The sequence below is a fragment of the Phoenix dactylifera genome, chromosome 3, assembly GCF_051530095.1.
Source record: "Phoenix dactylifera cultivar Ajwa chromosome 3, Ajwa_hap1_PhDact_Kaust_v1.1, whole genome shotgun sequence".
NCBI classification, from domain to species: Eukaryota; Viridiplantae; Streptophyta; class Magnoliopsida; order Arecales; family Arecaceae; genus Phoenix; species Phoenix dactylifera.
Genome location: NC_143192.1, coordinates 28,421,043 through 28,493,131, shown reverse-complemented (window position 1 = coordinate 28,493,131; position 72,089 = coordinate 28,421,043). Strand labels below are relative to the sequence as shown.

Sequence of the window (72,089 nt, the reverse complement as noted above, 5' to 3'; positions counted from 1 at the left end):
ACGGTGAGGAACGGCGGGAAGAACCCTCCGCGCCGTCTCCTCCGGTTGCTCCGCCAACCATGACTATTTCCTGTGCAAATCGCACAGTCACGACCGGAAGGTACATAGATTTCTCATTTTTAAATCATGAGGGGTTCTCTATTGGAGAGAGACTCCGAGCCCAAGGGTGGGAGCACTTTTGTACCCTCAATACCTCGACCTACCCCGGCCTAGTTAGAGAACTTTTTAGCAATATGGCCTTAGGGGACATAGGGTACACTGCATATGTCCGAGGGACATTAGTAGAAGTCAATGAAGATGTCCTATCCACTGTCTTACAAATCCCTAAGGACGGTGAGGCTCCAACCTCACATCCCCAAAGGGAATCAGCCCTAAATCTACTTTTAGGAAGAGAGGACTGCGGCCCTCTTGATGTTGTCAATTCCCAGGACCTAAATGCAGAGATGAGACTTCTTTTAAGTATTGTCAACCGGGTCCTATTTCCCAAAACCGGTCGCTTCGATTTTGTTTCGGAGCGAGATTTAGTTATAATGCACCATATCCTACTAGGGATACCCCTAAACCTCCCTAGACTTATGCTAAACTACATTGCCCTATGTCATAGGTATTCTAGGTTTAGTTTACCCTACGGCATGATCTTTACCTTAATTTTCAAACACTTCAAAGTTCCCATTCCAACAAATGAACCTGCAAAGCCCTTGAGAAACACCGACTATTATAATGAGGGCACAATGAGAAGAATGGAATTTCATAAGATAGATGGGTCGTGGGTGAAGGTACCAAAGAGAAAAGCCCAAATCCTAGAGCCCGAGAACCCACATCATGAGTCTGACCATCACTCTCCTCCACCTAGCCACTTGGATATTCCTGATATACCCTCCAGCTCAGCTGGACCTTCCACATCCATGCCACCACCTCCTCCAGTTAGTGGGCCCTCCTTCCTGTCAGAGGATCAGATGCGCACCTTAGCATCTGCCATTTGCCAGCAGATGAGGGAGGAGATGAGATCCATGATCTCTACAGAGTTGGCCCCCATCAGAGCTTCACATGAAGGGCTTCTACAAGAGATGATGGATATTAGAAGTCAAATTGAAGCTACAACACAAGAAATAATGGGTGTGGGTGCCACCCAAACCATCAGATCAATAGAGCTCAAGGACAGCTTGAGGAGCATTTCCAAGAGTCTCAAAGAGCTGACAAAACCAGATGGCAACGTGGGCACCTTGGTTGCCCAACTCAGAGGAAGAATTGAAATGGCAACCATAGAGTTTGAAGCACTTGTGGCAGGTTTCCACAAGTCACAGGGAGATCAATTTAAGACCCTCATGGATTCCATCAATGCATCATAGATGCAGCTTGTAAGGTTTATGAACAAAATACAGCTGGTAGGGCCCATGAGCAACGTCGCCGATGAGGGACATTTTGCAGGCTCTTCTTTTTGTAAATCCTAGGCTGTTTTGAAACACTTTTTGTATTAGAAATCAATACTTGTAATGATTTCTTCTTTTAACTATGTACTGACTTCGAAGATTTACAATGACATATGAATGACATACAATTTCTTTTGCAACCCTGTGTACATTTCCAACTCTGTATATGTAAATATGAATGTGCCTCTTGATGTGTCATAAGAATCTCATAACATACATTATGTATTCAAATTTGGCACAACTTATCAAAGCATATGAAACAGGGGGAGCACAACCTGAATATCAAAGGGGGAGTAAAATGAATGCTGAACTCTTTAATAAAGATAACTTGAATATCCTTGAGTGGTTAATTATAATATACTATGAATTGAGTTTTAAGCACCTAATGATAATTTGTCCCCTTCATTGTTGATGACAAAAAGGGGGAGTAGATATTGAATATGGAGATATTGAAAGGGGGAGTAGATATAATTGAAAGGGGGAGTAGATATATAGAAAGAACCAATATGGATATTGAATATGGAATGCAAAATTTATAATCATACTCCAAAGTTGATTTAGAAAAGATAAAATTGAAGAATATTGACTTGATTCAAATTCAGCATCAATATTTCATTTTAACTTGATTCAAATTCAGTTGATATGCTAAAATTGCTTAAGAGCTATAAAGTTCAATCCCATGCAATTATGCACACTGTATCTAGCTCTAATCAAAACATTATACTTGTACATCTGATCAAATACTGTGTATATGTTTAAACTTCAAAAGTTTGCATATACTCAGTGTTTTGTCATCATCAAAAAGGGGGAGATTGTTGACCCCCTAATGGATTTTGATGAATACAAAACACTAGAGTATAATTCCATTTATCTTAACAATTTAATTGAGGAATTCATGTGATTAATTGAGAATATTGTTAAGAAATGTCTAGGCAAGTTCCCATAATTTTTATGAATTTATTGAAGAATATTTTGAGTTAAAGAAAACAGATCAGGGACAGCCGAGACATCTCCGGATAGTTTCAGAGACGTCTCTGGCACAAACAGGAAGAACTGGGACACTTGGAGACGTCCCCGGCACCTGCCGAGTCGTCCCCGCGCTAGCGGAGTCGACTCTCTCAGTAGCGGAGTCGACTCTCTCAGTGGCGGCAGAAAGGCAATTTTCAAGAGATATGCGCGAGACGTCCCCACTGTACGCAGAGTCGTCCCCGCAAGTAAAAAGGAGACTTCCCGAGTCGTCCCCAAGATAGCGGAGACGGCTCTCTCAGGGTTTTCCAGAGAATGGTTTTTTCGGTGATAAGGAAGCGGAGTCGACCCTGAGACAGCGGAGTCGTCCCCATGCATAAAGTGCAAACAAGCCGAGACGTCCCCCGAAGGAGCGGAGTCGACTCTCTCAGGGAATTCCAGAGGACATGTTTTTCAGAGATAAAGAAGCGGAGTCGTCCCCAAAGCAGCGGAGTCGTCCCCATTCAAAAAGTACAAACAAGCCGAGACGTCCCCTTAAAGTGCCGAGTCGACCCCAGACAACGTAAAAAGTAAAATCTTGTAGCCGAGACGTCTCTCGTTGAAGCGGAGACGTCCCCGGAGCACCTGGGACGCGACTGACAGCTTTTCAGGTTTGGTTTGAATTTCAAATCCTTTTTACTTTGTCTCTAACGGCTATATTTGCTTTTTTGGGCTATAAAAGGGACCTCTTAAGTGCTTCTCAACAACTCTTCACCAACCCAAAGCTAGATCATTCAAGAGAAAAGTAAGAAAGAAAAGTTCAAGGGAGTGAGTGCATTCAAGTGAAGAAATCAAGTGTTTTCAAGCTTCCCAAGTGATTTCAAGCTCAACCTCTCTCGTACGCTCAGGATTCAAAGCTCACACTCAACCCTACGCGGTCCACATCGGAAGAATCAACATTTCTCACGCTTCCAACGGCAAAAGGATTCTTCCGGGTTCTATTGTTCATAATTGTCATATTTGCTTTTTAGAGCTTTACTTTTCCTTTGTAAACTCTTTCATTGTGGTGCTTGTTCCAGTCAAGGGACTTGGAACAAGGGAAAGGCGTCCCAAGCCTAAGTGAAATTGGGGGTTTTAGGGTTTGTTGTGAGCCCGGTGTAAAACAACGAGTTGGGTAGTGAACTCGCAAAACTACCGTACTGTAATCTTGGATTATAGTGGAAATTCCCAAAGGTGATTTGGGGAGTGGATGTAGGAGCAGTGGAAGCTCCGAACCACTATAAAACCTTGTGTTTGCGATTGACCTTTCTTATTCCTCCTTCTTTACTTTAGTGCATATATTCGTGTGTTTTATTTTTAATTAGTCAAAAGCTTTTAAAACACCCAATTCACCGCCCTCTTGGGTGACCATCTCTGGGCAACAATTTTAATGCATGACTTAACACATAATATATTTTGCATGTGGCATGATGTCTTGAATTATGAGTTCTCAATATTTTGTAATGCTCCATGCTTGGACAATTTGATTGAATGTTTGGAATACTACATAAAATTTTTGTTTGGTAATATTGAAAAGAAATTCCAGATTTGTCATACACAATCATCGTCAAAATCTGAAAGTTGAATAAATTTGTAAAAAGGAGAAGAGAAGTATATCTCTAATTAGGCAAAATGAATTGATTTTGTTTTATCTTTCAACTTGCCTAACCTTGGTATATAATGTTCTAATTCATACCAAAACTCAACATAAATACAAATATTCTGAATATGCTCTTATATGTTTGAAATATGTGTTTTCAATAGTAATGATTTAAGATGAGCTACAATGTGGAAGATACATATCTCAAATTATGATTTTGAAAGCCTCTATTGAAAATCTTTATGAAATTCAGAATCTGATTTTGTATAAAAGCTTAAACTCAATATGATTTCTAGATAAAAACTACAGTTTAAGAAAAATAGAGAAATTCTGATGCCTTGATTGTTTGCCCCGATACGCATCTGAAACATATCATTTCTTATCTTTAAAGTGTACTAATATTGGTTCAAATGATGTGTCTTTCGATGATCTTAATTGCAAACAAAAAAAATTTCTAAATATATGATTTTATTTTGATATTAAAAGATTTATTGTGCTTCATGTATACATTGCTGAAAAACTATGATTAAGAATTTGAGTTCTATGAATATATATACCTCAATGATTATCTATATGTTTTTCTCTCCTACACTCTTAAAGACTTCCATCAGAATATATATAGAGTGAATGATCTTAAAGCTAGAAATATTTCAGCTCACTCAAATGATTCTAAAAGAAAGAAAATGTAAATGCTTTTGAAAGAAACTGAGCTTCAAATGAATCATTTTCTGATTAATAATTCTATACATTTTTTCTAAGATTAAGAAAAAGCATAACTTGTTCTTGAAGGATTAGAAAGAGTAATTGCTACAAAATTTTGAATAACACTAGATTACTCTACATTCTCGATATCATAGAATTTCAGTTTTATTCACGTTTATCACTAAAATCTGAAATTCAACAATAAAAAAAGAATGATTAAAGAAGAATGCATCTTTTGAGGGAGAGCTTTAGATATTCAGTATCTCATACCTTAATTTTTATGGATTGATTTTGATGAACCTCCTTATATTGCAAGACTTGCTTTAATTATATAATAAGTTTATACCTTGAGATGAGTTCTATAAAGATTGTCTTATCTCAAACATTGAGTCTTATGAAAATAAGCTGAAACTTATAGAAAATATATTTGTTTTGAGATTGACAATTTTATTGAACATTATCTTCAAATTCTAAACTCTTAAATGGAATGATCAATTGAGGGGGAGAAAGAAAATCTCAGAAGGAGAGATCTTATGGAACTTAATCGCATAAATCCATAACTAAAGGAGAGAGAAAGAATACTAAATAAAAAGTGATTCTAATACTCTCCAATATGTATCATCTGAAATTTAAATCTGAAAATCTTTATGATACACCTTGAGGCTTGTTAATTGGATAATATATCTTATGCATAAAAGAACTTTGAAGTCATTAAGAATTAATGATCCAACATGATGATATGTTTTTCAAGTATATAAGTTTTGATCTTATACTCTAAAAATTAATTAAATTGCTCTCATGTTGATAAAATACTTAATATATTGGGCAAAAGATCTTAAATGAACAAGCTTTCATACTTATTATTGAAGAGAGGTTAGATTTCCATTCGTGCTTTCCTTGAATATCATTTGTGGTACTTCTTGAATTAACTTAAGAAAGATTCCATCTACACTTGAGTTGAAAACTATCCTTGGAATCACATTAGATGTGCTCTCATCATAATTTGCTCTGAAATTATCCGAAATGGCTCTGATCTATGCTCATTTATCTTTTTCTAACATTATTGCCTTGAGCATTCTTATCTTTGTGCTTAATGTTTCACTATCTTTTTGATGTTGTCAAAAAGGGGGAGAAATATCTGAGTATATGCTCATAATGCTTTATGTGTTGCATTTACTCCAAGTTTTGTCAAAAAGGGGGAGTAGAACCAATATGGAATGCAAAATGCAAAATTTAAAATCATACTTGAAATTTTAATTAGAATCAACAAAATAAAAAGATAAAATTGAAGAATATTGGCTTTAAGACAATTGTCCTTCTGGAAAAGAAAGGGGAAGTCAAAAGTATTTGGTTTTTAATTGTTGTTAGCATCAATATTTCATTAATTTACATCTTAACTTGATTCAAATTCAGTTGATATGCTAAAATTGCTCAAGAGCTACTAAGATCAATACTTATGCATAAGGATAGAACTGAAAGTTGACTATTTTGAATTATGCACACTGTATCTAGCTCTAACCAAAACACAATACTTGTACATCTGATCAAATACTGTGTATATGTTTAAATTTCGAATTTTGCATATACTCAGTGTTTTGTCATCATCAAAAAGGGGGAGATTGTTGACCCCCTAATGGATTTTGATGAACACAAAACACTAGAGTATAATTCTCTTTATCTTAACAATTTATTTGAGGATTTCAGGTGTTTAATTAAGAATATTGTTAAGAAATGTCTAGGCAAGTTTCCATATTTTTCAAGGATTTATTGAAGAATTTTTGAGATGAAGAAAACAGATCAGGGACAGCCGAGACGTCTCTGGTTTGTCACAGAGACGTCTCTGGCACGAACAGGAAGAATTGGCACGTCTGGAGACGTCCCCGGCACCTGGCGAGGCGTCTCACAGGGTCGGAGTCGACTCCCGACTTTGCGGAGTCGACTCTCTCAGAGGTGGCAGAAAGACCAATTTCAAGGGATGCGCGCGAGTCGTCTCCGAAGGACGCGGAGTCGTCCCCACGCATAAAAAGCAAACTTCCCGAGACGTCCCCAGAAAGCGCGGAGTCGACTCTCTCAGAGGATTCCAGAGGACTTGTTTTTCGGTGATAAAACTGCGGAGTCGTCCCCGACGTCACGGAGTCGTCCCCATGCAAAAAGCGCAAACATCCCGAGACGTCCCCATAAAGTACCGAGTCGACTCCAAACAACGTCAAAAGAAATTTTATACAGCCGAGACGTCTCGCGTTGAAGCGGAGACGTCTCCGGAGTGCCTGGGACGCGACTGACACACTTTTGCAGGTTTGTTTGAATTTCAAACGGTCATATTTTTGTGTCTAACGGATCTATTGCTTTTTGGGCTATAAAAGGGAGCTTTTAAGTGCCTTCAAATAACTTCTCACCAACCAAACACAAGATCATTCAAGAGAGAAGAAAAAGAAAGAGGTTCAAGGGAGTTAGTGCTTTCAAGAGGAGAAATCAAGTGCATTCAAGCTTTTCCATCTGATTTCGTGCTCATCTACTCACTCCCACTTGGAAATCAAAGCTCGCATTCAAGCCAACGTGATCCACATCGGAAGAACCACCATCATCCACGCTTCCAACGGCAAAAAGGATTCTTCCGATTTTATTGTTTCTCATTGCTATATTTGCTTTCATAAGAGCTTTTAAATCTTTGTAAAACGTTTGAATATTGAGCTTGTTTCAGTCAAGGGACTTGGAACAAGGGATAGGCGTCCCAAGCCTAAGTTAAAATTGGGGGATTGTAGGGTTCGTTGTTAGCCCGGGGTAAAACAACGAGTTGGGTAGTTCACTCGAAAAACTACCGGATTGTAGGGTTTGTTGTTAGCCCGGGGTAAAACAACGAGTTGGGTAGTTCACTCGAAAAACTACCGGATTGTAGGGTTCGTTGTTAGCCCGGGGTAAAACAACGAGTTGGGTAGTGCACTCGCAAAACTACCGAACTGTAATCGCTGATTATAGTGGAAATTCCCAAAGGTGTTTGGGGAGTGGATGTAGGAGCAGTGGAAGCTCCGAACCACTATAAACTTTTGTGTTTGCGATTGACTGTGGTTACAACTTTAGTTTCACTTTTGCACATACACTTGTGTGTTTTCTTTTAATCAGACAAAAAGTTTTTAAAACACCCAATTCACCCCCCTCTTGGGTTGTATCTACTGGGCAACAAGTGGTATCAGAGCGGGTGCTCTTCTATTAATTATAGTCTTAACCGACTAGAGCTAAATATTATGACAACCCCACATAACATATTATTTGCCGAGGGACTTTCCATAAACAGACCTCCACTGTTTGATGGAACATATTATATTCAATGGAAAGCTAGAATGAAAATTTTTGTTCAATCACAAAACTATAGAATATGGAATATCATTGTAGATGGACCTCACACACTCTCTCAAAATGTCAATGAAAAGGAGTTAGCACAATTGAATGCTAACGCTATGAACTTTCTATATTGTGCTATCCATGAATCTATATTTCATAAGATTTCTGCATGCTTATCTGCTAAAGAAATCTGGGATACTTTAACAATTATTTATGATAAATCTCAGATTAGCTCACATGTGCTTCAATTGCGTACTAACAATGAGATTGCAGAATCTTCCACATTAGCCGAGTCGACTCCCAATTTGTACGAGTCGACTCCTAGAGAAGAACAGTCTGAAAGGCAGATCAGTTCAAAAAATAAAGAGTTCGGTAATGAAAACAAGGATCCATTCCCAAACACCGAAAGATTCAAAAGCTTCCTAAAGACAAAGAAGAAGAGGAAGCAAAAAGAAAGAAAGAAAGAGATAAAAAGGAAGAAAGTTTTGACCAAGGAAGAGTCAAGCAAGAAAATGAAAGCTAGGAGAACAACGATGATTTTAGCTCCAAAGAACTACAAGAGGTGACTAACTTTTGCTTTATGGCACAAGAAGATAAGGTAAAATCTGAATCTACTTTTACATCAAATGATTTTCAAGAAGAATTTTCTTATGATGAACTTTTAAATGCTTTTCATGATTTGTATGGTGAAGGTAAAGAATTAGCTATGAAAAATAAAAATCTTAAAAAGCTTAATTTGGAAATTTCAAAAGAAAGAAATTCTATTGCTGAAATACATGACAAACTAAATTCTGAATATAAAAGCTTAGGGTTAATTTTAGAAGAATTGATTCAGAAAAATCATAGCTTAATCAAAACAAATCAAAACTTAAGTAAAGAAATTAATCAATTAAAATCTTTTATTAACAAATTTACTGTAAGTTCAGAACGATTAAAAATGATGTTTGAAAGCCAATATGTTGCTTATGATAAACTAAAACTTGGCTTGACCCCTTTACTTAACAATAAATCTCTAGAGAAAAAGGTTATCAATGCATCAAGCAAACCATTAAATAAGATAACTTATTTCAAACATGAAAAGAATGAACATAACAACTTTACCTATCGTTCTAATATAATTAAATCAAATGGTAAAGTTATTACAATTAAACAAATTTGGGTTCCAAAAGGAACCATATGTCCTAACTCTCAAGGGCCCAAGCAAGCTTGGGTACCCAAAATGAAAATATGAGGATATAGATGTAGGTGTGCCAAGATACCCATGGAACAAATAGAACTCTCATACAAATGGGTGTTCTAGACACACGTCAAAAAAAAAATTGAAACTTAAAATATACTTATGAAAAGTGTTTAAAAATAATAATAATGAAATCAGTAACCCTTGCATCTCATCATTATTTTTGCTTTAGTATTTGATTAAAATATGAATTGCAAGTATTGATCAATTTTGTGATATGGAAAATACTTTTGGAAATATAATCAAATCACTTCATTTTATAGTATGATTTACTCACTATTGGATAAGTTGCTAAGAATAACTCTATGAATTCTCTATATGCTTGATTGAGAGTTTTTATCCATGGCATTATTGTTTATCGATCATAGATATGAAAATGTGCACTTGGTATGCCTTTGAATATATGCACTATGAATACCAAGATTAAAGAAACCATCCTTGGGATATAAAATCAACTCATGCTAGTATGTACTTAATCTCAAAAGATCTTGTCATTGGTTTACTTAGATTATCTTCTGCAAGGTCAAAGTTTGCTATGCACATTAACTAAGGAAACAAACAAAAACCAATCTCTAAATCTAAAGATGTTGTTTCCAACACTAAGTTTTTCAAAAGCTTACATTGGCTTTGTTCTTGGCACTCAAGTTGAAATATTTTCTACATTGGCACAAACTCACAAAAAGGGTTCAAATGAAAAAGGTTTGCAAACTATGAAAATAACGAAGTATCATGGCATAGTTTTGAGAACCAATTTTGTATTAAGTTGTGCATAGAAAATAATAGAATACAATTGTTTCTACACCAAGAACACCATAAGTAAAATAGGATTAATAGAATCCTTGAAGAAATGAAAAAGGCAATGTTGTATGATAGTCATCTTTTTTTTTTTGTTAAAAGCTATCATCATTGCTTGTCATATATATGGTTTTGTATTAGGTGTATTTTTGATGAAAACTCCATTTGATCTTCTGAAAAATAGAAAATGAACTATTGCATATCTTTCATATTTTTCAGTCGTACATGTTATGCTTGATATGTTCTTATGAAAATAATGCCAAATCTGATAAAGATACTTCTATCTTTGGGTATCATTCATCAAGCAATGCATATAGAATATTCAATGAAAAGATCCTAGTTGTAGAAATATCAATTCATTTTATGAGACTAATGATCTTTCATCAAGTCACTAAAATCAGATTATATATGTATATGTTAATCTTTTTTCTTACATATAACAATCTAAAACTAAAACACCTTAAGATGAATGAACAAGATTAGAATTGGTCAAGTTAAACTAAATCATTTTTAAAAGAAAGAGAATTTGAAATCTTGTCGATAAAATCTGAAAACTTGTTAATAATTAGAACCAAATTGAGTTTTCAGAAATGCACTTAATGAAGAAAAATTGATGACTACTAAAAGATTCAATCAAGAAAAGATGAATTAGATCTTGATGAAATTCTTGCATGATTAGAAGTAAAGATCACCATTATCATTTGCTTGCTTCATGAGCTTTATAGTCTGTCAAATGAATGTGTAGAAAACACTCATTACAAATATGATAAAGCAATATGTGATTTGGAACATGCACCAATATACATGACATAAAAGCTGAAAGAGTAGATGCCCTACAAGCCAATCGTAATATGTATTGCGAAGGGTTTTTCTTTTAATTTGTCCAAATCATGTACATGACATTTAAATATGAATAAAGGCGTTATGTTTTATCATATGCTGTTGATTATATTTATGATAAACTCCTTAGATTAGGGCAATGGTTTTAAGACTATGATGAGATCATACTAGTGAGACTTAAAATCCTAAAATCCTAATCTTAAATATTTCCAGTCATTGGTACATTGAGTCGGGGATCAATGATTACCGGAAAGACTGGCATGTCTTATGTATGCTCGATGCAGAGGATGATTGATCTCACAATCATTTGTGTGGAGACACTAATACAAAGATATGGGTGCTCATTAGAAGAATGAGTTCACTGAATTGACCTACAAAGAGAAATCTTATGAAGTCTTACTTACATGTCAAAAGATGATTCTCTTAGTGGGAGTTGTGCAACTGATCCTTTGACCTGAGATCACCATGGTATCTTGTGCACATGAACCTATGTTTTGGTTTACACTCATTCATGACAATAAGTTATGTACGAGGTCTTCTGGATATGGTGGATTGTGTACGAAGATTATGAGTAGGTCAACAAGGAATTAATCACTTCTAGTAAGAGAAGATAGCATCCTATTTATTCTAATCATATGATAATTCAGGAAGCCTTTGATCAAAGCAGAATGAAAATTAGAAAGAGTTTCTAATGTTTCATTATTTGAATTATCATTAAAAGATTGAGAAAAATATGAATATAAAATTGAGTTTGACATATATTCATACTCATATACATATTTGGGATGCAGTTTGATTAAAGGATTGAATTGCATGGTAACTTGCCACTGAAGGGTATTTTTGGTATTTCCACCAAATTTCATATTTTCCGGGTAGACATGACACGTTGCTAGACGTCAATCTTGTCTTATAGGTTTGATCGAATTAAAGAGTTTAATTCGATCACCAATTAGAAAGGATTCTAATTGTTAAGTTCGGGTTCGCGCAGTTTGGACTTAAATCGATTAGAAGAGTTCTAATCAAGTTGGGTCAACTCGCACTCACACCTATTGCTGGCTAAGTATGGAACCCAATGGGTCACACACAAGAAAACTTATCAAGGGTATAATTGGATTAGATCATGTTTGCAAGATAAACATCCTAGCAGGTGTTGCAAACCTTAGCTCCTGATTCGAACTGGATTCGAATCTAATTCGAATTTGATTCGAATCTGATTTTTAATTGATCTAATTTGATTAGATCATATTCTAATATGGGTTAGCCAAGAGTTGGCACCTAATTGGCTTGATTTGAGTCTAATTGGATTAGATTTGATAAAACATTTATTTTTGACCGTTAGATCTTCATCTACCGTTGGATGAAGACATAATGGTGAGTTGGTTTGAACCCAATTAGATTGGGTTAAGAAAGGCCTTTAATCATGACCATTTGATCTTCATCAGCCATTGGATGAAGACATAATATGATCATGATGAGGCATCTTGCATTGGGACCATTGGATCATCCTAGAACCGTTGGATGATGACATAACTCCCCTTACTCATGGCGCCTTGCATTCTAGCCATTGGATCTTCATCATGAGATGATGGATGATCAAGATTCATGGCGTGATGGATCAGCATTTCATGTTGACTTGGTCAACATCAGATGGCGTGAAGATGGACTTATGATGGCATGAAGAAAGAGAATGCCGCATGAGGTGTTTTGGATAAGGATGCCATAACCACCTCTTCACATGATACGCCTCCCTATTTTGTTGGCGCCTCATCCTAGAGATGGCTCTTCATTTGATCACGCCTCCATCCTCTTATCACGCCCCATCTGAAGGATGTGTGGATAGGATGCATCCTTTGGTGATGCATCCCCACGCCATCTATAAATAGGAATGCTCCCGGTGTTTTCTAATCATCGGAAATCAATCCAACTCTCTCTCTCTCATATCCCTTCTTTCTTACATTAGTTTCTTTCTTTCTAACATTGCTTCTAGTGTGTCCTAAGCCAAGACAAGGTGGTCTTCATTAGGACAAAAGGATTAGAAGTGATTTTAGAAGGCTAAAGAAAAATAGAAAGGAAGGAAAGCAAGCCGTTAGAGTTCTTTAGAAGAATTCTGCATTAAGGATCAAAAGTCTTTGGAGCTAAAGTCTTGATCAAGTTTTCGTGTGGATCACCATTGGAGGGCGGACACTTGGACGCCTCGTAGAGATTGTACACTTTGGATTAGCATTTGAGGTATTCTACTAATTCTGCATTTATTTTATATTATTTGATTGTAATCATTAAGGTGATCTAGGCTTAAAAGGGTTTCATGCATAGGGACTTTATTAAGAAAATTTTAAAATCCCTAGCTTCCGCTGCCCATTATGACATGCTAGAACCCTTCAGTGGTATCAGAGCCATCCTTAATTGGTTCAATCAAATAATAATGCATGATGTATGATTATTAATTTACTATGAGATAGTAATGTCATATGCTTAATGAAATGCTGAAATATATGATTCATATATGATATGATATGTAATAAAATGTCATGATATGATATTTTCCATATGAAAATATGTTGAAGCATGTTAATTAGTTGCTTATGATTTATACATGCTATGAGATAGCTATGATGCATGATAGCTTATTTTAGATATGTTAAATATATGTTACAATTAAAGAATGTGCTAGAGACTAGTAAGCCCTCAATAAAAATTATATTAAGTCATAGTGTTAAAAAATTTTGAGCTAACCCATTCTAGAACAATTAATCTAATTGGTGTCTAAGGAAAGCACTAAAGGTGGTTACTTAATTAGGACCTTACTCTTTGAGTAAGGGAAGCCTCCCACCTGCTTACCTGGCCAATTGTTTGATTGCCTATTATGGATAAGCTTAATATTGATATAACACTATTGATAGCCTTCCTTCATGCCTCGATATTATTATGTCAAGATCCATGCTAGTTTGTTGTGCTAACACAAAACTTGCAATGGGGACTAATGTTATACTGTCTTGGTGCATTAAGATGCTTATGGCATATTTTAATATATTGCCTTGTTGTGCAACCACAAGGGCAATATTATTCGAATATGACTATATGAAAATGAAGGGTTTGACTTAACTAAAATATTATTGTTTGTTGTGCTAACACAAGGCAATAAGTATTTTAAGAGGACAAAATAAAGTTGAGAATTGCATGAGATGCAATTGGAAAGAGTTTCCTACCTTTGAACTCATAAGAGTTTGTTGTGTAAACACAAGGCTTTTTATGATGAATTAGGATCTCAACCCTACTAAGAAAAATTATATTTTCACGTTTATCATAGGAGAGGGCTATGATATTCGATAAAAATAGTAGGAGACAAATTAGATTAAAGTCCTTATCTAGTTGCAAACATGTCATCATGATTGGTCTGCTTATATTAGTTATGTTCTTGCATATGTAGAATTATTAAATGGCTTCACTTTCACTAAGAGGCATCTTAGATGCCAACAAGTTGACCGGACCAAACTATGTGGACTGGTTGAGGAATTTAAAGATAGTACTCACTCAGGAGAAAATTTCCTATATACTTGAAACCCCTGATCTTGGAGATCTAGGGGATGATGCTACAGAAGAGGAGGTTGCCACACATAAGATGTGGAAAAATGACAGTTTGACTGTCAAATGTATCATACTTGCCTCTATGAGCAATGAATTACAGAGGCAACATGAAGGCATGGACACTCAATCCATACTTCTCAATTTAAAAGAGTTGTATGGAGAACAAAGCAGGACTGCTAGGTATGAGATATCTAAGCAGTTGTTCCGTGCTAGAATGAATGAAGGAACTCCAGTGCAAAACCATGTTCTTATGGTTATAGACTTAATCACTAGATTAAGTCAATTAGGTTTTGCTATGGATAGTGAGCTCAGTCAGGATTTGATCCTGCAATCACTGCCTGATTCATTCTCTCAGTTTGTTGTGAACTTTCACATGAACAAGCTGAACACCTCCCTGCCCGAGCTGTTAAATATGCTCAAAACAGCTGAAGGCCATATTAAGAAGGATAAAGGTCCACTCCTTCTTATAGATGGCACTTCTAAAAGAAAATCGGGAAATAAGGGTTCTAAGAAACGATTGAACCCCAAGAGTAGCATCAAAAAGAAAAAAGGAAAGAAAAACTCCGGATCAAGTACCTGTTTTCATTGCGGCAAAGCTGGCCACTGGAAAAGGAATTGCAAGAGTTTTCTTGCAAGTATGAAGACCGATGCAAGAGTTGCATCAAAAGGTATGTTTATGTTACATGCCAACTTGTCATTAAGTTCTTCAAATTCAAATTCATGGGTATTGGATACCGGCTGTGGTTTTCACATTTGCAAATCTTTGCATGGACTACAGAAAATTAAAATTTTGAAGAAAGGTGACTTCGAGCTGTATGGCGCTGGAGGAGAGTCCATCCAGGCTGAAGCTGTTGGAACCTACAACTTGGAGTTACCTTCGGGAGAGCTCCTACAATTAGAAGATTGTTATTATATGCCCAAAATTATTAGAAATGTAATTTCCATTCTTTTGTTGTTAAAGAAAGGATTTGAAATTAATGGAAAGGGCAATGGTTGCTCTATTTATTTTTCTAATAAGCATCTTTGCAATGGCATTATAGAAAATGGTCTTCTTGTTTTATTACTTAATGACAATGTCTTTCATATTAATAAAAGCAATAAAAGAAAGAGAGAGGAAGTAAATAACACCCTTCTTTGGCATTGCCGACTTGGTCACATAAGTGAATCAAGAATCAACAAGTTATACAAAGAAGAGTTCTTTGATCCTTATGATTATGAATCATTAGAAACTTGTGAATCTTGTCTTATGGGTAAAATGACTAAGTCTCCATTCACTGGACATGGAGAAAGGGCAAGTGAGTTATTAGGACTTATACACACAGATGTATGTGGTCCTATGACAACTCCAGCTAGAGGTGGATACTCTTACTTCATCACATTCACTGATGATTTATCAAGGTTCGGATATGTGTATCTTATGAAACATAAATCCGAAGCTTTTGATAAGTTTAAAGAGTATCAAAGTATGGTTGAAAAACAAACCGGAAAGTGTATTAAAATCCTTCGATCTGATCGAGGAGGTGAATACCTTTCTAGTGAGTTTTTAAATCATCTTAAAGAAAAGGGCATTCTCTCTGAATGGACACCTCCGTATATGCCACAATTAAATGGTGTAGCTGAACGGAGGAATCGTACTTTATTAGATATGGTACGGTCCATGATGTGCTTTACTGATCTTCCTATTTTCTTCTGGGGTTTTGCCCTAGAGACTGCTGCACTAATATTAAACAGGGTACCTTCTAAGTCTGTACCTAGCACTCCATATGAGATATGGAGAGGAAAGAAGCCTAATCTTAAGTATCTTAAGATATGGGGTTGTCAAGCTTATGTCAAAAGAAATTTTGGACACAAGCTAAGTGCTAGATCAGATAAATATATTTTTGTAGGTTATCCTAAAGATAGTATAGGATACATCTTCTATCATCCTACCGAACAAAAAGTTTTTGTAGGTAGGCATGCCATTTTCTTAGAAAAAGAGTTTATCTTAGAAAAGGGCAAGGATAGAAAAATAGAACTTGAAGAAGTTCAAGACCTACAAATAGAAACACAAAAAATTCTTCAACCAGATGTACCCATTGATGAGGTACAACCACAACACACATCTCCTCTCCGAAGGTCAGATAGAGTGCGAAGAGCACCTGAGAGATATGGGTTCATCATTGAAAATGATGAAGCCCACATTGTTCAGAATAATGATCCTCTGACCTATTCGGAAGCTGTCATGAGTAATGACTCTGACAAATGGCTAGAAGCCATGAAATCCGAAATAGATTCAATGTATACCAACCAAGTATGGACTTTGGTTGATGCACCAGAGGGTGTAAACCCTATAGGTTGCAAATGGGTCTATAAGAAAAAGATTGGAGCAGATGGCCAAGTAGAAACCTACAAGGCTAGATTGGTGGCAAAAGGTTTCAGGCAAAAGCAAGGAATTGACTATGATGAAACTTTTTCGCCAGTAGCTATGCTCAAATCTATTCGGATTTTGCTTGCAATAGCTGCATACTATGATTATGAAATCTGGCAGATGGATGTCAAAACCGCCTTCCTTAATGGTTATCTTGAGGAAGAAGTTTACATGACACAGCCAGAAGGATTTGTCTCAAGTAAGAGAGCAAATCAAGTATGCAAGCTTAAGAGATCCATTTATGGATTAAAGCAAGCATCGAGGAGTTGGAACATCCGTTTTGATACAACAGTCAAAGAGTTTGGTTTTATCAAAAATGTGGATGAACCATGTGTGTACAAGAAGACTAGTGGGAGTGCCATTGTCTTCTTAATATTGTATGTAGATGACATACTGATCATTGGAAATGATATTCCAATGTTACAATCGGTCAAGACTTGGCTGTCAAAAAGCTTTTCCATGAAAGACTTGGGAGAAGCATCCTATATACTTGGTATAAAGATCTATAGGGATAGATCTAAAAGGATGCTAGGCTTGTCCCAGTCTAGGTACATAGATAATGTGCTGAAAAGATTCAGCATGGAAGAAAGTAAAAGAGGTTATTTGCCTATGAGTCATGGCATACGTCTCTCTAAGAAGATGTCTCCTAAGACATCTGAAGAGAGGAATAGAATGAATTCTATTCCCTATGCTTCGGCAGTAGGATCGATTATGTATGCTATGCTATGTACTAGGCCTGATATTGCTTATGCCTTAGGCATAACAAGTAGATTCCAGGCTGATCCAGGAGAGGATCATTGGATAGCTGTGAAAAATATTCTTAAGTACTTGAGAAGGACTAAAGATATTTTTCTAGTTTATGGAGGATCTGAGTTGAAACTAGAAGGATTTTCTGATTCTAGTTTTCAATCAGACCTAGATGATAGCAAGTCCACTTCAGGGTATGTCTTTACCCTAAATGGTGGTGCAGTGAGCTGGAAGAGTTCCAAACAGCAAACTGTAGCTGACTCAACTACTGAGGCAGAATACATTGCTGTAAGTGAAGCCGCTAAGGAAGCTGTCTGGATGAAGAAGTTCATCTCTGAGTTAGGAGTAGTTCCCGAGATTGCTGGACCAGTCCCAGTTTATTGTGATAACACTGGAGCTGTTGCTCAAGCGAAGGAACCAAGGTCTCATCACAAATCCAAGCACATTCTAAGACGCTTCCATCTTGTTCGAGAGATTGTCGAGAGACAAGACATAGTCATTGAACGAGTAGACACCAAGAACAACCTAGCAGACCCGTTCACTAAAGCTCTACCACAACAGCAGTTCGATCGCCACCTCGATTGTATGGGGATAAAATATAAGAGCGATTGGCTTTAGTGCAAGTGGGAGATTGAAAGAGTAGATGCCCTACAAGCCAATCGTAATATGTATTGCGAAGGGTTTCTCTTTTAATTTGTCCAAATCATGTACATGACATTTAAATATGAATAAAGGCGTTATGTTTTATCATATGCTGTTGATTATATTTATGATAAACTCCTTAGATTAGGGCAATGGTTTTAAGACTATGATGAGATCATACTAGTGAGACTTAAAATCCTAAAATCCTAATCTTAAATATTCCCAGTCATTGGTACATTGAGTCGGGGATCAATGATTACCGGAAAGACTAGCATGTCTTATGTATGCTCGATGCAGAGGATGATTGATCTCACAATCATTTGTGTGGAGACACTAATACAAAGATATGGGTGCTCATTAGAAGAATGAGTTCACTGAATTGACCTACAAAGAGAAATCTTATGAAGTCTTACTTACATGTCAAAAGATGATTCTCTTAGTGGGAGTTGTGCAACTGATCCTTTGACCTGAGATCACCATGGTATCTTGTGCACATGAACCTATGTTTTGGTTTACACTCATTCATGACAATAAGTTATGTACGAGGTCTTCTGGATATGGTGGATTGTGTACGAAGATTATGAGTAGGTCAACAAGGAATTAATCACTTCTAGTAAGAGAAGATAGCATCCTATTTATTCTAATCATATGATAATTCAGGAAGCCTTTGATCAAAGCAGAATGAAAATTAGAAAGAGTTTCTAATGTTTCATTATTTGAATTATCATTAAAAGATTGAGAAAAATATGAATATAAAATTGAGTTTGACATATATTCATACTCATATACATATTTGGGATGCAGTTTGATTAAAGGATTGAATTGCATGGTAACTTGCCACTGAAGGGTATTTTTGGTATTTCCACCAAATTTCATATTTTTCGGGTAGACATGACACGTTGCTAGACGTCAATCTTGTCTTATAGGTTTGATCGAATTAAAGAGTTTAATTCGATCACCAATTAGAAAGGATTCTAATTGTTAAGTTCGGGTTCGCGCAGTTTGGACTTAAATCGATTAGAAGAGTTCTAATCAAGTTGGGTCAACTCGCACTCACACCTATTGCTGGCTAAGTATGGAACCCAATGGGTCACACACAAGAAAACTTATCAAGGGTATAATTGGATTAGATCATGTTTGCAAGATAAACATCCTAGCAGGTGTTGCAAACCTTAGCTCCTGATTCGAACTGGATTCGAATCTAATTCGAATTGGATTCGAATCTGATTTTTAATTGATCTAATTTGATTAGATCATATTCTAATTTGGGTTAGCCAAGAGTTGGCACCTAATTGGCTTGATTTGAGTCTAATTGGATTAGATTTGATAAAACATTTATTTTTGACCGTTAGATCTTCATCTACCGTTGGATGAAGACATAATGGTGAGTTGGTTTGAACCCAATTAGATTGGGTTAAGAAAGGCCTTTAATCATGACCATTTGATCTTCATCAGCCATTGGATGAAGACATAATATGATCATGATGAGGCATCTTGCATTGGGACCATTGGATCATCCTAGAACCGTTGGATGATGACATAACTCCCCTTACTCATGGCGCCTTGCATTCTAGCCATTGGATCTTCATCATGAGATGATGGATGATCAAGATTCATGGCGTGATGGATCAGCATTTGATGTTGACTTGGTCAACATCAGATGGCGTGAAGATGGACTTATGATGGCATGAAGAAAGAGAATGCCGCATGAGGTGTTTTGGATAAGGATGCCATAACCACCTCTTCACATGATACGCCTCCCTATTTTGTTGGCGCCTCATCCTAGAGATGGCTCTTCATTTGATCACGCCTCCATCCTCTTATCACGCCCCATCTGAAGGATGTGTGGATAGGATGCATCCTTTGGTGATGCATCCCCACGCCATCTATAAATAGGAATGCTCCCGGTGTTTTCTAATCATCGGAAATCAATCCAACTCTCTCTCTCTCATATCCCTTCTTTCTTACATTAGTTTCTTTCTTTCTAACATTGCTTCTAGTGTGTCCTAAGCCAAGACAAGGTGGTCTTCATTAGGACAAAAGGATTAGAAGTGATTTTAGAAGGCTAAAGAAAAATAGAAAGGAAGGAAAGCAAGCCGTTAGAGTTCTTTAGAAGAATTCTGCATTAAGGATCAAAAGTCTTTGGAGCTAAAGTCTTGATCAAGTTTTCGTGTGGATCACCATTGGAGGGCGGACACTTGGATGCCTCGTAGAGATTGTACACTTTGGATTAGCATTTGAGGTATTCTACTAATTCTGCATTTATTTTATATTATTTGATTGTAATCATTAAGGTGATCTAGGCTTAAAAGGGTTTCATGCATAGGGACTTTATTAAGAAAATTTTAAAATCCCTAGCTTCCGCTGCCCATTATGACATGCTAGAACCCTTCAAAAGCTTGAGTAACTTTTTGATAGAAAGTAATAGTGATAAATCTATGCATCAAAAAGAAGAATTTGTGATATCTTATTTGCTCAAAATATACATTGATGATATCACTTTTTGGCTCTACAAACGAGGATTTATATGAAGATTTTACTAAGCTCATGCAAGGTGAGTTTGAAAAATGTATGATGAATGAATTAACATCTTCTATCAAACTCCAAATTAAGAGAAACAAGAAAGAGGATCTTCATTGACCAAAGTCAGTCCACAAGAAAACTCTTATAGAAGATCGGCATGAAGAAGGTATTCTATGACCTCAACTTATAGAATTTGAAAAGAATGAGCAAGGTAGATCTATTATTTTTAAAGCTGTATTGAAGCATGATAGAATACTTATTTTATCATACAGCAAGTAGACCAGATTGTATGCTCATTATGTGCAAGATTTCAATCTAACTCTAATGAATCATAATTTATTGATAACAAATAAATCATAATCTGAATTTTGATAGAAACAACTATTAAGATAAGTTGATTAAAACTTAGCTAGTGTGTCTTATTGATAATTATCTTAAGCAAATAAAATCTAAACTAAATTGATTTTGAAAATAAGAAATTGATTTGACCTTGATAAATCTTCCTATTGCCTCACATGCTTGTCCTTGAACCATCTTGGTTAATGAAACTATCTCTTTAGTTCAAGTGATATGTGCTTGCTTATACTTAGGCAATCTCTTGAGTAAAGTGACTCAACATTCAACTAGTGTCATATCTTGTATTGAGTCATCTAGTTAAAAATATGGTAGATGAATGTTTTGTATCTTGAAGAAACTAATGACTTTCTTTCAAGAAAGAAAAGGAGTTTGCAGGATCCTTGAGCAAGAAAATGAGAGATTTCAACTTGAAGGACACCTCCATAAAAGGTACAATAAACATTCACATGCAAACAAGAAAGAGGACTTTCTTTAGCCAAAAGGTTACACATAAGAAATCTAGTAGGTATTTGACTTGAAGAATGCAGAATGATTCGGTAATTTTAGATACCTCTCTCATAAATTAGCTGAGCAAAGTCATTAACTTAAATCTTACTATGGCATGATTAAAGTCTTTAATTATTAATTTCTTGATATCATGTCTATATATGTATTGATTGACTTGTGCTTTTAGAAATTGTTTCATGGTTTGCCCAAACTAAAATATATCTTTACCTATGTCATAACCATGAACTACACAAGTTTATACTTAGAATTTTAATTTAAAATGACTTGTGAGAAGCTATGAATTCTTGAGCATAATGAAAATGTGTTTGCATGATATACCTCTATATGATACATTTGATTATTTCTTTATTCTGCTCTTTCAAGAAAATTACTTGAGAATAACAAAAAGAAAGAGAGATAAAGGAGAGATAATGGATATTATTCAAGAAAAGTAAAATCTAAGTAAAGGCAAATACTCCAATCTTAAGAAAAAGCAAAACAAGCGTAATATATTCACCACATTTGTAAGACTTATGTGAGCATTCTTTTGGAAGGATAAAATCCGTAATGAATTACACTTAAATAGAGGGAGAGTTTAAAGTAAATATTTTAACCTTTCTATATTGCTCATCATAGGGATGGTGCCAATGGGGAGGCTAGTGGTAGTACCCGGCACTATTTGACCAACTATTCGGTGTAGGGCATATTAGGGACGGCACAAGAGGGAGGCTAGTGGTAGTACCTCGTGCCCCTTCCAACTCCACCGGATAGGGAGCAAATAGAGTATAGAGCATAAGAAAGTAAAAATGAATGACAAAGTAAATGAAAGTATATAAGAAGAATCAAGTCAAGCTTTAATCACTTGAAAACACATTTCAAGGATGAAATCAGTGCAAAATTATATTTAAATAGGGAGAGTTTATTTGAAAAGAATTGATTTTGATCCTTGACATTCTTTTTCTTATTATTTTAATGCATGACTTAACACATAATATATTTTGCATGTGGCATGATGTCTTGAATTATGAGTTCTCAATATTTTGTAATGCTCCATGCTTGGACAATTTGATTGAATGTTTGGAATACTACATAAAATTTTTGTTTGGTAATATTGAAAAGAAATTCCAGATTTGTCATACACAATCATCGTCAAAATCTGAAAGTTGAATAAATTTGTAAAAAGGAGAAGAGAAGTATATCTCTAATTAGGCAAAATGAATTGATTTTGTTTTATCTTTCAACTTGCCTAACCTTGGTATATAATGTTCTAATTCATACCAAAACTCAACATAAATACAAATATTCTGAATATGCTCTTATATGTTTGAAATATATGTTTTCAATAGTAATGATTTAAGATGAGCTACAATGTGGAAGATACATATCTCAAATTATGATTTTGAAAGCCTCTATTGAAAATCTTTATGAAATTCAGAATCTGATTTTGTATAAAAGCTTAAACTCAATATGATTTCTAGATAAAAACTACAGTTTAAGAAAAATAGAGAAATTCTGATGCCTTGATTGTTTGCCCCGATACGCATCTGAAACATATCATTTCTTATCTTTAAAGTGTACTAATATTGGTCCAAATGATGTGTCTTTCGATGATCTTGATTGCAAACAAAAAAAATTTCTAAATATATGATTTTATTTTGATATTAAAAGATTTATTGTGCTTCATGTATACATTGCTGAAAAACTATGATTAAGAATTTGAGTTCTATGAATATATATACCTCAATGATTATCTATATGTTTTTCTCTCCTACACTCTTAAAGACTTCCATCAGAATATATATAGAGTGAATGATCTTAAAGCTAGAAATATTTCAGCTCACTCAAATGATTCTAAAAGAAAGAAAATGTAAATGCTTTTGAAAGAAACTGAGCTTCAAATGAATCATTTTCTGATTAATAATTCTATACATTTTTTCTAAGATTAAGAAAAAGCATAACTTGTTCTTGAAGGATTAGAAAGAGTAATTGCTACAAAATTTTGAATAACACTAGATTACTCTACATTCTCGATATCATAGAATTTCAGTTTTATTCACGTTTATCACTAAAATCTGAAATTCAACAATAAAAAAAGAATGATTAAAGAAGAATGCATCTTTTGAGGGAGAGCTTTAGATATTCAGTATCTCATACCTTAATTTTTATGGATTGATTTTGATGAACCTCCTTATATTGCAAGACTTGCTTTAATTATATAATAAGTTTATACCTTGAGATGAGTTCTATAAAGATTGTCTTATCTCAAACATTGAGTCTTATGAAAATAAGCTGAAACTTATAGAAAATATATTTGTTTTGAGATTGACAATTTTATTGAACATTATCTTCAAATTCTAAACTCTTAAATGGAATGATCAATTGAGGGGAAGAAAGAAAATCTCAGAAGGAGAGATCTTATGGAACTTAATCGCATAAATCCATAACTAAAGGAGAGAGAAAGAATACTAAATGAAAAGTGCTCTCCAATATGTATCATCTGAAATTTAAATCTGAAAATCTTTATGATACACCTTGAGGCTTGTTAATTGGATAATATATCTTATGCATAAAAGAACTTTGAAGTCATTAAGAATTAATGATCCAACATGATGATATATTTTTCAAGTATATAAGTTTTGATCTTATACTCTAAAAATTAATTAAATTGCTCTCATGTTGATAAAATACTTAATATATTGGGCAAAAGATCTTAAATGAACAAGCTTTCATACTTATTATTGAAGAGAGGTTAGATTTCCATTCGTGCTTTTCTTGAATATCATTTGTGGTACTTCTTGAATTAACTTAAGAAAGATTCCATCTACACTTGAGTTGAAAACTATCCTTGGAATCACATTAGATGTGCTCTCATCATAATTTGCTCTGAAATTATCCGAAATGGCTCTGATCTATGCTCATTTATCTTTTTCTAACATTATTGCCTTGAGCATTCTTATCTTTGTGCTTAATGTTTCACTATCTTTTTGATGTTGTCAAAAAGGGGGAGAAATATCTGAGTATATGCTCATAATGCTTTATGTGTTGCATTTACTCCAAGTTTTGTCAAAAAGGGGGAGTAGAACCAATATGGAATGCAAAATGCAAAATTTAAACTCATACTTGAAATTTTAATTAGAATCAACAAAATGAAAAGATAAAATTGAAGAATATTGGCTTTAAGACAATTGTCCTTCTGGAAAAGAAAGGGGGAGTCAAAAGTATTTGGTTTTTAATTGTTGTTAGCATCAATATTTCATTAATTTACATCTTAACTTGATTCAAATTCAGTTGATATGCTAAAATTGCTCAAGAGCTACTAAGATCAATAGTTATGCATAAGGATAGAACTGAAAGTTGACTATTTTGAATTATGCACACTGTATCTAGCTCTAACCAAAACACAATACTTGTACATCTGATCAAATACTGTGTATATGTTTAAATTTCGAATTTTGCATATACTCAGTGTTTTGTCATCATCAAAAAGGGGGAGATTGTTGACCCCCTAATGGATTTTGATGAACACAAAACACTAGAGTATAATTCCCTTTATCTTAACAATTTATTTGAGGATTTCAGGTGTTTAATTAAGAATATTGTTAAGAAATGTCTAGGCAAGTTTCCATATTTTTCAAGGATTTATTGAAGAATTTTTGAGATGAAGAAAACAGATCAGGGACAGCCGAGACGTCTCTGGTTTGTCACAGAGACGTCTCTGGCACGAACAGGAAGAATTGGCACGTCTGGAGACGTCCCCGGCACCTGGCGAGGCGTCTCGCAGGGTCGGAGTCGACTCCCGACTTTGCGGAGTCGACTCTCTCAGAGGCGGCAGAAAGACCAATTTCAAGGGATGCGCGCGAGTCGTCTCCGAAGGACACGAAGTCGTCCCCACGCATAAAAAGCAAACTTCCCGAGACGTCCCCAGAAAGCGCGGAGTCGACTCTCTCAGAGGATTCCAGAGGACTTGTTTTTCGGTGATAAAACTGCGGAGTCGTCCCCGACGTCGCGGAGTCGTCCCCATGCGAAAAGCGCAAACATCCCGAGACGTCCCCATAAAGTACCGAGTCGACTCCAAACAACGTCAAAAGAAATTTTATACAGCCGAGACGTCTCGCATTGAAGCGGAGACGTCTCCGGAGCACCTGGGACGCGACTGGCACACTTTTGCAGGTTTGTTTGAATTTCAAACGGTCATATTTTTGTGTCTAACGGATCTATTGCTTTTTGGGCTATAAAAGGAAGCTTTTAAGTGCCTTCAAATAACTTCTCACCAACCAAACACAAGATCATTCAAGAGAGAAGAAAGAGAAAGAGGTTCAAGGGAGTTAGTGCTTTCAAGAGGAGAAATCAAGTGCATTCAAGCTTTCCCATCTGCTTTCGTGCTCATCTACTCACTCCCACTTGGAAATCAAAGCTCGCATTCAAGCCAACGTGATCCACATCGGAAGAACCACCATCATCCACGCTTCCAACGGCAAAAAGGGTTCTTCCGATTTTATTGTTTCTCATTGCTATATTTGCTTTCATAAGAGCTTTTAAATCTTTGTAAAACGTTTGAATATTGAGCTTGTTTCAGTCAAGGGACTTGGAACAAGGGATAGGCGTCCCAAGCCTAAGTTAAAATTGGGGGATTGCAGGGTTCGTTGTTAGCCCGGGGTAAAACAACGAGTTGGATAGTTCGCTCGAAAAACTACCGGATTGTAGGGTTTGTTGTTAGCCCGGGGTAAAACAACGAGTTGGGTAGTTCACTCGAAAAACTACCGGATTGTAGGGTTCGTTGTTAGCCCGGGGTAAAACAACGAGTTGGGTAGTTCACTCGAAAAACTACTGGATTGTAGGGTTCGTTGTTAGCCCGGGTAAAACAACGAGTTGGGTAGTGCACTCGCAAAACTACCGGACTGTAATCGCTGATTATAGTGGAAATTCCCAAAGGTGTTTGGGGAGTGGATGTTGGAGCAGTGGAAGCTCCGAACCACTATAAACTTTTGTGTTTGCGATTGACTGTGGTTACAACTTTAGTTTCACTTTTGCACATACACTTGTGTGTTTTCTTTTAATCAGACAAAAAGTTTTTAAAACACCCAATTCACCCCCCTCTTGGGTTGTATCTACTGGGCAACAAGGAAGATCAGATCTTCACCTTGTGCGGGTAGATGATCACCGCAAACTGAAGTTCGTGGTTTAGGATGAAGGTTCGCTTGAAGCCGTTCAAGTGCCCGGCCTCTACGGGTATCCACACGAAGCAGAGGACCGACCCAATCGCTCTAATCTCCCCGGGGTGCTAGCTCCCTTGCAGAGATTGGTTTTGATGGCTGATCACCTCCCTTTCTTTCAACTCTTGAATGCTAGAGGGAGGAGGAAGAAGATAGAACAACCAAGGAAGAAGATCACCAAGCTTTGCAGCCTTTATCTTTTCCCTGCGTTGGAAGAAGGAAAGGTGGAGGAAGGGAGCCGCCAACACCACCTTTGTTCTTCTCCTTGCTTGCGGCTGAAACCAAGAGAGGGGAGAGGGTGGCCACGGCTGCAAGGAGGAGAGCATCACATCATTAGGGCGTCAGCCCCCTTTCACCTCCTTTTAAAGCATCTAGGGCTCCTACAAGTTAGGAGCCCTAGACTTTTTTCCAAGAGGGGCGCCGGCCCCTCTTGTGTTGCCGCACCAATGAAGCAAAGGAGGAGGGGCTTGAGCCCCTCCTTCTTGTGTTGCCCTAATCCTCATCTAATGAGGATTGGGAGCCCCTAATGTGGTTTAGCCCTAATCTAATTAGGATTTAACCAAATCATGAATTAATTGGGTTCAATCTATACTAGTCCTAATCCAATTAGAACTTGAGTGAACCATAACTCAATTGAACTCTTCAATCCTAACCCAATTAGGAGTCATGTTGATTCATTAGATTAATAATTAATTAGGACTTAAGAAACCCTAATCCAATTAAGACTTATTTAATTTTAGTCCTAATCCAATTAGGACTCTAATTTGAATCCGAAGTCCTAATCCGATTAGGAATCCAATTTTAATTCAAAATTCCTAATCTAATTAGGATTGTAGGAATCCTATTCCAAGTAGGAATCCCAGTCCTACTCCAACTAGGATTCCCAGTCCTAATCCAATTAGGACTCTAGGAATCCTACTCGAAGTAGGATTTGTGTTTAAGTCCAATTAATTAATTCCCTTTGTTTCTTCTTCAACTGAATATCAATCGAATTGATTACTTGTGATTCCTAATCACGATTCAACCATCAGATCGGTCAATACTTCTAGTGTGTGTGACCCCATAGGTTCTACTCTGACTGGTAGTGAGATATATTGTGATCTCTATCACAATATCATTGAAAACTCCTTTCAATGGATTGGAACGATTCCAACTCCACTCATTAGGGTTTATCGATCATCGAGATAATCCCTGTGAGTCCCACCATCCACCAGTGACACCTAGCAGCATGTAGTGGCTACCCAGTAGAATAGAATGATGAACCTCTAGGTGCAGTTATCGTGTGATACAGTCCTACTATCGTGGATCCCTACAGGACGGAGGTCATGGATAACTCGTCAAACCCCTTCGTCTGTCATATGTCAAGATTTATTCGACTCGAGTTCGTTAGTGGAAAACTCTTTCTGCACTTTATATTACTGCCCTGGCCAAGGTCTTAGAACTCAGTCTAACAAATCACATAGGATCACTCCTCTTCTATCAAGGTCGATAGATTCCATGTGAGTGCATATCCTACTCCTACAGTGAACTTACTGCAGCCAATCTACAGTACAAGGACCCATATGACTAGAGACCATGTATACGTGTAGTCAAACTACAATAACCTCACTGTGAGTAGCTGAAGCACTGCAGGTCAAAGGACCAGTCATACTACTGCAACATCAAGCAAGTCACTGACGAGTGGATAGACATCCAAGTGACTTCTTGTCTTGGTCACGCTCAGTACCCTTATTCTCTAACAAGCACCTGCACTATCACTTCAATGTCCCTACACTATGGACTCAAGTCTCGTCCATCCAGAAGAAAAGTGATCTGTGCACTGATCGAATCGATCACCGTCCTCATGATGATCCATTGATCAGGAGCATTTAGAAATTAATCACCAATGATACATGGTTCAAATTCTCAACTCTTGAGAATATGCATTATCATCTTATTAATTTCTTGGACGATTCATAGATACATAAATAATATGAATGAAAAGATGCCTTTTATTTATTCAATAATAAATAGTCAAGTACAAAATTATGTCCCTAGAATTAACAATGTGTCAGCCAGATTGGCTTCTAGGGCATACATCTAACAAATTCCTCCTCAGATTTTTCTCTAAAAGTTCTGATGGCATCCTTAATTTTTTCAGTTTTTACCATGGGATAGAACTTAGCCATGAACTTCCTAGATAGTTGTTCCCATGATGTGATGGAATTTGAAGCAAGGGAGTACAGCCATGCAGCAGCACGATCCTCTAAAGTCATGGGAAATAACCTTAATTTAATACCCTCTTCATCTAAGTTTTGATTTCTAAACGTTTGACAGATTGTCAAAAATTTGTTTAGATGAATGTAGAGTTGTTCACTCTCGAACCCATGAAACTTGGGTAACATGTTTATTGTTGCAGCCCGAATCTCGAATTGGGCTGCATTATTAATTGGTAATATTATGCAAGTAGGGGGACTAGCAGATGCGGGTGCGAATAATTCATTTAGGGTTCTGATATGATCACCCATTGTAGAAATTGGTGGTTGATCACTAATTCGTCGGATGTGACGATAATTTTTTCCAACCTCTGGGTTAAATGGTGTTAACTTACCCCTTAATGATCTTCTACTATGCATACATTATCCACAACTTAATTAGATTTGTTGGGAACCCGCCCATGCCGCTGAAATTTCAAAAAAATTTTCAGATGGCAGCGGAAGAGGCATGCACGGGTTCGACGTTCATCGCATGAACGTCGTTTCGAGACCTTTCGTAATTAGGTATGAATTAAAACTTTTAAACCTTTTAGGAAGATCAAATCTTCACCTTGCGCGGGTAGATGATCACCGCAAATCTGAATTCGTGGTTTTGGAAGAGGGTTCGCTTGAAGCCGTTCAAACGTCCGGCCTCTACGGGTATCCACACGAAGTAGAGGACCGATCAATGTTTCCTTGTCTCCCCGGGGTGCTAGCTCCCTTGCAGAGACTACCTTTGATGGCTGATCTCCTCTCTTTCTTTCAACTCTTGAAAGTGCTTGAGAGGAGGAAGAAGAAGGATGAAGAAGAGGAAGAAGATGAGCCCCTGCACAGCCTTCTTCTGTTGCTAGCGTTGGATGAAGAAAAGGAAGAGGAGGAGGCCGCCAACACTTGGAGGTTTCTTCCCTTGCTTGCGGCTGCAACTAAGAGGGAGGAAGAGGGTGGCCACAGCACAAGAGGAAGAGGACTCCAATGCCCTAGGGCGCCGGCCTCATGGTGTCTTTTATAGCCATCAAGGGCTCCTCCAAAGTAGGAGCCCTAGATGGTTTTCCAAAGAAAGAAGGGGGGCGCCGGCCCCTCTCTTCTTCAATCCGCACCATCCAAGATGAGAGGGGCTTATGCCCCTCTTACTTGGTTAACCTAATCCTCTTCCAAAGAGGATTAGGTGCCTCTCTCATGGTTTAATCCTAATCTAATTAGGATTGGCCAAATTGGGTTCAATCTATGCTAGTCCTAATCCAATTAGGACTTGAATGAACCATGACTCAATTGAACTCTTCAATCCTAATCCAATTAGGAGTCATGTTGATTCATTAGATTAATAATTAATTTAGACTTAAGGAATCCTAATCTAATTAGGATGTATTTAATTTTAGTCCTAATCCAATTAGGACTCTATTTGAATCCGAAGTCCTAATCTAATTAGGATTTCTAGGAATCCTACTCCAAGTAGGAATCCGATTTTGATTCAAAACTCCTAATCTCATTAGGATTGAGTAATCCTATTCCAAGTAGGAATCCCAGTCCTACTCCAACTAGGATTCTCAGTCCTAATCCAATTAGAACTCTAGGTATCCTACCCGAAGTAGGATTCTTGTTTCAAGTCCAATTAATTAATTCCCTTTCCTTCTTCAACTTCTTATCAATCAAATTGATTTCTTGTGATTCCTAATCACGATTTCAACCATCGAATCGGTCAATACTTCTAGTGTGTGTGACCCCATAGGTTCTATTCTGACTGGTAGTGAGATATATTGTGATCTCTATCACTATATCATTGAAAACTCCTTTCAATGGGTTGGAACGATTCCAACTCAACTCATTAGGTTTTATCGATCATCAAGATAATCCCTATGAGTCCCACCATCCACTAGTGACACCTAGCAGCATGTAGTGGCTACCCAGCAGAATGGAATGATGAACCTCTAGGTGCAGTTAACGTGTGATACAATCCTACTATCGTGGATCCCTACAGGACGGAGGTCATGGATAACTCGTCAAACCCCATCGTCTGTCATATGTCAAGATTTATTCGACTTGAGTTCGATAGTGGAAAACTCCTTTTCCACTTTATATTACTGCCCTGGCCAAGGTCTTAGAACTCAGTCTAACAAATCACATAGGATCACTCCTCTTCTATCAAGGTCGATAGATTCCTTATAGGTGCATACCCTACTCCTACAGTGAACCTACTGCAGCCAATCTACACTGCATGGACCCATATGGCTAGAGACCATGTATGTGTGCAGTCAAACTACAATAACCTCACTGTGAGTAGCCGAAGCACCGCAGGTCAAAGGACCAGTCACACTACTGCAACATCAAGCAAGTCACTGACGAGTGGATAGACATCTAAGTGACTTCTTGTCTTGGTCACGCTCAGTACCCTTGTTCTCTAACAAGCACCTGCACTATCACTTCAGTGTCCCTACACTGTGGACTCCAGCCTCGTCCATCCAGAAGGAAAGTGATCTGTGCACTGATCGGATCGATCACCGTCCTCGTGATGATCCATTGATGAGGAGCATTTAGAAATTAATCACCAATGATACATGGCTCAAATTATCAACTCTTGAGAATATGTATCATCATCTTATTAATTCCTTGGACGATTCATAGACACATAAACAATATGAATGAAAAGATGCCTTTTATTTATTCAATAATAAATAGTCAAGTACAAAATTATGTCCCTAGAATTAATAATGTGTCAGCCAGATTGGCTTCTAGGGCATACATCTAACAATCTCCCACTTGCACTAAAGCCAATCAATCATATATCTAAGCCCCATCTTCTCAAGGTGGGCTTCAGTCTTTTGCTGACTTAGCTGCTTAGTGAACGGGTCTGCCACGTTATCCGCGGAGTCTACTCTCTGCACCTCTATATATTTCTTCTCAACATAGTCGCGTATGAGATGGAAGCGCCGCTCTATATGCTTAGACTTCTGATGAGACCTTGGCTCCTTAGCAAGGGCTATGGCGCCATTATTATCGCAGTAGAGCGTTATGGCATCTGATGTCATCACGTCCAATTCTGCAATGAATTTCTTGAACCAGAAGCCTTCCTTAGCAGCTTCAGAGGCGGCGATGTATTCGGCTTCCATAGTAGAATCAGCAATGATCGGTTGTTTAGAACTCTTCCAATTTACTGCACCACCATTGCACAAGAACATATATCCAGATGTTGACTTCCTGTCATCGACATCAGTCATGAAGTCTGAATCTGTGTATCCTTCTACCTTTAACTCTGATGATCCTCCAAAAACCAAGAATAAATCTTTAGTTCTTCTCAAGTACTTAAGAATATTCTTCACAGCTGTCCAGTGTTCTTCACCTGGATTCGACTGATATCTGCTTGTGACACTCACAGCAAGAGCTATATCAGGTCGTGTACATAGCATGGCATACATGAGGCTTCCTATTGCCGATGCATAGGGAATCTTGCTCATGCGTTGAATATCTTCAGAAGTGTTGGGGCACATCTTTTTGGAGAGATGAATTCCATGCCTAAGGGGTAAGAGACCCCTCTTGGAGTTTTCCATGCTGAACCTCTTCAGCACCTCCTCTATGTACATTTTCTGTGACAGGCCAAGCATCCTTTTTAGATCTATCTCTATAGACCTTTATTCCCAAAATATAGGATGCTTCTCCAAGGTCTTTCATGGAGAATTCTTTTGACAACCAGACCTTGACCGAGGTTAGCATGGGAATATCATTCCCAATCAGGAGAATGTCATCTACGTACAGTACGAGAAAAACGACAGCACTCCCACTAACCTTTTTGTAAACACACGGTTCCTCTTCGTTTTTGATGAAATCAAACGTTTTGATTGCATCATCGAAACGAGTGTTCCAACTCCGAGATGCTTGCTTTAGTCCATAGATGGACCTTTGCAGCTTGCAGACCTTGTGATCTCTATCACTGGAAGTGAAACCCAAAGGCTGTTCTATATAGATATCTTCATTAAGATATCCATTCAGGAAAGCAGTTTTCACATCCATCTGCCAGATTTCATAATTATGAAATGCTGCAATGGCAAGCAATGTTCGGATGGATTTTAGCATGGCTACAGGTGAAAAGGTCTCCTGATAGTCAATGCCTTCGCGCTGACTATACCCTTTCGCCACAAGCCTTGCCTTGTAGGTCTCTACCTTTCCATCCGAACCTATCTTCCTTTTGTAGATCCATTTGCATCCAATAGGTACAATACCTTCTGGTGGGTCTACTAAGGTCCAGACTTGGTTGGAACGCATGGAGTCTAACTCTGACTTCATTGCTTCCAGCCATTTCTCGGAATCGATATCAGATATCGCCTCGTTGTAGGTTTTGGGATCCTGTATGTGATCCCTATCTCCCACTAGGAACATTTCCTCGGTATCCTCTTCTAGTATACCTAAGTATCTATCGGGAGGATGGGAGACCCTACTAGATCTACGAGGTGGTTGAGGGACATCGTGTACTGGCTCTTTATGAATGGGTTCTATAGGATCCATGACTCGTTGCTTTTCAGAGACTTTCTCTTCAAGCTCAATTTTCCTCCCACTGCCTCTTTCAAGGATAAACTGATTTTCCAAGAAGATGGCATGACGGCTCACAAACACATTGTGATCCTCTGGGACGTAAAAATTGTATCCTAATGACTCTTTAGGATATCCTATAAAACGAGCACTTATGGTCCTTGCCTCTAACTTGTCCGCCTGTAGTCTCTTGACGTGGGCCGGACATCCCCAAATCTTGAGATGACCCAGACTTGGTTTCTTACCATGCCATATCTCATACGGTGTGGTAGGAACGGATTTAGAGGGAACTCTATTCAATAAATAAATCGCTGTGAGTAAGGCATCTCCCCAAAGGAACATAGGTAAATCAGTGAAGCTCATCATGGACCTGACCATATCCAATAGGGTCCGATTCCTCCTTTCTGACACCCCGTTGAGCTGAGGTGTACCCGGAGGTGTCCATTGTGAGACTATGCCGTTTTCTTTGAGATAGTCCTGGAATTCCCCACTAAGGTATTCTCCTCCTCGATCTGATCGAAGAGGTTTTCCAGTTTGTTTTTCTACTTCATTCTTGAACTCTTTGAACTTTTCAAAAGATTCAGACTTGTGTCTCATAAGATACACATACCCATACCGTGAATAATCATCGGTAAAGGTAATGAAGTAAGAATAACGTCCCCTGGCTAGCACATCGAATGGGCCACATACATCTGTATGTACTAGGGTAAGTATTTCAGTGGTCCTCTCCCCATGTCCTACAAAGGGCAGTCTAGCCATTTTTCCTTGAAGACAGGACTCACAAACTGGATATGACTCGGAAGTCAATGAGCCGAGAAGCCCATCTTTATCCATTTTGTTCATCCTATCCTCTCCAATATGGCCAAGCCTGAGGTGCCACAAATATCTTTGGTTTATCTCATCTCTGGATCTTTTGGATCCTTTGGCACTCACTTCTTGCTCGGTAACATTCACAGATACATCCATATGTAAATGATAGAGACTGTCAATCATGAAACCACGTGCGACTATTTTATTTCTTAAATAAATAGAACAGCAGTCTTTGTCAAATGTAAAAACATGACCTTCCTGCGCTAGACATGAAACAGAAATCAAATTTCTGCTAGCAGCAGGTACATAATAACAGTCTTTAAGTACTAAACTAAATCCAGACGGTAGTCGCAGATGGTAGGTGCCCACAGCCACAGCAGCAACTTTTGCCCCGTTGCCAACCCGAAGGGTTACCGCACCTTCCGCCAGCCTTCTACTTTCCTTTAGACCCTGCATGGTAGTGCACAAATGAGCACTAGAACCAGAATCTATAACCCAACTAGAAGTAGAAGAAACCGTTAGATTAGTTTCAATTATGAGCAAGTCTATACCTTCTGAAGGTGTGTCACTTTTCTTGTTCTTCAGGCTCTCGAGGTATGAAGGACAGTTTCTCTTCCAGTGGCCTTCGACATTGCAGTGGAAACATTTTCCTTTGTCGTTAGCCTTTTTCTTTTGAACTCTCTTCTTTGGCTTCTTGTCTTTCTTCTGCTTCTTCGCAGGCTTCTTTTTCTTCCAAGTAGACTTTCTCTTGAAACCAGAAGTCAGCTCAGCAGCAAGGACATTGCCCCTTGAACCTTTCAAGGCTCCCTCAGCAGTTACCAACATGTTGATTAGTTCAGTTTTAGTGCATTCAATTTTATTCATGTGGTAGTTTACTATAAACTGACCAAATGAATCAGGAAGTGATTGTAGGATCAAATCCACTTGTAATTCCTTGTGCATGTCCATACCGAGCTTCTCAAGCTCCTCTAGGTCCTTGATCATGGTCAGACCGTGATCATGGACAGACTGCCCTTCGCGCATCTTCGCTTTGAAAAGCCTCTTGGACACTTCAAAACGAGCTGTGCGACTTTGCTCACCATACAACTCTTGCAGGTGTGCCAGTATTTCCCTAGCAGTCTTCATACTTTCATGCTGGCATTGGAGTTCATTAGACATGGATGCCATCATATAGCATTTTACTCTAATGTCATCGTCCAACCACTTTTTATGCATCTCACGCTGAACATCAGTGGGACGTGCTGGTAGTGTGGGGATATCTGAATCGAGTATGTAGCCTATCTTCTCACAGTCCAAAACTATTTTGAGATTTCTAAGCCAGTCTTTGTAATTGGTTCCGGTCAGTCGGTTGGTCTCAAGAATACGGGTCAGAGGGTTTGAAGCCGACATTGTATCTGCAGAGAGTAAAGATTCTAGTTAGACTTTTGTACTTGATCCTAATCTGTTCTAAGGTCTTTTAGAACAAATGTGACTCCCACTATTTTTTCGAATCCCTCACACTCCCCTGGTAGGGAAACGGAAATCCTACGCGACTAGGGTTTCTAGTGGGTGCTGCGGTCCCACCGATTTACATGCCACCTCACCTAACAGTTATTGGTGACACATAGATGGATGAGTGTACAACTCTTGTACAATGCTTCTCAAGCATGTTGCAGTGTAACTTGGTCTCTAAGCCATGAAAACCTCACCTAACAGTTATTGGTCCCATCGCTTAGTTAAGTCAGACCCACCGTATAACCGTAGGAATAAAGTCGTCATTGGGTCCTCACCTAACAGTTATTGGTGCCCAACCCCACCTTTACCCTACAACATCTCATGTCTATAGAGAGGTCCAGCCCCCCGATGCAACTTGACCACTGTGTCCAGCCGAGACAAATCAACATCAGAAAGGCCTTAGCAGCTCTACTACAGTGGAAGACCTATTGACTTAATATTGGTTAATCAGGTCTTAGTGTTTGCAACTTGAGCCCTTCATAAGAGGTAATCGAACAATTGGCCAGGTAAGCAGGTGGGAGGCTCCCCTTACTCAGAGAGTAAGGTCCTAATTAAGTAACCACCTTTCATGCTTTCCTAGACACCAATTAGATCAATTAATCTAATATGACTTGCTCATGTCGGTTCACTCTCGACTTGATTGAGGAGGTTTTGATTTAGGTCTCAATTGGGTTTGCTACATCACATGTAAACCTATCTACCCGACTCGCATTCACATCACATGCAAACGGCACATCACAGGCAGTTATAATCGCAGCATCAAATTAAAGCTAAACTTTAACTAGGTGATGATCATGGATTCTAATTAGGTCGTATTACAAGCACATGCACATCAATCGATCAAGTGGTCTTCAACTCTTGAATTGGTTCCAAGCCTCCTTGATTCGATCCTTGATCAACCCTTGATCCCATCGCCATCAACCGCTTGGATCACCTTTCATCTCATGCTTTTGCTTCAGCTTGATCGTTGATGTACATCACATCACAGAAATACAACCAGATGTAAAATAAAAATAAAAATAAATTACATCTCCTTTTAGGAGGCACGCAGGCCTCTCAAAACATCAAATAAGATGCATGCAAGCATCTGAAAAATTACATGACATCGCAGATCACATCGCAGGTCATTACATTTGATACCAAAAGGGGTTGAATCCTATGATCATCACCGTATGCAACAATTATAATTTTCAGATTTGAAAACTCACTGATTATATCATGACATAGGTCGCTGATCATGCCAATCATGATTCTAAACTTTGTAATCCCATTAACAATGTAATTAGAATCATCTTTTTATCACATAAAAATCAGCATGTAAAAAATCAGCACCCCTGAAAAATCTGCATGCAGAATTTTTCAGCATGCATGATCAATCAATTTTCAGATCTAATAAGCCTTTAGATATTTAATTCTTACCTTAATCTACGAAACCTAGGCTCTGATACCACTGTTGGGAACCCGCCCATGCCGCTGATATTTCAACAGATTTTTCAGATGGCAGCGGAAGAGGCATGCACGGGTTCGACGTTCATCGCATGAACGTCGTTTCGAGACCTTTCGTAATTAGGTATGAATTAAAACTTTTAAACCTTTTAGGAAGATCAAATCTTCACCTTGCGCGGGTAGATGATCACCGCAAATCTGAATTCGTGGTTTTGGAAGAGGGTTCGCTTGAAGCCGTTCAAACGTCCGGCCTCTACGGGTATCCACACGAAGTAGAGGACCGATCAATGTTTCCTTGTCTCCCCGGGGTGCTAGCTCCCTTGCAGAGACTACCTTTGATGGCTGATCTCCTCTCTTTCTTTCAACTCTTGAAAGTGCTTGAGAGGAGGAAGAAGAAGGATGAAGAAGAGGAAGAAGATGAGCCCCTGCACAGCCTTCTTCTGTTGCTAGCGTTGGATGAAGAAAAGGAAGAGGAGGAGGCCGCCAACACTTGGAGGTTTCTTCCCTTGCTTGCGGCTGCAACTAAGAGGGAGGAAGAGGGTGGCCACAGCACAAGAGGAAGAGGACTCCAATGCCCTAGGGCGCCGGCCTCATGGTGTCTTTTATAGCCATCAAGGGCTCCTCCAAAGTAGGAGCCCTAGATGGTTTTCCAAAGAAAGAAGGGGGGCGCCGGCCCCTCTCTTCTTCAATCCGCACCATCCAAGATGAGAGGGGCTTATGCCCCTCTTACTTGGTTAACCTAATCCTCTTCCAAAGAGGATTAGGTGCCTCTCTCATGGTTTAATCCTAATCTAATTAGGATTGGCCAAATTGGGTTCAATCTATGCTAGTCCTAATCCAATTAGGACTTGAATGAACCATGACTCAATTGAACTCTTCAATCCTAATCCAATTAGGAGTCATGTTGATTCATTAGATTAATAATTAATTTAGACTTAAGGAATCCTAATCTAATTAGGATGTATTTAATTTTAGTCCTAATCCAATTAGGACTCTATTTGAATCCGAAGTCCTAATCCAATTAGGATTTCTAGGAATCCTACTCCAAGTAGGAATCCGATTTTGATTCAAAACTCCTAATCTCATTAGGATTGAGTAATCCTATTCCAAGTAGGAATCCCAGTCCTACTCCAACTAGGATTCTCAGTCATAATCCAATTAGAACTCTAGGTATCCTACCCGAAGTAGGATTCTTGTTTCAAGTCCAATTAATTAATTCCCTTTCCTTCTTCAACTTCTTATCAATCAAATTGATTTCTTGTGATTCCTAATCACGATTTCAACCATCGAATCGGTCAATACTTCTAGTGTGTGTGACCCCATAGGTTCTATTCTGACTGGTAGTGAGATATATTGTGATCTCTATCACTATATCATTGAAAACTCCTTTCAATGGGTTGGAACGATTCCAACTCAACTCATTAGGTTTTATCGATCATCAAGATAATCCCTATGAGTCCCACCATCCACCAGTGACACCTAGCAGCATGTAGTGGCTATCCAGCAGAATGGAATGATGAACCTCTAGGTGTAGTTAACGTGTGATACAATCCTACTATCGTGGATCCCTACAGGACGGAGGTCATGGATAACTCGTCAAACCCCATCGTCTGTCATATGTCAAGATTTATTCGACTTGAGTTCGATAGTGGAAAACTCCTTTTCCACTTTATATTACTGCCCTGGCCAAGGTCTTAGAACGCAGTCTAACAAATCACATAGGATCACTCCTCTTCTATCAAAGTCGATAGATTCCTTATAGGTGCATACCCTACTCCTACAGTGAACCTACTGCAGCCAATCTACACTGCATGGACCCATATGGCTAGAGACCATGTATGTGTGCAGTCAAACTACAATAACCTCACTGTGAGTAGCCGAAGCACCGCAGGTCAAAGGACCAGTCACACTACTGCAACATCAAGCAAGTCACTGACGAGTGGATAGACATCCAAGTGACTTCTTGTCTTGGTCACGCTCAGTACCCTTGTTCTCTAACAAGCACCTGCACTATCACTTCAGTGTCCCTACACTATGGACTCCTGCCTCGTCCATCCAGAAGGAAAGTGATCTGTGCACTGATCGGATCGATCACCGTCCTCGTGATGATCCATTGATGAGGAGCATTTAGAAATTAATCACCAATGATACATGGCTCAAATTCTCAACTCTTGAGAATATGTATCATCATCTTATTAATTCCTTGGACGATTCATAGACACATAAACAATATGAATGAAAAGATGCCTTTTATTTATTCAATAATAAATAGTCAAGTACAAAATTATGTCCCTAGAATTAATAATGTGTCAGCCAGATTGGCTTCTAGGGCATACATCTAACAAGATTTGAATCCTACAATGAACAAAATCCTAAAAGAAGAGAAGGCTAGACACAGATGACCATAACCAACACCACACAACAATTTGACCCTATTTGTCTTAGAATTAAGTGAGGTTTAGTAGCTTCTTAAATCTAGTTGCATAGAGATTTATCAGGTTAAAAAGTTTCCGAAATTCTCTCTAGATTAGACAGCTCCTAATCTCCCTTTCAGATTAAGCTTGAGCTTACCAGTTAAGCAATCTAGTAACCAGTGACCAGAAAGTTCCGGGGTGTGTGGTGGTGCCAGAAGGGATACACCGATACCATAATACCCGTAACAGTTCTCACTATTGTAAAACTTTTCTAGACATCACCAATTACTAAATTCTCACTAGAGTGGCTTTCAGCCGCTTCTTTCCAAGAGCCTAATTGAGCTCGAAAATCCTAAGGCCAACGTCTAATTGATTTTAATTTAATTTGGCTTAGGATATGTATGCAAGGTGGTAATTTTTTGGCTAAGGATAGGTAATGACTTTCCGACCTTATCTTTTTAATGGATTTTGCCCTTAAATTATTTTATGCAAATGCTTAATACTAAATGCAGCAAATAATCAATAATTTTTTTAAAGTTTATGCAATGTCATTAGGTTGTACTGATTAAATGAGCAAGCAATTTTTTTTTACTATTTTTTTTATTTATTTTTTTAAATTTTTATATAGCAATAACTTGAATGTAAACTAAGCACAATCCTTATGTGTCAGTCAATCTCCGAATGCCCGTTGAATAAACTCTAGAGATTACTCCGTGAGGAGCCCCAATAGAGGTATGATAACCTCGGGGGATTGCACCTTATCAATTACTAGCAAAATTAATATTTTTTTTTCAAAATTTTAAATTTCAAATTTCAAAATTCAAAATTCAAATTTTTAATTTAATTTTTTTTTTTGAATTTTAAAATTTTGGAATTTTTTTTCAATTTTTTTTTGGAATTTTAAATTTCAAATTTCAAATTTCAGAATTTAATAACTATGAAATTGTTAACTAGAAATTATCAAAATAAGAAAAATTAATAAAAATAAAAATAAAAACTTACTACCGGAGTGCGTTCACTCCGGGCATCCAAAATTCAATTTGATCTTCATGATCGTTCTTGCTTCTCGATTTACCTCCCCGACCACGGTGCCAAAATTTTGTTGTGCGATTCCTGTTTACTTAAAAATATGCTAAACAGATTGTTGCCCAGTAGATACAACCCAAGAGGGGGGGGGTGAATTGGGTCTTTTAAAGCTTTTGTACTACTTCTAAAACTTTTCAATTAATTATGCTAAGTTGTATAGATGCACAGTGGAATTTAAACTTAGCAACAGTTTGATTTATTGAATGAGACTTGATTAAGTAAATTAAATATGCTTGCAACTAAAGGATGCACGGATAAGAGTTAAGCAAGCAATTTATCTAAGTAAGTAGGTGAGCAAGTTAGACAATGACAAAAAGCATCACAAACACAACAAACATATAGTGGTTCGGTGCACCCCAGCACCTACATCCACTCCCCAAGACCTCTTGGGAATTTCACTATAATCCTCAAGATTACAGTCGGTTGTTTTACAAGCTCACAACCCAACTTGTTGTTTTACACCGGGCTAACAACGAACCCTACAATCCGGTAGTTTTTCGAGTGAACTACCCAACTCGTTGTTTTACCCCGGGCTAACAACGAACCCTACAATCCCCCAATTTTAACTTAGGCTTGGGACCCCTATCCCTTGTTCCAAGTTCCTTGACTGAAACAAGCTCAATATTCAAACGTTTTACAAAAGATTTGAAAGCTCTTAAGAAGCAAATATAACAATGAGAGACAATAAAATCGGAAGAACCCTTTTTGCCGTTGGAAGCGTGGGAGATGTTGATTCTTCCGATGTGGGACGCGTAGGGTTGGGTGTGAGCTTTGAATCCCGAGCACACGAGAGTGGTTGAGCTTGAAATCGCTTGGGAGACTTGAAAGCACTTGATTTCCTTTCTTGAATGCACTCACTCCCTTGAGCTTTTCTTTCTAACTTCCCTCTTGAATGATTTTGCTTTTGGTTGGTGAAGAGTTGTTGAGAACCACTTAAGAGGTCCCTTTTATAGCCCAAAAAGCAAATATAGCCGTTAGAGACAAAAAGAGAAGGATTTGAAATTCAAAATCAAACCTGAAAAGCTGTCAGTCGCGTCCCAGGCGCTCCGGGGACGTCTCCGCTACAGCGAGAGACGTCTCACCTACAGGATTTTACTTTTTACTTTATCTGGGGTCGACTCGGCACTTTACGGGGACGTCTCGCCTTGTCTGTGCTTTTTGAGTGGGGACGACTCCGCTTCTTTGGGGACGACTCCGCTTCTTTGTCTCCGAAAAAACTTGCCCTCTGGAATTCCTTGAGAGAGTCGTCTCCGCTCTTTCAGGGGACGTCTCCGCTTGTGTCCACTTTATGCGTGGGGACGACTCCGCTATCTCAGAGTCGACTCCGCTTCCTTATCACCGCAAAAACCATTCTCTAGAAAACCCTGAGAGAGCCGTCTCCGCCATCTTGGGGACGTCTCGGGGAGTCTCCTTTTTGCTTGCGGGGACGACTCCGCGTACAGCGGGGACGTCTCGCGCATATCCCTTGAGAAACGTCTTTCTGCCGCCACTGAGAGAGTCGACTCCGCTTCTGAGAGAGTCGACTCCGCTAACGCGGGGACGACTCGGCAGGTGCCGGGGACGACTCCAAGTGTGCCAGTTCTTCCTGTTTGTGCCAGAGACGTCTCTGAAACTATCAGGAGACGTCTCGGCTGTCCCTGAACTTTTTCTTTAGCTCAAAATATTCTTCAATAAATTCATAAAAATTATGGGAACTTGCCTAGACATTTCTTAACAATATTCTTAATTAAACACATGAAATCCTCAATTAAATTGTTAAGATAAATGAAATTATACTCTCGTGTTTTGTATTCATCAAAATCCATTAGGTGGTCAACAATCTCTCCCTTTTTGATGATGACAAAACACTGAGTATATGCAAAATTTAAGATTTAAACATATACACAGTATTTGAGTATGTGCAATATAAAATATATTGTGTTCTAGAACTAATGCATAGCTAAGTTGCATGAAGTAGAAAGCATATATATTTAAAACATACTTCATGATAATGCTTTAGATTTAATCAGCTTAACACATTTCAATTTCAGCTGATTTGTATTCAATTCAAAAACACAAAGCATTATGAGCATATACTTAAATATTTCTCCCCCTTTTTGACAACATCAAAAAGATGGTGAAACATTAAGCACAAAGATAAGAATACTCAAATATTTCTTATTGTACTCTGATTTGCATGTCAAATTATTGTAAGGATATGAATCATATAACTCAAGGCAATAATATTAGAATCAGATTAATGAGCATAGATCAGAGCCAATTAAGATAATTTCAGAGCAGAACACAGATAGTTTTCTAATCAAGTGTAGGTGGAATCTTCCTTAAGTTAATTCAAGAAGTACCACAAATGATATTCAAGAAAAGCACGAATGGAAATCTAACCTCTCTTCAATAATAAGTATGAAAGCTTGTTCATTTAAGATCTTTTGCCCAATATATTAAGTATTTTATCAACATGAGAGCAATTTAACTAATTTTCAGAGTATAAGAGCAGTATATTAAGTATGATTGCAAAGTTCTTTTATGGTGTAAAAATATTGTGGCATAAATGCCAAAAACATGAATTCATGCAGTTTATGATATATCTTAGAGCATACATAAAATTCAAAGTTTTGAAGGTTCTTATAAAGACTTTAATCCTTTAAAAAGGAAACACATTTTGGTACATATAATAATGAATTGGCATAAAAATTGAAGTTCTAGAGACAAGCCAATAAGAATTCATCAGTAAATTCCAAAAATTGGTTTTCTAAGAGATACTCAAGGAAATTCAACACATTATTCTCTCCCTTTTTCATTAAGTTAGAGGCTCTTAAGATCAACTGTTTGAATTGCAATTTGGTTCATGATTTATGCATAAGATATATTAACCAAATAATAAGCCTCAAGGTGTATCATAAAGATTTTCAGATTTAAATTTCAGATGATACATATTGGAGAGCATTAGGATCACTTTTCATTTAGTATTCTTTCCCTCTCCTTTAGTTATAGATTTATGCGATTAAGTTCCATAAGGTCTTTCCTTCTGAAATTTTCTTTCTCCCCCTTAATTGATCATTCCATTTTAAGAGTTTAGAATTTGTAGATAATGTTCAATAAAATTGTCAATCTCAAAAATATGTTTTCTATAAGTTTCAGCTTATTTTCATAAGACTCAAGGTTTGAGATAAGACAACCTTTATAGAACTCATCTTAAGGTATAAACTTATAATTAAAGCATGTATTGCAATATAAGGAGGTTCATCAAAATCAATCCATAAAATTCTAAGTATGCATCAAAATAAAGTGTCTTTGGGATAGGATACTGAATATCTAAAGCTCCCCCTCAAAAGATGCATTCTTCTTTAATCATTTTAATGTTGAATTTCAGATTTTAGTGATAAACGTGAATAACACTGAAATTCTGTAATATCAAGAATGTAGAGTGATCTAGAATTATTCAGAATTTATAGTAATCACTCTTTCTAATCCTTTAAGAACAAGTTATGCTTTCTCCTAATCTTAGAGAAAATGTATAAAAGTATTAATCAGAAAATGATTCAATTGAAGCTCAATTTCTTTCAAAAGCATTTACATTTTCTTTCTTTTAGAGTCATTTGAGTGAACTGAAATATTTCTAGTTTTAAGATCATTCACTCTATTGATGGAAGTCTTTAATAATGTAGGGGAGAAAAACATATAGATGATCATTGAGGTATATATATTTATAGAACTCAATTTTTTTAATCATAGTTTTTCAGCAATGTATACATGAAACACAATAAATCCTTTTAATATCAGAATAAAATCATATATTTAGAAATTTTTGTTTGCAATCAAGATCATCGAAAGACACATCATTTGAACCAATATTAGTATACTTTGAAGATAAGAAATGATATGTTTCGGATGCGTATCGGAGCAATCACCAAAGGCATCAAAATTAATTCTGTTTTTCCTAAAGTAAGACTTTATTTAAAAAATCACATTTAGTTTAAGCTTTTATACAAAATCAGATTCTGAATGACATAGAATTTTCAATAAAGGCTTTCAAAATCACATTATAGCTCATCTTAAATGATTACGATTGAAAATACATATTTCAAACATATAAGAGCATATTCAGAATCTTTGTATTAAATGTTGAGTTTTGGTACTAAATGGAGGATTTTTTAACAAGTATTAGGGTATTATGTATCAAAGTTAAGCAAGTTGATGGATAAGACAAACTCAATTCATTTTGCCTAAATAGAGATATCCTTCTCTTCTCCCTTTTTTTTTTACAAATTTATTTATCTTTCAGATTTTAACGATGATTGTGAATAACAAATCTGAATTTTCTTTTCAATAAAACCAAACAAAAGATGTTATGTAGCATTTCAAACATTCAATCAAATTGTCCAAGTATGGGGTACTACAAAAGATATTGAGAACCCATAATTTAAAATATCATGCCACATGCAAAATAGTGTGTGTTAAGTCATACATTAAAATATTAAGAACAAGCATGTCAAGTATCAAAATCAATTCTTTTCAAATAAACTCCCCCTATTTAAATATAATTTTGCACTGATTTCATCCTTAAAGTGTGTTTCCATGTGACTAAAAATTTGAATTGATTCTTTCTTGTATACTTTTATTTACTTTGTCTTTCTTTTAACTTTCTTAAGCTCTATACTCTATTTGCTCCCTATCCGGTGGAGTTGGAAAGGGGCACGAGGTACTACCACTAGCCTCCCTCTTGTGCCGTCCCTAATATGCCCTACACCGAATAGTTGGGTCAAATAGTGCCGGGTACTACCACTAGCCTCCCCTATTGGCACCATCCCTATGATGAGCAATATAGAAAGGTTAAAATGTTTACTTCAAACTCTTCCTGTTTGAGTGTAATTAATTATAGATTTTATCCCTTCCAAATGTGCCGAATATATTATGCTTGTTTTGCTTTTCCTTAAGATTGAAGTACTTGCCTTTGCTCAGATTTTTTATCTCTTGAACAATGTCCATTTTCTTTTCTTTATCTCTCTCTTTTTGTTATTCTCAAGTAATCTACATGAAAGAGCAGAATAAAGAAATAATGAAATGTATCGTATAGAGGTATATCATGCAAACACTATTTTTATTATGCCCAAGAATTCGTAGCTTCTCACAAGTCATTTTAAATCAAAATTCTAAGTATAAACTTGTGTAGTTCATGGTTATGACATAGGTAAAGATATATTTTAGTTTGGGCAAACCATGAAACAATTTCTAAAAGCACAAGTCAATCAATACATATATAGACATGATATCAAGAAATTAATAATTAAAGACTTTAATCATGCCATAGTAAGATTTAAGTTAATGACTTTGCTCAGCTAATTTATGAGAGAGGTATCTAAAATTACCGAATCATTCTGCATTCTTCAAGTCAAATACCTACTAGATTTCTTATGTGTAACCTTTTGGCTAAAGAAAGTTCTCTCTCTTGTTTGCATGTGAATGTTTATTGTACCTTTTATGGAGGTGTCCTTCAAGTTGAAATCTCCCATTTTCTTGCTCAAGGATCCTGCAAACTCCTTTTCTTTCTTGAAAGAAAGTCATTAGTTTCTTCAAGATACAAAACATTCATCTACCATATTTTTAACTAGATGACTCAATACAAGATATGACACTAGTTGAATGTTGAGTCACTTTACTCAAGAGATTGCCTAAGTATAAACAAGCACATATCACTTGAACTAAAGAGATAGTTTCATTAACCAAGATGGTTCAAGGACAAGCATGTGAGGCAATATGAAGATTTATCAAGGTCAAACCAATTTCTTATTTTTAAAATCAATTTAGTTTAGATTTTATTTGCTTAAGATAATTATCAATAAGACACGCTAGCTAAGTTTTAATCAACTTATCTTAAACAGTTGTTTCTATCAAAATTCAGATTATGATTTATTTGTTATCAATAAATTATGATTCATTAGAGTTAGATTGAAATCTTGCTCATAATGAGCATACAATCTGGTCTACTAGCTGTATGATAAAATAAGTATTCTATCATGCTTCAATACAGCTTTAAAAATAATAGATCTACCTTGCTCATCCTTTTCAAATTCTACAAGATGAGGTCATAGAATACCTTCTTCATGCCAATCTTCTATAAGAGTTTTCTTGTGGACTAACTTTGGTCAATGAAGATCCTCTTTCTTGTTTCTCTTAATTTGGAGTTTGAGAGAAGATGTTAATTCATTCATCATACATTTTTCAAACTCACCTTGCATGAGCTTAGTAAAATCTTCATATAAATCCTCGTTTGTAGAACCAAAAAGTGATATCATCAATGTATACTTTGAGCAAATAAGATATCACAAATTCTTCTTTTTGATGCATAGATTTATCACTATTACTTTTATCAAAAAGTTACTCAAACTTTTATATCATGCTTTTGATGCTTGTTCCAAATCATATATTGCTTTATTATATTTGTAATGAGTGTTTTCAAATATGGTGATTATTTAACATATATCTTCTTTAATAAAATAAGCACCTAGGAGTGCATTCTACACATTCATTTGATAGAATATAAAGCTCATAAAGCAAGCAAATGATAATGGTGATCTTTACTTCTAATCATGCAAGAATTTCATCAAGATCTATTTCATCTTTTCTTAATTTAGTCTTTTAGTAATCATCAATTTTACTTCATTAAGTGTATTTCTGAAAAACTCAATTTGGTTCTAATTATTAACAAGTTTTCAGATTGTTATATGTAAAAGATTAACCATATACATATATAATTTAATTTTAGTATCTTGATAATAAATCATTAGTCTCATAAAGAATAAAATGAGTTGATATTTCTACAATTCGAATCTTTTCATTGAATGTTCTATATGCATTGCTTGATGAATGATATCCAAAGATAGAAATATCTTTATCAGATTTGGCATTATTTTCAAAAGAACATATCAAGCATAACGTGTATGACTGAAAAATATGAAAGATATGCAATGGTTCATTTTCCATTTTTCAGAAGATCAAAAGGAGTTTTCATAAAAAAATAGATCTAATAGAAATCATATGTATGACAAGCAATGATGATAGCTTTTAAAAAATTATTTAAGTAGATGACTATCATACACAATTGTCTTTTTCATTTCTTCAAGAGTTCTATTAACCCTATTTTACTTAAGGTGTCCTTGGTGCTGAAATAATTAATTTCTGTATAAACTTTATCAGGATTTTGGTTTTCAACACTGTGCCATGATACCTTCACAGTTTGGAAACCTTTATCATTTGAAACACTTTTACAAGATTTAGCAAATACAGAAAATATTTCAATTTTATTTGCCAAGAACAAATCCAATGTAAGCTTTTGAAAACTTAGTGATGGAAACAACATCTTTAGATTTAGAAATTGATTCTTGTTTGTTTCCTTAGTTAACATGCATAGCAAACTTTGACCTTTCAGAAGATAATCTAAGTAAGGCAATGGCAAGGTCTTTTGAGATTAAGTACATACTAGCATGAGTTGATTTTATATGCCAAAGATGGTTTCTTTAATCTTGGTATTCATAGTGCATATATTCAAAAGCATACCAAGTACACATTATCATATCTATGATCAATAAACAATAATGCCATGGATAAAAACTCTCAATCAAGCATATAGAGAATTCATAGAGTTATTCTTAGAAGAATTGATTTACCAAATTATCCATCTATAAGTAAAGCATAATCTAGAAAGATGGAGTGATTTGGATATATTTTCTTTTCATATCAGAAATATCACTTATATCACAAGAAAAAAATGATTAATACTTGCAAGTTATGTTTTAATCAACTAATAAAACAATTTCAGTATGAGAGGATGCAAGAATTACTAATTTCATTATTTCTTCCATTTTAGTCACTTTTCTTAAGTGTATTTTAAGTTTCACTCTTTAATATATGTCTAGAGCACCCAATGTCCAATTTAACATCTTTTGTTGGAGCCTTGAGTGCTAGACACACCTGCAGAAAATATTTAGATTTTCAACTTAGGAACCCAAGCTCTTTTGGGTCCTTGCAGGTTAGCTATTATTGTTCCTTTTGGAACCCATATTTTCTTAATAGCTATTTTGTCCATAGGCTTGCAGATTTTAGGACTACAAGAAGTGTATTTCTGCATCTTCTTATTAAATTTAACAAACATGGATTTAACATGAGTGGTAGATAACCCTTCAGTTTTCTATTTTTGCCTTTTAGGTTTATCAAATTTGCAATGTACAGATTTAGGAACAGAAGAGATTTTGCATAATCTTTGTTCCTGTTTATCAGCAATATAAGAATCTATTTTAAAATGATTAGAAATTGTTTTAACAAACATATTATTGAAAGATTTTTGGGTGTACCAAGGTTGACATCCCAATTCAATATTATCAAATTCAGCTCTTTGATTATTTATCATTAGATTCAACTTTTCAGAGCTCAAAGTAAATCTTTCAACAACAGGTTTTAATTTGTCAACTTCTTTAGTTAATCTTTTGTTATCTTCTGAAAGCAATTCATTATTTTTCTTAAGTTTATCATGGCTTTCAGTGAGAAGTTGGTTTTTCTGATTTAGTTCTTTATTTTCCTTAATTAAGATTTCAGTTTCATTTACTAGGATTTTCTTTTCATTCTTCAGGTTCTTGTTTTTACAAATGAGTTTCTTATGTTCTTTCATTAAATCAAGAAATGCATCATGTAACTCATCAAGTGTAAAATCATTTTCAAGTTTATCATATACTTCATATTCAGAAGAGGAGACACTTTGCATTTCAATACATACCTCGTCCTTGTGTGCCACAAGGCATAGGTTTTCAATATCACCTTGTCTCTCTTTTTCTTTAGAGCTAATTTCAGATTCACTAAAAATGTTAGTGCTTTCATATTTAGCCTCTAGTATATTCCACATGTCTTTAGCAGTTATGCAAGAAGATATGCAATTAAACTCATTCCTATCTAATGCACAATATAATAGGTTCATGGCTTTTAAATTTTGTTGAGCCATTTTCTCATTATGACTAGTATTTGTGTGTGTTCCATTGACTATAACTCTCCATAAATTATAATCAAGTGATTGTATGAAAATGCGCATGCGTGCTTTCCAATGTGTATAGTTTATGCCATTAAATAGTGGAGGTGTATCAATTAATTGTCCTTCTCCTAGAAAACTATCTATTTGAGTTGTCATGATCTTTGGCTCTTGATCGTGAGATCAATAATTAGTCTTAGAGCACCTGCTCTGATACCACTTGTTGCCCAGTAGATACAACCCAAGAGGGGGGGTGAATTGGGTCTTTTAAAGCTTTTGTACTACTTCTAAAACTTTTCAATTAATTATGCTAAGTTGTATAGATGCACAGTGGAATTTAAACTTAGCAACAGTTTGATTTATTGAATGAGACTTGATTAAGTAAATTAAATATGCTTGCAACTAAAGGATGCACGGATAAGAGTTAAGCAAGCAATTTATCTAAGTAAGTAGGTGAGCAAGTTAGACAATGACAAAAAGCATCACAAACACAACAAACATATAGTGGTTCGGTGCACCCCAGCACCTACATCCACTCCCCAAGACCTCTTGGGAATTTCACTATAATCCTCAAGATTACAGTCGGTTGTTTTACAAGCTCACAACCCAACTTGTTGTTTTACACCGGGCTAACAACGAACCCTACAATCCGGTAGTTTTTCGAGTGAACTACCCAACTCGTTGTTTTACCCCGGGCTAACAACGAACCCTACAATCCCCCAATTTTAACTTAGGCTTGGGACCCCTATCCCTTGTTCCAAGTCCCTTGACTGAAACAAGCTCAATATTCAAACGTTTTACAAAAGATTTGAAAGCTCTTAAGAAGCAAATATAACAATGAGAAACAATAAAATCGGAAGAACCCTTTTTGCCGTTGGAAGCGTGGGAGATGTTGATTCTTCCGATGTGGGACGCGTAGGGTTGGGTGTGAGCTTTGAATCCCGAGCACACGAGAGTGGTTGAGCTTGAAATCGCTTGGGAGACTTGAAAGCACTTGATTTCCTTTCTTGAATGCACTCACTCCCTTGAGCTTTTCTTTCTAACTTCCCTCTTGAATGATTTTGCTTTTGGTTGGTGAAGAGTTGTTGAGAACCACTTAAGAGGTCCCTTTTATAGCCAAAAAGCAAATATAGCCGTTAGAGACAAAAAGAGAAGGATTTGAAATTCAAAATCAAACCTGAAAAGCTGTCAGTCGCGTCCCAGGCGCTCCGGGGACGTCTCCGCTACAGCGAGAGACGTCTCACCTACAGGATTTTACTTTTTACTTTATCTGGGGTCGACTCGGCACTTTACGGGGACGTCTCGCCTTGTCTGTGCTTTTTGAGTGGGGACGACTCCGCTTCTTTGGGGACGACTCCGCTTCTTTGTCTCCGAAAAAACTTACCCTCTGGAATTCCCTGAGAGAGTCGTCTCCGCTCTTTCAGGGGACGTCTCCGCTTGTGTCCACTTTATGCGTGGGGACGACTCCGCTATCTCAGAGTCGACTCCGCTTCCTTATCACCGCAAAAACCATTCTCTGAAAAACCCTGAGAGAGCCGTCTCCGCCATCTTGGGGACGTCTCGGGGAGTCTCCTTTTTGCTTGCGGGGACGACTCCGCGTACAGCGGGGACGTCTCGCGCATATCCCTTGAGAAACGTCTTTCTGCCGCCACTGAGAGAGTGGACTCCGCTTCTGAGAGAGTCGACTCCGCTAACGCGGGGACGACTCGGCAGGTGCCGGGGACGACTCCAAGTGTGCCAGTTCTTCCTGTTTGTGCCAGAGACGTCTCTGAAACTATCAGGAGACGTCTCGGCTGTCCCTAAACTTTTTCTTTAGCTCAAAATATTCTTCAATAAATTCATAAAAATTATGGAAACTTGCCTAGACATTTCTTAACAATATTCTTAATTAAACACATGAAATCCTCAATTAAATTGTTAAGATAAATGAAATTATACTCTCGTGTTTTGTATTCATCAAAATCCATTAGGTGGTCAACACAGATCATTGTTAGAACCGACAAACAAAGTTTAAATTAATTTTACTCTTACCTGTTCTACTCGAAGAATAGTGGTTGTAAGAGGTCGATCCACAGGGAGGCAATTGAAGTTGCTTAAAAAAAAACGTTCACTCGAATTCAAAAGCAATTTTTGAATAACAAAAAAAAAACATTATGTCGGGGATGTTGATATGATTTTCTAATTGAAACTAACTAAAAGAAAGGTACTCAGATTCGAAAAGCACTTATTTAATTAATCAAAAAAGAGTTTTGGCATAAATTAAAATGGATGAAAATAAGAAGATTGAAGCGAACACAAATTGCATGAAGGAAGATTTAATTGTATTGCATAAAAAAAAATTATAGAAGTTGAAGAACGGAACTTAAAAATACAGAAATTAAAAATAATAGAAATTAAAGCTTTAGCATAAATTGGATGAAAATAGTGCTAGGAAAATTGCAGATTGGAATATAGATTGCATAAAAGGACAAGTGCTTACAAGGGTAAGAAAGAAAAAAAAAAATATAAAAAAATAAGGAACAAGTAACTCGGTTGAACACCTAAACAAAAGAAAATTTAAAATAACATTTTTTTTCTTCCTTCTTCTCGGAAAATAGGGCCTCCCCTGTTCTTTGGCTCAACACCCAGCCCGCTGTTAGATGTATGCCCTAGAAGTCAATCTGGCGGACACATTATTAATTCTGGGATATAAATTTATACTTGACTTTATTATTATTGAATAATAAATGGGCATCTTTTCATTCATATTGTTTATGTGTCTATGAATCGTCCAAAAAATTAATAAGATGATGATACATATTCTCAAGAGTTGAGAATTTGAGCCATGTATCATTGGTGATTAATTTCTAAATACTCCTGATCAATGGATCATCACGAGGACGGTGATCGATCCGATCAGTGCACAGATCGCTTTTCTTATGGATGGACGAGACTCAAGTCCACAGTGTAGGAACACTGAAGTGATAGTGCAGGTGCTTGTTAGAGAACAAGGGTACTGAGCGTGACCAAGACAAGAAGTCACTTGGATGTCTATCCACTCGTCAGTGACTTACTTGATGTTGCAGTAGTATGACTGGTCCTTTGACCTGCGGTGCTTCGGCTACTTACAGTGAGGTTATTGTAGTTTGACTGCACATACACATGGTCTCTAGTCATATGGATCCTTGTAGTGTAGATTGGCTGCAATAGGTTCACTGTAGGAGTAGGGTATGCACCTACATGGAATCTATCGACCTTGATAGATGAGGAGCGATCCTATGTGATTTATTAGACTGAGTTCTAAAATCTTGGCCAGGACAGTAATATAAAGTGGAGAAAGAGTTTTCCACTCTCGAACTCAAGTCGAATAAATCTAGACATATGACAGGCGACGGGGTTTGACGAGTTATCCATGACCTCCGGTCTGTAGGGATCCACGATAGAAGGACTGTATCATACGATAACTACACCTAGAGGTTCATCATTCTATTCTGCTGGGTGGCCACTACATACTGCTAGGTGTCACTGATGGATAGTGAGACTCACAGGGATCATCTTGATGGTCGATAATCCCTGGTGAGTTGAGTTGGAATTGTTTCAACCCATTGAAAGGAGTTTTCAATGATATTGTGATAGAGATTGCAATATATCTCACTACCAGTCAGAATAGAACCTATGGGGTCACACACATTAGAAGTATTGACCGATCCAATGGTTGATTGTGATTAAGAATCACATATGATCAATTAGATTGATAAATTGATAACCCGCTAAGAGTTAGTGGTTAGAAGAAGAAATAATTGCAATCGGATTGCAATTTAATTTAATTAATTGGATTTAATTAATTGGACTTGATCATGAGTCCTACTTGAAGTGGGATTCATGAAGTCCTAATTGGATTAGGATTTCAAATTAATTTAACCATGACTCTATTTTTAAAGTCCTAATTGTCTTAGGGCTGAAATTTGAACAAGTCCTGATTAGATTAGAATTTTCTTAAGTTCTAATTAATTTTAATTTTAATCTAATTAGTTAAATGACTTCTAATTGGATTAGGATTGAAGAGTTCAATAGAGTCATGGTTTAATTAAATCCTAATTAGATTAGGATAAGGAGGAAGTTGAAATGGGTGCAAACAAATCCTATTTTGAATAGGATTGGACTCATGCAATAGACCCAAATTAAATCACCCCTTAATTTGATTAAATGGCAGATTTAATTGGACTTGAGGGAGGGGCCCACGCCCCTCCCTTTGGGACTTGCGTGAGAAGAAAAGGAAGGGGCTACGCCCCTCCTTGCTTGCTATCTAAAGGGATAAGAATGAGTTCCTAAAAAATAGGAACTCATCTTTATCCCTTAATACTTCAAAAGGAGCATGGGATTTGGCCACTATTCATGTTTTTCTCCTCATTCCAGCTGTGAGCACCCTCCTCCATCTTCCTCCTTTGAGCCACAATCAAGAGAAGAAAAAGAAAAGCCTAAGACACCCTCTTCCTTCTTCATCTTGGTTCCAAAAGGAAGAAAAAGAAAAAGGCTGCGTAGAGGCTTCCAATCTTCTTCCTTGGTTCTTCCTTCTTCTTCTTCCTCTCAAGCCAATCAAAGGTTGATTCAAAGGAGAGGACTTCAGCCATCAATAGCCTTCTCTGCAAGGGAGCTAGCACCTCGGGGAGATCCAAAGGCTTCGATCGACTCATTACTTCGTGTGGATACCCGTAGAGGCCGGACGCGTGTGCGGCTTCCACTGAGCCTTAATCAAATACCATGTAAATCAGATTTGCGGAGACCATCTACCCGCACAAGCTGAAGATCTGATCTTCTTAATGATTTTAAAATGGTTTAAAATAATTTAATTCTAATCTATCTACAAACGAAAGGTTTTAAAATACGTTCATGCGATGAACGGATCCCGCATATGTTTTTCCGCTGCAATCTGAAAATTATTTCGAAATTTTCATGGCATATGAGGGATGCTAACACCCGCACTGAGAGCTCCCCTCCCTTCTTCCTCCGATGGCCACCCTCTTTATAGGTCGAGTGAGGATGCTTGGGATTCCGGAAGGGGCGGACTCGGAGGCTTGACTGCGGCACGATCCATGGAGTTCGGACGTGGGGGATGGGATTTGGATGAAAGGGCGATGCGGGATCTTTGCTGGGACCACTGCTAGCATCACGGGAGGCTTGGATTTCAGGAGCTGATGCACGCGGGATCGCTGGAGGAGATGGATGCAAGCGAGCAGCTGGGCGCGATGATGGGAGGAGCGGATCCATGGGAGAGGGGCTGAGACGCTGGATCTTGATCATGGGATGAGCTGGGAGCGTGGATTCGGAACGATGGCCGCTAGGGTTCCGGAGGAGCTTGGATCACGGTAGAGTCTGGGACGTGGGCGTTGAATGCCGACGGCTGGAATGGAGGAGACGCGTTGGGAAGACGCCATTCACGGACGCTTGCTTGGGGGCGATCTGTGAGGCGAGATCACGGGAGAGGGGCTGAAGAGCATGGTGCGGATGCGGGCAGCTTGATGCTAGATTTTCAGAATGGGCGCACGGCTGGGATTGGGTCGCGGACGCGGGATGAGACGGGAAGATGAGAAAACAGGGGAGGATGAACGCATTAGGAGGCTGGAAATGTGGTTCCTGGGGGGTTTGGGATTCCGGTGCGTCACGGACGGAAGCGGCTGAATCAACTGATGCTGGATGGCTGTAAGGCATGGTGGGGACGCGCTGGAGACGTGGACGGCCTGGCACGGAAGCTGGCATGCGGCTGGCACGATCAAGGGAGGAAGTCTGGGTTGACTAGAGCTTGGGCTGCCGGGCCTTGGGCTCAAACCCAATGTTATTGGGTCTCTTGGATTACTTGCACTCAAACACAAATACAACGTTAATTAGTTAATTTTATTATTAAAGATTAACTATAATACTAATTAAGATGGTATGATGATTGCACTTTTGTGCTTTCATCAGGGTTCACAAAGGTAGCTGTAGATAAGTTTTGGAAAGTTGAGGGGAATGTTATGTAGAATGTAGAACATCAAGGCTAGATCCCTCTCAGAAATGAAATCAAACCTGCTGGTTTTAGGAAAAAGAGTCCTAAATATGATGCTTAGGAGGAGTCGCATTTCAGCTGAAAGCTAATTTGCAAACACCTCCTCTATGGGGGATTGTGGTGGTCTCCCTAGGATGGCCGTAAGGGCCTCTGTCCTATCAGTAGGATGTGTGGGAGCAATCCCCTCTCAGGGGAGGTCGAGGACTCGAGCAATGAAATCCTCGGAAACAGAAATAGGGACATTTGCTACAGTCCCTTGGATACCACCGCTACCCCGTGTGACGGTCCCATAAAATTTTCTAACTAGCCCTGGGTAAGTAGGGAGGTCAAGGTGTTGCCCAAGGTGACAAGCCAAGAGGGGGGGGCGGTGAATTGGTTTCTCTTGAATTTTTTTTTACTATCTTTCTTTAGTCAATTGATGAGTAAGTGAGATTAGAACAATGCACAATACAAACACACAAGAAGTATAGTGGTTCGGTGCTCTCCTAAGCACCTACGTCCATGTTGGGAATTGTATCCAAAATGTCAATCGTCAGCATATTGATGATTGAATTTTGTAAATGAATTGACAAATTAATAAAGTATTATTTGGCATTATTCATCATTTCATCTTCAAATGAACTCTTATATGATGAAGTCCTTAGGACTTATGTTATGATAAAAGAGAATTTATCTTTGAGTCCTTAAACTTGTTCGCGACCAAATGATATGTTGTTACTAGGACAACAACATTATCGAGATTAGGTCGTTGTGTGACATATACGTTGGTTGTTCTCTTAACCAAGGAGTGTGGAGACACTGGTATGCCATACAGGTGAAGTGTAGGAGTACATTTCACTGAACGTGACCAATTCCGGAATGCTCTACTGTCGAGAGATGTTTCGAGTGGATATGGGTATAAGTTTGGCCCTCTGACCTGAGACCGCAACCTGTGACTAGCAAGCAACTCACTATACTTTGGTACCGGACTACTTGAATTTCTAATTCAGTGACGGAAGGTCACTAGGTGCAGTCAAGTACTTGCGTAGTCAGTTGTGAGTTAAGATGGAATTGACCCCTCCTGGAAATAGGAGATAATGTCTTGTGATTAATTTAGCAAAACCTTGGCCAGGGTAATCTCAGTGAGGAGTCACGGGATATCTAAAGTTAATCACATAATGGATGTACTAATTATAGGGTTGACAGTGAGCTCTAAGTGATCCTGGCATTAGGAGTCAAAGGGATTGAATTATACAGTAACCATAGTCCAGGGTTTCAGAATATTTGCTTCGCATATATTCGGCCTATCCGGACGTCGGGTACCATTGCTAGATGGTCACATCGATTAGTACAGGAAGACGTTCCTATACTACCGGCTTAGGTTCGAACCTATGAGGTCACACGCATAGAAGTTTCTAGGTTGATCAAATGGCTGATTGATGATTAAGAATCATTCAGGGGTAATTTGGTCAATTCGATTGACAAATTATCCAAAGCAAAAGTTGCATTAAAATAATTATTAAATTATTGGAGGACTAATTAGCAATTAGATTGCTAATGAACTCAATTTGATTGAGTAAATTGGGCTTAGGTTGAGCCAAATTGAATAGGATTCAATTTGGGCTGCATCAGGGTTTGACCTAATTGGATTGGGTTCAACCCAAGTAGATTGAGCTTGACCCAATTGATGGAACTTGACCCAATTGGATTGGGCTTGATCCAAATCAATTAGAAGACCTTATTTGATGAGGATTATGAGTCCAAATAATCAGAATTGGATAAGAAGAAGAATCCCTAAATTTTAGGAACCCATCCTTATCTTCTTGGAGAAGAATGACACCTTAATTTATTTCCAATATTTTCTATGCCTATCCTCCTTATTTTTGGCCAAAAATTGGCATGAGAAGAGAGGAGGCGTGGGGCTATAATTTCTATAAAAATGGCGCCTTAAATCTTTCTAGAAAGATTTAGATGAATTTCCTAATTTGTAGGGATTGCATGGTGCATGAAATAGGGTGGTCTATGGCTGAAATTTGGATGCATGAATTCCTATTCTTTAGGGATCCAAAATGTACGAAATTTGGATATGTTTATCTCCTCTTAGCTGCCAAAACATCAGAATTTTTTCGGAATTTTATCAGCCAAATTAGTTGGCTAAATTAGGTGTGATACGTGGGGGGATCTTTTGGCTATAAAAGACCCCCATGCCTTGGGTTCAAGATATACCATATTTAGATGTTTCAAAAAATTCTAAAAAAAATTCCCTGAGGGCCTCCATCCCTTCTTCTCCTTCTTCCTCACGTCCATCCTCCATCTCCTTGAAGAACAATCAAAGGTTGAGTGTTTAGAAGGAGAAAGCTTTAGCCATTGTTGCGTTCCTGCACGAGCTAGCACTCCCGCGGAAGACGATCTACCTAGGGCTTCGCGTGTACTTCTCATAGAGGCTATTCATGTGCGTGGCTGCAAAGTCAAGGATCAGATCTATAAGTTTCTTCCATCATAAAAGGTATTAATTCCACATCAATATTTTATTTTGGAGTCAGGGTCTAGGTCTGATTTCCCGAGGTTTTACCCTCCTTTGGGGCTCCTCACGGAGTTATCTCCAGAATCCATTCGATGGATATTCGGAGATTAATCGGAATAGAGTTCTTAAGTTTCAGATCTGATAGTTAATCATGCATGAATGTTTTAGCATAATTGTTTAAACGATTCCGGCATAATCCTATGTGTTCTTAAGGTGCTGATTTCTAGATTTGATCTTGAAAGCATGCATGAATTAAATTGTTTGATTCGGTTTTTCTGCTGCGTTTTAAAACTTAAAACGAACTACGTATGGCTTGATCCCCCTTATGAAGGGGTACGTAGGCAACCCGATCAGGTTCAGCCATGGTTTTATAAAAAAAAAATCAGCATGCTTAATACCGAAGAACCTAGGATTCACTTTCAGTGGTATCAGAGCTAGGTTTATGTTTAAACTTTTATGTTTCAATTTTTGCAATTAAATATGAAATCATGAGCATGCTTAGATTAGATCTAAAGTATTTTTTATGATTTATTTAATTGCTGATTATGCATGATTAACTAGATCTGAAATTTTGAATGCATATGATGCATGTTTGTGCTAGGATTAGTAACATGAATAAATCTGAAATTATAATATTGTTTAGATTAGATCTAAATAAAGTTTATGATTCATATGATCTCTGATTTTAATGAACAAATCAGATCTGAAAATAAAAGTAAAAAAAAAAACAAATACATAAGATGTATGTTGTTTGTATTAATTCATGTTGTTATGTATATGTGATGCATGAACATTAAATATAATGACTTAAACATGAATTAAATTTGATTACATGTGATTAATTACAAAAACTCAGATCTGAAAATATATTTTAAGAACTGAAAGATTGTAATTAATATGTAATTAAAAAGAAATATGCAATGATCAAAACTTTCATAAGTATAAACTTAATTGAGAATTAAGTGTTATGAAATAGAATTGTAACTCAATTAATTGACATTGCATAATTCTTTGGGCATATGGGTTAGCTTGAATCAAGTTCCTAGGATTGGGTTAGACCTAAGATTAGAATCATACATGGACAAATAGAATTAATTGATCAAATTTAATTAAGTAGTAACTAGATTAGGTCAAGAAAATTCTAGGTCAATTTACAATAGTTGTAGATGGATCAAGTCCATGTCTTTGATTAGACCAAGATGGAACTTAATTTAGGCTCAGAGGTGTAGCCCGAGTCATTTGAGTAATCAAATCGAAATTGATTAACCAGTCGGTGTCTAAGGTAAGTTTGGCAGTTTTGACCGGTGGTTTTTAATTGGGAGCTACTCGCACTGATTCGTCTTTGTCGAGTTAATGGCATATCCCTTCCACCGATCTCACTTACCTGGCCGACATGGTCAATCACATTTTGATTGGATCACTTAATGATTCGAGTTAGCCCATGCCTATAAGAAAAATTAGTTTGACTGATTTAGGTGCCTCCTTAACCGGTTTGAGTCTAATCTGATTTGGTGAAGTCAGTAGGAGAAATTAGACTAACCGGATCTTCTCATCTATCCTAATTATGAAATCCTCTAAAATTATTAGGTCCTTAAAATGAAATGGTTATGGGAATAACTAGGTCATAGCCTCCCATTAAGTTGGGTGATAATGGGTCCAATGTTTTGATAATTATTGGAGGCACGACACGCCTGGTACTTATCAAGCATTGGAATTGTCATTCAATATATGATGAGTTAAGTGTACCTTCAATAGGCGGTCAGGTGAGTCGAGCCACACTCGGGCTTGGTCGTCTATTAGTTGATTAGACTTAACCCTATCATTTAATGGTTGGACCTGACTAGGGTATTCGGTGGAGGCGCCACACGCCTGCCGAAGAACCTAGGGCAAAATCATCACTAGAAGTTGCTTGGTGAAGCAATTGGTTAAGAACCTACCAATAGGTGCATATGGGTTAGCCGAGCCACACCCGGGCCTATATGCGATCTATTGGGTTCTAGTGCTCACTAAAAAATTAAGAGTAATTTTTCGAATTGAAGGTAGAGGCTACCAATTTGTATAAAATAGTGAGAGTACTTTTAGACTAAAGTCCAAGTCTATTGAGTTTAGTCAATTCATATACTAATAGCCAAATTTTCTTTTTATGCAGAAATGGCCACTAATTTGTCACTTCGCTCATTGTTGGACAATGACAAGTTGACTGATCCAAATTTTAATAATTGGCATAGGAAACTGAAAATAGTGCTAGAGCATGAAAGAATCCTTTATGTGATAACGGATCCAGCACCTGAGCAGCCCGCTGCTAATGCATCAAGATCGGTCAGAGACACTTATCAGAAGTGGCTTAGTAACCGGATCACTGTTCGATGCATCATGTTGGCAGCAATGAGTGATGAGTTTAGTAGGCGTTTTGAGAATACGTAGCCGGAAGATATCATTCAAGTGTTGAATGAATCATTCGGTGTTCCTGACGACGTTGAGAGGCACAAAACTAGTTGTGCCATCTTCAGTGCCCGAATGAAAGATGGGACCTCGGTAACTGATCATGTACTGTACATGATTGAGTTGATCGAGCGTCTAAGCTCTCTTGGCTTTCCCCTTCATGATCAATTGGGGAAGGATGCCATACTAAACTCATTGCCTGGATCATACCGTCCTTTTCTCACTCATTTTCGTATGACGAAACCTGTAGTGAATTATCACCAATTGTTGGGTTACTACAGACGTTTGAGAATGATCACCAACTTCTTAAGAAGACGGTGAACTTTGTGGGAGGTTCATCCAAGGGTCGCCCCTTTAAGAAAGGGAAAAAGAAAAATAAAATCCAAAAGAAACAAGTGCACCAGGCTTAGCCTAGTCAGAAAAAGAATAAAAAGGCTGATCAGAGCAAGGCGGAGTGCTTCTTCTGCAAGAAGCAAGGACATTGGAAGAGGAACTGTCCTCTTTACATTACATCCCTCGATCCGAACCGGCCTAAAAAAAGTGGGCAATCAGTTGCCAATCAAGGTACTTACATGATAACACCTTGCAATTTTTCTATTTGTGATAATTCGACCTGGGTATTGGATACCGGTAGTCCTTTTAATATTTGCAATTCGTTGTAGGGGCTACAAGTCAGTGAGAGGTTTGAAGAAGGAGAAAGATTCCTAAATGTTGGAGATGGAAGATTAGTTCCAGTTCTAACTTTAGGAATTCTTAAATTTGAATTCAGCTCTCATGTAAATGTCCTTAGTGATTGTCATTATTGTCCAAGTTTTTTATTGAATGTCATTTCTGTAGGCCTTTTGGCCAAAAATGGTTATGAAATATCAATAAAAAATGATTATTGCAATATCATTTGGAATGGTGCTGCTGTAATGAATGGAACTCTGAGTAATGGCATTTACATTTTGTCACAGCCTGCTCATGTAATGTACAAGTCCAATAAGCGCCCTAGAATAGATAATGTCACGTATGTCTACCTTTGGCATCATAGGTTAGGACATATTAACAAGAACAGGATGAACAGGTTAAGTAAAGAGGAAATCCTCGATGTTAATGATTGTGAATCATTGACAACCTGTGAATCATGTCTTCTTGGTAAAATGACCAAATCACCTTTTACCGGAAAAGGTGAACGAGCCAGTGACTTATTGACCCTTGTACATTCTGATGTATGTGGGCCAATGAGCACAAATGCTAGAGGTGGGTATTCATATTTCATTACGTTTACAGACGACCTTTCTAGGTATGGTTATGTCTATTTAATAAGACATAAATCTGAATCATTTGAAATGTTCAAATTATATCGTAATGAAGTAGAAAAACAAACTGGAAAGAGTATTAAAACTCTTCGATCAGATCGAGGAGGTGAATACCTCACCAGTGAGTTTTTGACATATCTAGAAGAAAATGGGATTCTCTCTCAATGGACTCCTCCTGGTACACCACAGTATAACGGTGTATCAGAAAGGAAAAATCGAACTCTGTTAGACATAGTTCGATCCATGATGGGGTTTGCTGATCTGCCCATATCCTTTTGGGGATATGCTCTTGAGTCAGCCTGCTACATTCTAAATAAGGTTCCAAGTAAGTCTGTAAATAAAACACCACATGAGATGTGGACTGGACGTAAGCCGATGCTCTCTCACCTTAGGGTTTGGGGGTGTCCAGCATACATCAAACGTTTGAAGACAGACAAACTTGTACCCAAGTCTGGCAGATGTTTCTTTGTTGGTTATCCTAAAGAAACTAAAGGATATTACTTCTACTTTGCTGAAGAACAAAAGTTGTTCGTAAGCAATAGAGCTGTTTTCTTAGAGAAAGAATTCCTTAGTGAAGGAACTAAAAGCTCTAATGTTGAGCTTAGGGAAGTTCAACATGTAGAAGATCCAACACCATCTACTGAACTAGTTGAGTCGGATTTGATTAGATCAGATCCAGAACCCATATTAGATGCACCATTAAGGCGATCGGATAGAGTACCACGTCAGCCGGACAAATACTACGGTTTTTTGGTCCGGGACGGGGATCCTATCGAACTTGATGAAAACGATGAGGATCCGATCACATATATGGATGCAATGCAGAGGTATGACTCTGATAAATGGCTTGGAGCTATGCAATCCGAAATGGAATCCATGAAGGTCAATGATGTATGGACATTAGTTGACCTACCCGAAGGGATTAAACCCATAGGGTGTAAGTGGATATTCAAAAGGAAACGGGGTGCAGATGGAAAGGTAGAGACCTATAAAGCCCGTCTGGTTGCCAAGGGATATCGTCAACGTTATAGTATTGACTATGATGAGACATTTTCTTCTGTGGCAATGCTCAAGTCCATTCGGATTGTGCTTGCGATAGTAGCACATTTAGACTATGAAATCTGGCAAATGGATGTAAAGACCGCATTTCTAAAAGGAAATTTAGAAGAGGAGGTATATATGATACAACTTGAAGGTTTTACATCTACAGATGAGTCTAAGGTGTGCAAGCTACAAAGGTTCATTTATGGATTAAAACAAGCTTCACGGAGTTGGAATATACGTTTTGATAAGGTAATCAAAACATATGGCTTCATTAAGAATGAAGAGGAACCTTGCATTTATAAATGGGCAAATGGTTCAGTTATTATATTTCTTATTTTGTATGTGGATGACATTCTTTTAATCGGGAATGACATTCCTGCATTACAAGGAATAAAGGTTTGGCTATCATCTCAATTTGCTATGAAGGATTTGGGAGAAGCATCTTACATCCTAGGGATGAAGATCTATAGAGATACATCTAGAAGATTGCTTGGATTATCCCAATCCACATACATTGATACTATACTGAAAAGGTTCAGTATGATTAATTCCAAGAAAGGCTATCTTCCAATGGGCCATAGAATTAACCTCTCTAAAAGGGATTGTCTGACAACCTCTCAAGAAAGAGAGAGTATGGATAGAATTCCATATGCTTCGGCAGTGGGATCTATAATGTATGCCATGACATGTACTAGACCAGACGTGGCATACTCACTAGGAGTAGTGAGTAGATACCAGTCTGATCCAGGTAGCAACCACTGGAAGGTTGTAAAAACCATTCTTAAGTATTTGAGAAATACTAAAGATCAGTGGCTTGTCTACAGTGATTTTGACTTAAAACTTGAGGGATATACCGATTCAAGTTTTCAGTCAGATCAAGATGATAGCAAGAGCGTGTCGGGATATATCTTCACTCTTAAGGGTGGGGCCATCTGCTGGAAGAGTTCCAAGCGGCATACAGTGGCAGATTCTACATGTGAAGCAGAATACATCGCAGCATCTGATGCAGCCAAGGAAGCCGTATGGTTGCGCAAGTTCATCATCGAGCTGGGAGTGGCACCTTCCATTGATGGTCCAGTTCCTATATTTTGTGATAACACTAGAGCCATAGCTCAGGTAAAGGAACCTAAAGCACATCAGCGGACCAAGCATATTCTGCGACGCTATCACCTGGTTCAAGAGATTATAGAACGAGGTGATATTGATCTTCAGAAGATTGACACAAAAGAAAATCTGGCTAACCCATTTACCAAAGTCCTCGGCATCAAAGAGTTCAACGAACACAAGTCGAAGATGGGTATTAGATACTGTGCCGATTGGCTTTAGGCTAAGTGGGAGTTGTTGGGAATTGTATCCTAAATGTCAATCGTCAGCATATTGATGATTGAATTTTGTAAATGAATTGACAAATTAATAAAGTATTATTTGGCATTATTCATCATTTCATCTTCAAATGAACTCTTATATAATGAAGTCCTTAGGACTTATGTTATGATAAAGGAGGATTTATCTTTGAGTCCTTAAACTTGTTCGCGACCAAATGATATGTTGTTACTAGGACGACAACATTATCGAGATTAGGTCGTTGTGTGACATATACGTTGGTTGTCCTCTTAACCAAGGAGTGTGGAGACACTGGTATGCCATACAGATGAAGTGTAGGAGTACATTTCACTGAACGTGACCAATTTCGGAATGCTCTACTGTCGAGAGATGTTTCGAGTGGATATGGGTATAAGTTTGGCCCTCTGACCTGAGACCGCAAGCTGTGACTAGCAAGCAACTCACTGTACTTTGGTACCGGACTACATGAATTTCTAATTTAGTGACGGAAGGTCATTGGGTGCAGTCAAGTACTTGCGTAGTCAGTTGTGAGTTAAGATGGAATTGACCCCTCCTGGAAATAGGAGATAATGTCTTGTGATTAATTTAGCAAAACCTTGGTCAGGGTAATCTCAGTGAGGAGTCACGGGATATCTAAAGTTAATCACATAATGGATATACTAATTATAGGGTTGACAGTGAGCTCTAAGTCATCCTGGCATTAGGAGTCAAAGGGATTGAATTATACAGTAACCATAGTCCAGGGTTTCAGAATATTTGCTTTGCATATATTCGGCCTATCCGGACGTCGGGTACCATTGCTAGATGGTCACATCGATTAGTATAGGAAGACGTTCCTATACTACCAGCTTAGGTTCGAACCTATGAGGTCACACGCATAGAAGTTTCTAGGTTGATCAAATGGCTGATTGATGATTAAGAATCATTCAGGGGTAATTTGGTCAATTCGATTGACAAATTATCCAAAGCAAAAGTTGCATTAAAATAATTATTAAATTATTGAAGGACTAATTAGCAATTAGATTTCTAATGAACTCAATTTGATTGAGTAAATTGGGCTTAGGTTGAGCCAAATTGAATAGGATTCAATTTGGGCTGCATCAGGGTTTGACCTAATTGGATTGGGTTCAACCCAAGTAGATTGAGCTTGACCCAATTGATGGGACTTGACCCAATTGGATTGGGCTTGATCCAAATCAATTAGAAGACCTTATTTGATGAGGATTATGAGTCCAAATAATCAGAATTGGATAAGGAGAAGAATCCCTAAATTTTAGGAATCCATCCTTATCTTCTTGGAGAAGAATGACACCTTAATTTATTCCCAATATTTTCTATACCTATCCTCTTTATTTTTGGCCAAAAGTTGGCGTGAGAAGAGAGGAGGCGTGGGGCTATAATTTCTATAAAAATGGCGCCTTAAATCTTTCTAGAAAGATTTAGATGAATTTTCTAATTTGTAAGGATTGCATGGTGCATGAAATAGGGTGGTCTGCGGCTAAACTTTGGATGCATGAATTCCTATCTTTTAGGGATCCAAAATGTACGAAATTTGGATATGTTTATCTCCTCTTAGCTGCCAAACCACCAGAATTTTTTGGGAATTTTATCAGCCAAATTAGTTGGCTAAATTAGGTGTGATACGTGGGGGGATCTTTTGGCTATAAAAGACCCCCATGCCTTGGGTTCAAGATATACCATATTTAGAGGTTTCAAAAAATTCTAAAAAAAATTTTCTGAGGGCCTCCATCCCTTCTTCTCCTTCTTCCTCATGTCCATCCTCCATCTCCTTGAATAAAAATCAAAGGTTGAGTGTTTAGAAGGAGAAAGTTTCAGCCATTGCTGCGTTCCTGCGCGAGCTAGCACTCCCGCGGAAGACGATCTACCTAGGGCTTCGCATGTACTTCTCATAGAGGCCATTCGTGTGCGTGGCTGCGAAGTCAAGGATCAGACCTATAAGTTTCTCTCATTATAAAAGGTATTAATTCCACATCAATATTTTATTTTGGAGTCAGGGTCTAGATCTGATTTTCCGAGGTTTTACCCTCCTTTGGGGCTCCTCACGGAGTTATCTCCAGAATCCATTCGATGGATATTCGGAGATTAATCGAAATAGAGTTTTTAAGTTTCAGATCTGATAGTTAATCATGCATGAAAGTTTTAGCATAATTGTTTAAACGATTCCGGCATAATCCTATGTGTTCTTAAGGTGCTGATTTCTAGATTTGATCTTGAAAGCATGCATGAATTAAATTGTTTGATTCGGTTTTTCCGCTGCGTTTTAAAACTTAAAAAGAACTACGTATGGCTTGATCCCCCTTATGAAGGGGTACGTAGGCAACCCGATCAGGTTCAGCCATGGTTTTATAAAAAAAAAAATCAGCATGCTTAATACCGAAGAACCTAGGATTCACTTTCAGTCCACTCCCCAAGCGACCCCTTGGGAATTCACTATAATCCCTCGGATTACAATTGGATTGTTTTTCGGGCTCACAATCCAAAAATCTTTACACTTTGGTTTTCCAAGATCACCAATAACCTATGTTGGTTTTACGGGCTCACCAACGAACCTTCACAATTGGTTTTACGGGTTCACCAATAAACCTACACCGTTGGTTTTACGGGCTCACCAACAAACCTTTACAAGGTGATTAAAAAGGAAGAAGAAGAATGTTGAAACTCCTAGATGAGCAAATATAATAATTATAAGCTACTAAGAAGAGTTTAGAGAATAGTTATCGCTTGATGAGACTTCTCTCTTCTTTGTCAAGAATGCTTCACTCTTCAAGGATGGATGGAGCTCTTAATATCTCTTGGAATCTGCTCAACCACTTCCTTTTGACTCTTGAATGAAGCACTTGGATGAAGAAGATTAGGGCACTTGTATTTCTTATGTAAGCTTTGATATTTTTCAAAAGGATTACTTTCTCTGATGAATAGTGTCCCTTTAAATAGTTTTCCTCACCCATTGGACACCCCATTGGTCAGATTTCAAAAACTAGCCGTTACTTACTGTTGGGAGGACAAAAAGTACTTCTGCAGAACTAGCCGTTATGCTTCTGCCCGTGCTTGGGTCGACTCAACTTTTACTAGGGTCGACCCAACTTTCACTTGGGTCGACTCAACACTTTTTGGGGTCGACCCTCTCAGGAACCACAGAACCTTGTATTTCGGCCTCCTTCATTTGGGTCGACTCAACACTTTTTGGGTCGACTCAAGGTTCAGTTGGGTCGACTCAAATTTCACTTGGGTCGACCCTCTCAGAGATTCCAGAGAACTGATTTTTGAATGACATAACCTTTGGATCGACTCATGTTCAGTTGGGGTCGACTCAAGGTTGGGTCGACTCAAGTTTCATTTGGGTCGACCCTCTCAGGGATTCCAGAGACTTGTTTTCTTAAGGCTTGAAGTTGGGGTCGACTCAACTTTCACTTGGGTCGACCCAAGTACTGTTCATCCGTGCCATTTTTGCAGAAGTGTGCCAGATGTTTCCTTGATGTACCGGGGTCGACTCCACCAAGCTTGGGGTCGACTCAATCCATACTTTGCTGCAACTTAAGGTTAGATTCATCCATACAATCAATGAAATAAACTTCAAATAATTTTGAATATATGTCATGGTGGTGCTACATACTCTAAATAATGAAAATTACTATTGTCCACTTAAGAGTACGTTTCACTTGAAACTTTGCCGAATTGGAATTTTGAATTCACTATCCCTTTTCTATCGCAAATGTTATCTCATTGTTAATCATTAAAATACATCTTGATCTCATTCTACTAATGTACCGAGAGTGACGAACTTAGTAATGATGTATCATATTACCTTGTAATATTTAATTAGGTATACCCTCAATGGTTGTGTTAATCATCAAAATAACACTATCATCCTCAATCTCCCTCTTTTTGATGATTACAAAATATTGAGTATGAGCAAATTGATTCTTATTTTAAAATTAGTTTTAGAAGGGCTCAAGTAGCTGAATTTCAGCTTTTCACATTTGAGAGTGAAGTCTCCCCTTATTTCATCCAAATATTGCCAATTTGAACTTTTGATTTACTCTCCCTTTTTTTTATATTTGGTTAAAGATGAAACGTCAAAAATTTGAGATAAAGCAAGAGTTTCAGATTATGTATCGAGGTGTGAGAGGTATGTGCCAAATTCTGAAATTTGATTAAAAGTTTAGATTTTAATACATATCGCTCCCCCTTAAGTGTATATTGTCCTTGTTTGTCAACTTATTACAACTTAATTTTCTTTCCTTGCTTCTCCCCTTTTTTGTTATCATCAAATAGGTGCATGGCAATAGATAAGTAGACACAGTAAATAATAAACATTCAGATTTTACTGATCAAATATGGAACATTGTAGTACATTAACACAAAAATACAATATTCTTCAATCAAAGTACAAAGTACATGATCAACACAAAATACATATGAGAACTAGATAAATCCTAGGCACTAATACCAAAAGTGCTAACATCAGCCTAGGGGGTATCTAATGGCTGTGATCTAGTCCTCATCCTCCTAGCATAAGTGGCGAGGGGAGGTCGAGCCTGATGGGACTGAGTCTGGCGTGGACCTCGCTGAGCTGGATGACTCTGTGCCGAAACCTCTGACTCAGCTGCTCGGGGCACAGATGGACCATGAGCTTGTCTCTCTCTCCGTAATGCTCCGACCTCCTCTCTAAGATTGCTAATCTCAGCAGTCATGATATCCAACCTGCTCATCAATCCATCAGTGATAGTCCTCGCCTGAGCTGACATAAGCTCAGTCATCCTACTCCTAAACTCATTTGTGCACCCCGTGGGAACAGATGATGATGGGCCAGCCTCTGAAGGTGCCGTAGGATGCTCCTCAGGTACCTCAGCCTCAGGGATGGGGTCTCCAACATCTGGTGCATCACCCTCCGGTGCATGTATCCCTGCTCCTGTACGCACCCACTGCCCGTTCACCTTCTCATAACCCATGCGAATTAGGGACCGTGCAGTGTAAGTGTCAGTGTATAGAAGGTGCCTGGAGATCTCTCCCTCTACTGATATGTCATGCTGTCGGAAGATCAGGATGAGTATCATACCATAAGGCAGGGAGACTCTCGAATTACATATTACATTTCTCATCTGCCTAAGCATCATAGCTGGAAGGTTCAGGGGATTGCCCTGAATAATGTGCTCCATGATGACCAGGTCTCGCTCAGAAATGAGATCAAATCTTTCGCTCTTTGGAAATAAAATTCGACCTATGAAGTTATGCAACAACCTCATCTCAGCTGAAAGAGAGCTTGCTATTACATTTTTGGAATAGTCAAAATCATCATTCTCAAGAATCAACTGTAGAGCTCTCAACTTGTTTTCAGGCTTTTCTGGAGTTGCACCTTCGCAGGGGAGATGAAGCAACTCACCCAAACTTTCTTCTGAAACCCTAACCCTTACTCCTCGGACTTCAGATATAAGCCCTCCCATTCCAACTTTCAGGAAGGCATAGAACTCACGAACCAACCCTAGGTAAATCACCACATCTAGGGAGCAAAGATACTCCCATCCTTGCCTACGGATCCAATCACCCAACCGGAACCCTTCTTGATCCAAAAACTTGGAGTGGATCCTTCTTCCCGTGGTAACCGGTCTCCCCGCAAATTTTGCAAGTTGGACTGAAGGGGAGGGAGGAGGAGGAGGCTCTACACGTGTCTCACCTTGTAGAGGCATTGTAGAAGGCTCTGTAGCATTTCTATCAACACGGGTGGTCCGTGAAACCCTCCCGGATCGCTTGGCTACGGCTCTCTTGGGTCCCATTTCTTCAAGATCTTGATCTAACGGCTTGGAGAAGCTTCCTTCTATTGTTTGGAGATGATTGGAGGAGATTTGAGAGTGGGGAATAGGATTTTTGGAAGAGGACAAAGTGAAAACAGTGCACTAGATTGCTCACGGGTCCCCCTTTTAACAGTGGGGTCCCGTCGTTGGGTCGACCCTAGATTTTTCTTGGGTCGACTCAACGTTGGGTCGACCCCATTCTGGGTTGGGTCGACCCTAGTTCAGAAATTTCTCTTTCTCTTTCTTTTCCCTTTCAAAAATTTTCCTTTCTTCCAATCCTTACAAATTCTTACTGGGACAATGATACATTAGTAAGGAATCTATAGATGACTAGTTTGACTAATGTTTCATGGGTTTTTAGAAATGGGAGGAGAGTATCATGAGACAGCTTGCTCCTTTTTATATTTCCTTAATCAAAAGGATCACATATGCCTAATTTCCTCCTAAGCATGCAAAATCTATCTTCACTCAAAGAATTTGTGAATATGTCAGCTAATTGTTTCTCAGTACATACATGCTCAATACATATGTTTCCATTTTGCACATGATCTCTAATAAAATGATATCTTATTTCAATGTGTTTGGCTTTAGAGTACTGAACCAAATTTTTAGTAAGGTTGATGGCATTAGTATTATCACACTTTATAGGAATATTATCTAGTTTAACTCCATAGTCCTCTAGTTGTTGCTTAAGCCATAGTACTTGAGCACAGCAACTGCCGGCAGCTATATATTCGGCTTCAGCCATTGACAGTGCTACTGAATTCTGCTTTTTGCTAAACCATGATACTAAATTATTTCCTAAAAATTGACATGTTCCATTAGTGCTCTTCCTATCTAATTTGCATCCAGCAAAATCTGCATCAGAGTAGGAAAGCAAATCTAGACAAGAGTCTCTTGAGTACCATAATCCTATGTTTGTAGTTCCTCTCAAATATCTAAGGATTCTTTTAACAGCACTTAAATGTGACTCCTTAGGATCTGATTGGTATCTAGCACATATTTCCACACTGAACACTATGTCTGGTCTACTAGCAGTAAGGTAGAGCAAAGATCCAATTAATGCTCTATAAAGCTTCATATCTATACTTTTTCCTTTCTCATCTTTGTCTAGCTTACTAGTGGGATTCATTGGGGTGCCTATTTTCTTGTGATTTTCATTCCCAAACTTCTTTAATATTTTCTTTGTATATTTAGTTTGATGAATGAAGATACCTTCTTTAGTTTGCTTGATTTGTAATCCGAGAAAGAAATTTAGTTCTCCCATCAAACTCATCTCGAATTCTCCTTGCATTAAATTAGCAAACTCTTTGCAAAGATTATCATCTGTGGTACCAAAGATTATGTCATCTACATATATTTGTACCACTAGCAGATTTTTGTCTTTTTTTTTGAGAAAAAATATTTTATTTACATTTTCTCTACTGAAATCATTATTCAGTAGAAATTTGCTTAGTCGATCATACCAAGCCCTAGATGCTTGTTTTAATCCATATAATGCCTTATGTAGTCTAAACACATGATTTGGCAATTCATGATTCTCAAAACCAGGAGGTTGCTCTACATATACCTCTTCCTCTATAAAACCGTTTAAGAAGGCACTTTTTACATCCATTTGATACAATTTGAAATCCATGAAACATGCAAAAGCTAGAAGTAATCTAATAGCCTCTAATCTAGCCACGGAAGCAAATATTTCCTCAAAATCTATCCCTTCT

General features: G+C 37.7%; 1 protein-coding gene across 1 annotated transcript; it reads right to left on the bottom strand.

The window, feature by feature from the left end:
* Nucleotides 1-52,535: 52,535 nt before the first annotated feature.
* LOC149768021 (uncharacterized) lies at nt 52,536-70,061 on the bottom strand. Its single transcript, XM_089929969.1, has 2 exons — nt 68,152-70,061; nt 52,536-52,954 (listed from the first exon to the last, which is right to left on the bottom strand). Exon 1 carries the CDS (start codon nt 70,021-70,023, stop codon nt 69,049-69,051), a length of 975 nt encoding a protein of 324 aa, XP_089786095.1. The 5' UTR covers nt 70,024-70,061; the 3' UTR covers nt 52,536-52,954; nt 68,152-69,048.
* Between the last annotated feature and the right edge of the window lie 2,028 nt (nt 70,062-72,089).

What these genes read in the sequence shown, in the direction of transcription:
- LOC149768021 (XM_089929969.1), bottom strand. Translation starts at nt 70,023, where the DNA reads ATGGGAGGGCTTATATCTGAAGTCCGAGGAGTAAGGGTTAGGGTTTCA.